Genomic DNA, 72,089 nt, shown 5'->3' with positions numbered 1-72,089 from the left:
TTCTTCTAAGATTGACCTGTATTTGGCTCCATCCATCTTCCCATCAACTCTGACCAGCTTCTCTGTCCCTGCTGAAGAAAAGCATCCCCACCACATGATGCTGCCACCACCATGTTTCACGGTGGGTATGGTGTGTTCAGGGAGATGTGCAGTGTTCGTTTTCGGCCACACATAGCATTTTGCTTTTAGGCCAAAAAGTTACATTTTGGTCTCATCTGACCAGAGCCCCTTCTTCCACATGTTTGCTGTGTCCCCCACATGGCTTCTTGCAAACTGCAAACGGGACTTCTTATGGCTTTCTTCCAACAATGGCTTTCTTCTTGCCACTCTTCCATAAAGAGCAGATTTGTGGAGGTCACAACTAATAGTTGTCCCGTGGACAGATTCCCCCACCTGAGCTGTGGATCTCTGCAGCTCCTCCAGAGTTCCCATGGGCCTCTTGGCAGCTTCTCTGATGAATGCTCTCCTTGCCCGGCCTGTCAGTTTAGGTGGACGGCCATGTCTTGGTAAGTCTGCAGTTGTGCCGTACTCTTTCTATTTTCAGATGACGGATTGAACAGCGCTCCGTGAGATGTTCAAAGCTTGGGATATTTTTTTATAACCTAACCCTGCTTTAAACTTCTCCACAACTTCATCCCTGACCTTTCTGGTGTGTTCCTTGGCCTTCATAATGCTGTTTGTTCACTCTAACAAACCTCTGAGGACTTCACAGAACAGCTGGATTTATACTGAGATTAAATTACACACAGGTGGACTCTATTGACTAATTAGGTGACTTTTGAAGGCAATGGGTTCCACTAGATTTTAGTTAGGGGTATCAGAGTAAAGGGGGCTGAATACAAATGCATGCCACATGTTTCAGATATTTATTTGTCAAAAATTTTGAAAATCATGTATCATTTTCCTTCCATTTCACAATTATTGTCTATCGCATAAAATCCTAATAAAATACATTTACATTTTTGGTTGTAACATGACAAAATGTGGAAAATTTTAAGGGGTATGAATACTTTTGCAAGTATGTGTATATATGTATATATATATATATATATATTTATTTATTGCATTCATAAAGTATTCAGGCCCCCTTCACTTTTTTGTCTATACCCAGTACCCCATAATGACAAAGTGAAAACAGAGTTTTAGAATTGTTTGCAAATGTATGAAAATGGAAAAAAATCACATTGACATAAATATTCAGACCCTTTGCAACAACACTTAAAATTTAGCTCAGGTGCCTCTCATTTCTCTTGGTTATTGCTGAGATGTTTCTACACCTTGATTGGAGTCCACCTGTGACAAATTAGATTGGTTGGACACAGGGGCGGACTGAACATTTTTAAACTCGGGCACTGCCCGAGGGCCCTGGGTCAGGAGGGGGCCCCATGAGATGCCCCTGGTACCTTTTTCATAGGCTTTTTTGAGTTTGGGCATGAACACAGGGGCCCCATAATCCCCTATTGCCTGGGGGCCCCATGAGTTGTTAGTCCGCCCCTGGTTGGACATGATTTGGAAAGGCACACACCTCTCTAAAAAAGGCCTCACTGCTGACAATGCATACTGTATCAGAGCAAAAGCCATGAGGTCAAAGGAACTGCCTGCAGAGCTCAGAGACAGGATTATTGCAAGGCACAGATCTGGGGAAGGCTACAAAAAGATTTCTACTGCACTGAAGGTTCCTAAGAGCTCAGTGGCCTCCATAATTCTCAAATGGAAGTTTGGCACAACCAGGACTCTTCCAAGAACTGGCCGCGTGGCTAAACTGATCAATCGGAGAGAAGGGCCTTAGTAAGAGAGGTGACCAAGAACCCGATGGTCATTCTGACTGAGCTCCAGAGATCCTGTGTGGAGATGGGACAACGTTCCAGCAGGACAACCATCATTGCAGCCCTCCACCAATCTGGACTTTATGGCAGCGTGGCTAGATGGAAGCCTTTCCTCAGTGCAAAACACATAAAAGCCAACCGAGAGCCCTTCAGATGCTTTTTTGCAAACTTCCAAACTTACATTAGTGATACACCCTCCATACTGCCCCATCCTCAGTGTACCCTCTACATTCTCCATTCTGCCCCATCCTCAGTGTACCTTCTACACCCTCCATACTGCCCCATCCTCAGTGTACCCTCTACATTCTCCATACTGCCCCATCCTCAGTGTACCCTCTACATTATCCATACTACCCTATCCTCAGTGTACCTTCTACACCCTCCATACTGCCCCATCCTCAGTGTACCCTCTACATTCTCCATACTGCCCCATCCTCAGTGTACCTTCTACACCCTCCATACTGCTCCATCGTCAGTGTACCCTCTACATTCTCCATACTGCCCCATCCTCAGTGTACCTTCTACACCCTCCATACTGCCCAATCCTTAGTGTACCCTCTACACCAGGCATGTCCAAAGTCCAGCCCGCAGGCCATTTACGGCCCGGGGGTCGGTTTAATACGGCCCTCCAACAGCCCTCCCTGGTCTGTGTAAATGCGGCTGTCGCACGGCCCTCCCTTCTGTGGCAGACAGTCTTCTGCTTGAGAGCAATGCGCATGCGTGACTGCACCGCGCTGGGAGCGACAGAGGGCGGTGACGTCAGGGCCGGGCTTCCAGCGTGAAGTGTGTTTCTCTTCCCCTCCCGGCTGCCGAGCAGAGACTTCAGCTCCAGCTATCTTTTTCACCCTTCACATTAGTGCAGGTAAGTTTTTTTTAAATTTATTTTCAATACATTGTGAAAACTCAGCTGTCAGTTGATCTTAATGTTATGAAATGAAAAGTATGTCGTTTGCAATTAACTTGGCATAAAATAATTTATTTCTATTTAATTGTAATGGTTCAAAGAATGTTCGGAAAATGTTCGGCCCTCCACCATGTTCACTTCATCTAATCTGGCCCTCTTTGAAAAAAGTTTGGACACCCCTGCTCTACACCCTCCATTCTGCCCTATCCCCAGTGTACCCTCTACACCCTCCATACTGCCCCATCCTTAGTGTACCCTCTACACCCTTCATACTACCCCATCCTCAGTGTACCCTCTACACCCTCCATACTGCCCCATCCTCAGTGTACCCTCTACACCCTCCATACTGCCCCATCCTTGATGTACCCTCTACAGCCTCCATACTGCCCCATCCTTGATGTACCCTCTACAGCCTCCATACTGCTCTCTTCTCAGTGTACCCTCTGAACCCCCCATACTGCACCATCCTCAGTGTACATTCTACATTCTCCATTCTGCCCCATCATCAGTGTGCTATCTACACCCTCCATACTGCCCTATCCTTGGTGTACCCTCTACACCCTCCATACTGCCCCATCCTTAGTGTACCCTCTACACCCTCCATACTGCCCTATCCTTGGTGTACCCTCTACACCCTCCATACTGCCGTATCCTTAGTGTACCCTCTACAGCCTCCATACTGCCCCATCTTCAGTGTACCCTCTACACCCTCCATACTGCCTCACCCTCAGTGTACCCTCTGAACCCCCCATACTGCCCCATCCTCAGTGTACCCTCTACACCCTCCATACTGCCCCATCCTCAGTGTACCCTCTACACCCTCCATACTGCCCCATCTTCAGTGTACCCTCTACACCCTCCATACTGCCTCATCCTCAGTGTACCTCTGAACCCCCCATACTGCCCCATCCTCAGTGTACCCTCTACACCATCCATACTGCCCCATCCTCAGTGTACCTTCTACACTCTTCATACTGCCCCATCCTCAGTGTACCCTCTACACCCTCCATACTGCCCCATCCTTGATGTACCCTCTACACCCTCCATACTGCCCCATCCTCAATGTACCCTCTGCACCTTCCATACTGCCCCATCCTCAATGTACCCTCTGCACCTTCCATACTGCCCCATCCTCATTGTACCTTCTACACCCTCCCATCTCAGACACTTTTCCCTGGAACTTTTGGTCCCTATTGGATGATTTATTCTGACCGCTTGTTCTCATGATAGCTGTATTGTTTTTGGATTTCCCCTTACTTTCTGTCTCAGTTACAATATCACCAGCAAAAATAGGGGGGCAAATCTACCCAGTGGGGCTACAAGTGATAAAATTTTTAAAAGTTTTACCCCTGCACACTGATTAATACTAAAACAAATGTTTTGGCTAGAGATACACTTTGCCGGGAACAGGTTTTTGGAAATGATGCCTGCAAATATACAACTGCAAGGAAGAGAAAATTGGAATTTTTTTCCCACCATGATCATAAATCATGGCTGGTGGAAAATAAAAATGAAAAGGTCATTTTAATTTAAAAACATTGATTATGAAGGTTTTTCAATTTTTAAGAAATCGGAGATCTCCCGAAGAAAGGTCAGCGAATGCTAAGTGGATTTCTTTGTTTTAAAGTTATTGTAGACCTCAGACATGAAATATGAACAAAACATATCCCTCTATAGTGTGTACTTGTCTCAATCCAGAGCACTAAGTGTCATTTCTGTCTGCTGCCTCCTTCCTCTGCTATCAGCACTTCTGACGGGTTTTCCTGACACCAAGAGAAAAATGGTGACAGGGGAGGGAGCTCCAGCAGATTGACAGCCTCAGAGTGTACTGTGTGGAGGGGTGTGTGTCCCTTCCCTCCAATCAGCAATCAGAGTTCTCCTCACTGAGCTCTGCAGAGTGTACTTTCAGCTCTCTGCCCCCCCCCCCCCTTTTCTGAAGCTTTATAAATTCAGCAGTTTGAATGGATGTAGAGAAGACTGTGGATAAACAGGTACAACTTATGTAGGAGGATTTGTTTCAGCTCTGTCTATCACCTGAGGCCAGTCACTTCACTGGGTTTACAACCACTATCCAGTGCAGAGTTTGCTGCAAATGGGTATGGGGGTGGGACTGGATAGAGTACACCTGGGGCAGCGCGTAGGTGTGCGTCCATCCTGCCGTGGAGTCTTGTAAACATCGGTTTCATACTTTCTTAGGCACAAACATGGACTTGCATTTTAAGAAATGCAAAAATGAAACCCTGCATGATTTCTTAAAGGGTAAATCCAGCCAAAAGAATTGTTAAAGTGTTGGATAGTATGGAGGAGAATTCTAACCTGTCTGACTTTATCTGCTACCCAGGGCTCTGCCAGAGAGATTTCCCCACACCTCCTGCTCTGGTGACCAGAAAAAAGCGAAAGATAAATTCCAAGTATGAATACCTTTACATTGTTACATTGGTTCCACTTGGAGCAATGTAACTCCGCATATATCTGCATACCTGTGGAATCCCTCTTGCAGCTGGAAATCACTGTAGTAGGCACAGCTACTACAATGTTTCCCACTTGCTTCCCAATCTGGTACTCAGCGGCTGCCCTGCTGCATTGTGAACACAGGAGGTTGACCACAGGGCACGGGCAGCATTCAGAGAATGCATTGCATTTTTTTTAGTGACTGCAACGCTTTCTCTGATTGGACGAGGTGGATAGGTAGATGGTGACATCACAATCTCCAACTCATCCCTTGCATTATAGTGGTAGCTTAGTGCAGTATAGTGGTGGGTTGGCCATAGTGGTTGGTTGGGCAGTATAGTGGTGGGTTAGGGCAGTATAGTGGCGATTTAATGCAGCATAGTGGTGGGTTAGTGCAGTATGATATGGGTTGGGCAGTATAGTGGTGGGTTATGGCAGTATGATATGGGTTGGGCAGTATAGTGGTGGGTTAGTGCAGTATAGTGGTGGGTTGGGCAGTATAGTGGTGGGTTGGGCAGTATAGTGGTGGGTTAGTGCAGTATAGTGGTGGGTTGGGCAGTATAGTGGTGGGTTGGGCATAGTGGTGGGTTAGGGCAGTATAGTGGTGGGTTGGGCATAGTGGTGGGTTAGGGCATTATAGTGGTGTGTTAGGGCAGTATAATGGTGGGTTAGGGCAGTATAGTGGTTGGGTAGGGCAGTATAGTGGCAGGTTAATGCAGCATAGTGGTGGGTAGGGCAGTATAGTGGTGGGTTAGGGCAGTATAGTGGGGGGTAGGGCAGTATAGTGGCCAGTTAATGCAGCATAGTGGTGGGTTAGGGCAGTATAATGGTGGGTTTGGCATAGTGGTTGGTTGGGTAGTATAGTGGTGGGTTAGGGCAGTATAATGGTGAGTTAATGCAGCATAGTGGTGGGTTGGGCAGTATAGTGGTGGGTTAGGCATAGTGGTGGGTTGGGCATAGAGGTGGGTTAGTGCAGTATAGTGGTGGGTTGGGCGTAGTGGTGGGTTAATGCAGTACAGTGGTGGGTTAGGGCAGTATAGTGGTGGGTTGGGCATAGTGCTGGGTTGGGCAGTATAGTGGTGGGTTGGGCAGTACAGTGGTAGGTTGGGCAGTATAGTGGTGGGTTAAGGGAGTATAGTGGTGGGTTTGGGCAGTATAGTGGTGGGTTGGGCAGCATAGTGGTGGGTTGGGCAGCATAGTGGTGGGTTGGGCATAATGGTGGGTTGGGCATAATGGTAGGTTAGGGCAGTATAGTGGTGGGTTGGGCAGTATAGTGGTGGCTTGGGCATAATGGTGGGTTGGGCAGTATAGTGGTGGGTTGCGCATAATGGTAGGTTAGGGCAGTATAGTGGTGACTTGGGCATAGTGGTGGGTTGGGCAATATAGTGGTGGGTTGGACATAATGGAAGTTTAGGGCAGTATAGTGGTGGGTTGGGCATAGTGGTGGGTTGGGCAGTATACTGGTGGCTTGGGCATAGTGGTGGGTTGGGAAGTATAGTGGTGGGTTGGGCATAATGGTAGTTTAGGGCAGTATAGTGGTGGGTTGGGCATAGTGGTGAGTTGGGCAGTATAGTGGTGGCTTGGGCATAGTGGAGGGTTGGGCAGTATAGTGGTGGGTTGGGCATAATAGTAGGTTAGGGCAGTATAGTGGTGGGTTGGGCAGTATAGTGGTGGCTTGGGCATAGTGGTGGGTTGGGCAATATAGTGGTGGGTTGGACATAATGGTAGGTTAGGGCGGTATAGTGGTGGGTTGGGCATAGTGGTGGGTTGGGCAGTATAGTGGTGGCTTGGGCATAAAGGTGGGTTGGGCAGTATAGTGGTGGGTTGGGCATAGTGGTGGGTTGGGCAGTATAGTGGTGGGTTGGGCTTAATGGTAGGTTAGGGCAGTATAGTGGTGGATTGGGCAGTATAGTGGTGGGTTGGGCATAGTGGTGGGTTGGCCAGTATAGTGGTGGGTTGGGCATAGTGGTGGGTTGGGCAGTATAGTGGTGGGTTGGGCTTAATGGTAGGTTAGGGCAGTATAGTGGTGGATTGGGCAGTATAGTGGTGGGTTGGGCAGTATAGAGGTGGGTTGGGCAGTATAGTGGTGGGTTGGGCATAGTGGTGGGTTGGACAGTACAGTGGTGGGTTGGGAAGTACAATGGTGGGTTAATGCAGTACAGTGGTGGGTTAGGGCAGTATAGTGGTGGGTTGGGCATAGTGGTGGGTTGGGCAGTATAGTGGCAGGTTGGGCATAGTGGTGGGTTGGGCAGTATAGTGGTGGGTTGGGCATAGTGGTGGGTTGGGCAGTATAGTGGTAGGTTGGGCATAGTGGTGGGTTGGGCAGTATAGTGGTGGGTTGGGCATAGTGGTGGGTTGGGCAGTATAGTAGTGGGTTGGGCATAGTGGTGGGTTGGGCAGTATAGTGGTGGGTTGGGCAGTATAGTGGTGGGTTGGGCATAGTGGTGGGTTGGGCAGTATAGTGGTGGGTTGGGCAGTATAGTGGTGGGTTGGGCATAGTGGTGGGTTGGGCAGTATAGTGGCAGGTTGGGCATAGTGGTGGGTTGGGCAGTATAGTGGTGGGTTGGGCAGTATAGTGGTGGGTTGGGCATAGTGGTGGGTTGGGCAGTATAGTGGTGGGTTGGGCATAGTGGTGGGTTGGGCAGTATAGTGGTGGGTTGGGCATAGTGGTGGGTTGGGCAGTATAGTAGTGGGTTGGGCATAGTGGTGGGTTGGGCAGTATAGTGGTGGGTTGGGCAGTATAGTGGTGGGTTGGGCATAGTGGTGGGTTGGGCAGTATAGTGGTGGGTTGGGCAGTATAGTGGTGGGTTGGGCAGTATAGTGGTGGGTTGGGCATAGTGGTGGGTTGGGCAGTATAGTGGCAGGTTGGGCATAGTGGTGGGTTGGGCAGTATAGTGGTGGGTTGGGCAGTATAGTGGTGGGTTGGGCATAGTGGTGGGTTGGGCAGTATAGTGGTGGGTTGGGCATAGTGGTGGGTTGGGCAGTATAGTGGTGGGTTGGGCATAGTGGTGGGTTGGGCAGTATAGTGGTGGGTTGGGCAGTATAGTGGTGGGCTGGGCATAGTGGTGGGTTGGGCAGTATAGTGGTGGGTTGGGCATAGTGGTGGGTTGGGCATAGTGGTGGGTTGGGCATAGTAGTGGGTTGGACAGTATAGTGGTGGGTTAGTGCAGGTTAGGGTAGTGTGTAGTGACTGTGCTCACTTACCCCATGACTGGTGATGAAGACTCCTGGGCTGTTGTTTTGGCTCCTCCTCTTTCTCCTTCTTCAGCTGCAGTATCATCCTGAGTGCAAGAGTCTGTGGGAGGAGTGGAGGAGGCAGCCACCCCCTTCACCTCGCTGGGTCCCTGAGTTGATCATCAACTTAGCCCGGCAGTATATTTAGTAGCTTAACAGAAGCAAGGATAGGGAAAGTGGTGCTGTCTGCATGGTTCAGTGGCCAGGCGTAGGGTAAAGGGGGCAGTAGTTGGCTTTGGGGGGAGGGGCGGACACAGCTGAAATCGGGGAGGCAAAGCCCACCCCAGCACCCCCCTATGTTGCTCTCGAGTAAGCAACTTCTTGTGTTCTGTAAGCAGCAGGGCAGTCGCTCGGCACAGAATCTGGAAGCAAGAGGAGAATACTGTACCAGCAGTGCCTATTTCCAGCTTCCACAGGTATGGAACATGCCAGGCCTGGACTGCCCATAGGGCACATCTGGCATTTGCCCGGTGGGCCAGGGGTCGCCTGGATAGCAGGGGTGGCATATGGATATAGCAATCTGTTCATTTCCCTCCTGGCAGGCATTCCGCATCAGCAGGAGAGGAATGGACAGATCAGCTCCTATATATGCCGCCCCGCCACCCCTCCTATCCATCTTCTTTTTGCTGCCCCCCAGGCCCCTATCCTCTCTCCTGGTCCCCTTGTGCTCTCTCTGGTTCCCCCCTCCCCTCTCCTGCTGGCTGCTCCGGGGGAAATATGTCAGAATAGAGAGCAGGAAGGGGCCTGTAAAGATGTCAGTACCGATCACTGACTCTGTCCATTCAGAACTGAAGCATAGTAAACTGTGTTTCCTAGGCTTCAATTTGTGAATGAATGGAAAGCTCTGTACAGAACTCTTCCTGTTCATTCATTCTGTGCTGCTGAGGACACCTCAATCTCCTTTCTCTGTCTGAAGGGTGAGGTCTATTTAGACCCCTGATATCTCACCAAAGCCCCCCCCCCCAATGGGGCTCCTAAAAATTTAAAAAAAATAAGAAAAGTTAAAACTGTAGATAAAGTAAAATGGTAAAAGATAAATAAAAAAGATAACATGGTAAAAAAATACAAAAATATAAAAACTACCAGGGTCGCAAAGGTTGCAGTTGCGTTCCACCAAGGGAAGGGCCCTTGGGCTTGGGGCTGCTTAGTTAAAATGCCTATTTTTTTTTTTTGTTCCAGTCCGGGCCTGGCACATACCGGTACACAGTTGCATTCGTCCAAGCAGGACTCAAGGGTGAGTTGACATGGGTCTGTTTAGACTCCTGATATCTCACCAAAACCCCCCCCCCCCCAATGGGGCTCCTAAAAAATTATAAAAAATAAAATTGTAGAAAAATAAAAATAATAAAATGGTAAAAAAATAATACAAAAATATAAAAATTACCAGGGTCGCAAAGGTTGCAGTTGCGTTCCACCAAGGGAAGGGCCCCTGGGCTTGGGGCTGCTTGGTTAAAATGACAATTTTTTTTTGTTCCAGTCCGGGCCTGGCACATACCGGTACGTAGTTGCATTTGTCCAAGCAGGACTCAAGGGTGAGTTGTCATGGGTCTGTTTAGACCCCTGATATCTCACCAAAGCCCCACTCCCCAATGGGGCTCCTAAAAAAACTTTTTTTTAAAAAGAATAAATAAAATTGTAGAAAAATAAATAAAAAACATAAAATGGTAAAAAATAACACAAAAATATAAAAACTATCAGGGTCGCAAAGGTTGCAGTTGTGTTCCGCCAAGGGAAGGGCCCCTTGGCTTGGGGTTGCTTAGTTAAAATGCCTATTTTTTTTGTTCCAGTCCGGGCCTGGCACATACCGGTACACAGTTGCATTCGTCCAAGCAGGACTCAAGGGTGAGTTGACATGGGTCTGTTTAGACCCCTGATATCTCACCAAAACCCCCCACCCCCCCAATGGGGCTCCTAAAAAAATTATAAAAAATAAAATTGTAGAAAAATAAAAATAATAAAATGGTAAAAAAATAATACAAAAATATAAAAATTACCAGGGTCGCAAAGGTTGCAGTTGCGTTCCACCAAGGGAAGGGCCCCTGGGCTTGGGGCTGCTTGGTTAAAATTACTATTTTTTTTTTTGTTCCAGTCCGGGCCTGGCACATATCGGTACAAGTTACATTTGTCCAAGCAGGACTCAAGGGTGAGTTGTCATGGGTCTGTTTAGACCACTGATATCTCACCAAAGCCCCCCCCCCCCACTCCCCAATGGGGCTCCTAAAAAATTATAAAAAATAATAAAAAATAAAATTGTAGAAAAAATAAATACAATTGTAGAAAAATAAACAAAAAAAATAAAATTGTAAAAAATAATACAAAAATATAAAAACTATAAGGGTCGCAAAGGTTGCAGTTGCGTTCCGCCAAGGGAAGGGCCCCTGGGCTTGGGGCTGCTTAGTTAAAATGCCTATTTTTTTTTTTTTTCAGTCCAGGCCTGGCACATACCGGTTGCATTCATCCAAGCAGGACCAATGTAATGCAGGCTATATATGGGCCGAAAACCAGCCATTTAAAAAAAAAAAAAAAAAATCGGTCGTTCAATATGCTGACGTTACCACCAACAGTAAAAAAAATCAGGCGAATTTTGTCCTGTCTACGGCCGGCATTTAATTACTTCTGTCCCTTGCAGAGAGCTCCACTATTATATTTGACATGAAAAAGTCTTGCAGTTGCAACAATGTATCTATTTCCATTTCGGATGCAGATGTTTTTATTTGGATACAAATGGATACATTGTTGCAACCTCAAGACTCTTTCATGTCAAATATAATAACGGACTGGAATTCTTTCTTCTTTTTCTTTTTCTTCTTTTTCTTTTTCTTGAAGGTCACGGCTCATGCGCAGATTTTTTATCGATAAAAAGATTGGCCAATTTGCCCATCATTGCCGGGAAAATCGACCGATCAGGAAAATCGGCCGGTCAGCAAAATCGGCCGATTTTTTTCCAACTTCCCCGCTTAAAAAAAATGTGTCAAAACCTCGAAAAACGGCCGACCAATTAACCCATTAACGGTGCAAAAATCGTCCAACTTTCGACCCGTCTATGGCCGGCATTACTTCACCCACTGAAGGCCAGAAAAATGGCTCAGAATCGAATGAGACATTTATATTCTATCAGGGGGTGTTCAGTACCGGGGCCACTCCCTATACATGACAATCAGGGGCAGGACTAAAAAATAAGTTTTTATTGATACAAATGTAATAAGACCCCCTTACATACAAGGGTGCTGCGCAGATTCCTCCCCTTACATCTGTGTGTGCCTGGCAGAGTTCCCCTTTATATCTGTGTGTGCCTGGCAGAGTTCCCCTTTATATCTGTGTGTGCCTGGCAGAGTTCCCCTTTATATCTGTGTGTGCCTGGCAGAGTTCCCCCTTACATCTGTGTGTGCCTGGCAGAGTTCCCCCTTATATCTGTGTGTGCCTGGCAGAGTTCCCCCTTATATCTGTGTGTGCCTGGCAGAATTCCCCCTTATATCTGTGTGTGCCTGGCAGAGTTCCCCCTTATATCTGTGTGTGCCTGGCAGAGTTCCCCCTTACATCTGTGTGTGCCTGGCAGAGTTCCCCTTTATATCTGTGTGTGCCTGGCAGAGTTCCCCCTTACATCTGTGTGTGCCTGGCAGAGTTCCCCCTTATATCTGTGTGTGCCTGGCAGAGTTCCCCCTTATATCTGTGTGTGCCTGGCAGAGTTCCCCTTTATATCTGTGTGTGCCTGGCAGAGTTCCCCCTTATATCTGTGTGTGCCTGGCAGAGTTCCCCCTTACATCTGTGTGTGCCTGGCAGAGTTCCCCCTTACATCTGTGTGTGCCTGGCAGAGTTCCCCCTTATATCTGTGTGTGCCTGGCAGAGTTCCCCCTTATATCTGTGTGTGCCTGGCAGAGTTCCCCCCTATATCTGTGTGTGCCTGGCAGAGTTCCCCCTTATATCTGTGTGTGCCTGGCAGAGTTCCCCCTTACATCTGTGTGTGCCTGGCAGAGTTCCCCCTTATATCTGTGTGTGCCTGGCAGAGTTCCCCCTTATATCTGTGTGTGCCTGGCAGAGTTCCCCCTTATATCTGTGTGTGCCTGGCAGAGTTCCCCCTTATATCTGTGTGTGCCTGGCAGAGTTCCCCCTTACATCTGTGTGTGCCTGGCAGAGTTCCCCCTTATATCTGTGTGTGCCTGGTAGAGTTCCCCCTTACATCTGTGTGTGCCTGGCAGAATTCCCCCTTATATCTGTGTGTGCCTGGCAGAATTCCCCCTTATATCTGTGTGTGCCTGGCAGAGTTCCCCCTTATATCTGTGTGTGCCTGGCAGAGTTCCCCCTTACATCTGTGTGTGCCTGGCAGAGTTCCCCCTTATATCTGTGTGTGCCTGGCAGAGTTCCCCCTTACATCTGTGTGTGCCTGGCAGAGTTCCCCCTTACATCTGTGTGTGCCTGGCAGAGTTCCCCCTTACATCTGTGTGTGCCTGGCAGAGTTCCCCCTTACATCTGTGTGTGCCTGGCAGAGTTCCCCCTTATATCTGTGTGTGCCTGGCAGAGTTCCCCCTTATATCTGTGTGTGCCTGGCAGAGTTCCCCCTTATATCTGTGTGTGCCTGGCAGAGTTCCCCCTTATATCTGTGTGTGCCTGGCAGAGTTCCCCCTTACATCGATTTTCGACCCGTCTATGGCCTGCATAACTATGTAAAAATTACCATACCTAAACTTTAATTTTAAACAGTGTACCTTTACATTTTTTTTTTTTTAATAACTATAATTATTATTTTTATTTTTTGGAAAAAACAGAAAATACACCTTGTCTGCCTACAGTGTAAAATACAAGGTGGAGACGTGATTTCAGATGCATCCTTTATTGAGTCATATACAGGTGGTAAAAGGACCATGCGTCATATGTACAGGCTTCCAATATCCATATTAAAATAGCTATGTACAGAATACACATGTATGTACCGACAACACACAAAAGATCCTTTCTCTATAAAAATAGTTTCATTCACATTCATTTAATTTTTTTTCTATACCCCGGAGATGCGGCAACCGCGATGATGGATTTTTATTTAATTGTTTCGTCTTTTTTTTTTCTTTACACATTAGAGAATTTACACACAGCATCAACTGGCCTCAGGGAAACCGCGAGCATCCGAGCGCAAATCTTGCTGAAACGGGGAATGATCTACTGCAAGAGACGACAATGACTGAACGGATTAGCGCACAAAATCTGCTTTGCGAGGAGACAGATTGGTCAGACGAAGATTTTAATCATTGTTAGTTGACAAGCTAAAGAAAGAGTGTCCAAGAGCGACACCCAGCCAATCAGATTGGATCTTGGCACACAAGCCAAAGTATGATTCTTCGTTTTTTTATATGGACTGGGGCAGAGGCGTCCCTAGGGTTGGTGTCACCCGGTGCGATAACACTTGGTGACACCCCCCACCCCCGACGATCCCCGCAGGATGGTTCGGATCTGCGGATTGAGCATAATGGATTGGAGGCCCCGTGAGATGCCCCTGGTACCTTTTTCATAGGCTTTTTTGAATTTGGGCAAGGACACAGGGACCCCATGATCCCCTATTGCCCGGGGGCCCCATGAGTTGTCAGTCCACCCCTGATCGGATCTATCCTGCGGGGATCGTCGGCTTTCTTTAGAACTTACTTTTTCGTGGAGCGGATCCTGTGTCACCCCGTATAGGTTGCATGCTGATGATCCCCGCAGGATGGATCGCATCTGCGGATCGGGGAGCATAATGGATCGGACTCCGATCCATTATGCTCAATCTGCCAATCGTCCGCTCCACGAAAAAGTAAGTTCTAAAGAAAGCCGACGATCCCCGCAGGATGGATCCGATCAGGGGTGGACTGACAACTCATGGGGGCCCCTGGGCAATAGGGGATCATGGGGCCCCTGTGTCCTTGCCCAAACTCAAAAAAGCCTATGAAAAAGGTACCAGGGGCATCTCATGGGGCCTCCAATCCATTATGGTCAATCCGCAGATCCGATCCATCCTGCGGGGATCGTCCGCTCCACGAAAAAGTAAGTTCTAAAGAAAGCCGACGATCCCCGCAGGATGGATCCGATCAGGGGTGGACTGACAACTCATGGGGGCCCCTGGGCAATAGGGGATCATGGGGCCCCTGTGTCCTTGCCCAAACTCAAAAAAGCCTATGAAAAAGGTACCAGGGGCATCTCATGGGGCCTCCAATCCATTATGGTCAATCCGCAGATGCGATCCATCCTGCGGGGATCGTCCGCTCCACGAAAAAGTAAGTTTTAAAGAAAGCCGACGATCCCCGCAGGATGGATCCGATCAGGGGTGGACTGACAACTCATGGGGGCCCCTGGGCAATAGGGGATCATGGGGCCCCTGTGTCCTTGCCCAAACTCAAAAAAGCCTATGAAAAAGGTACCAGGGGCATCTCATGGGGCCTCCAATCCATTATGGTCAATCCGCAGATCCGATCCATCCTGCGGGGATCGTCGGAGGGGGTGTCACCAAGTGTTATCGCACCGGGTGACACCAACCCTAGGGACGCCCCTGGGCTGTTGAGTTAAAAGCCCTACTCCAGGGGTCTCTGAATTTCTCAGTACAAGGGACATGTATATCTTACAAATATTTGGGGGATGGAAAATTTTTTTTTTTTTCTAAAGATCAAATCAAATTTTAACGAATTAATACGTTTTACCTTTTAGGTTTTTGGTAATCAGCAATAGGTGCCGGTACTCCCCGCTTCCAAGTAACCCCTTTGAGAGGCCCACCTACCCTCCTTCGAACACCATCCCTTGGTTCCACCCCCTACCCACCTCCCAGTACTGCCCCCTTTTAGCAAAAACAGAATCAGGTATCATTTTGAGGTGCTAAGTAATTTGTATGGAATATTTTTTAATGATGATAAGAAAAGCAGTAAAAAAGATCCCCTGTGGCCAGCAACAACAGCCCCCCCCCAAGTAACAATAGATCCCTTAGCAGCAATAGACCCCCTGCAATAAAATTCCCCCTAGCAACAACAGATCCACCCCAGGAACAGTATACCCAGCAGCAACTACTGTATAGATCTCCCAGCAGCCAGAACAATAAACACATCCCTCAACAGTAGATCCCTCCCAGCAACAACTGAAATCCCCCCAGCAGCAATAGGTCCCTCCCTCAACAACAGCCCCCCAAGTAACAATAGATCCCTCAGCATCAATAGACCCTCTGCAATACAATTCACCCTAGCAATAACAGATCCACCCCAGGAACAGTATACCCCAGCAGCAACAATTGATCTCTCCCGTAGATCTCTCCCATGAAACAACTGACCCCCCCCAGCAACAATAGGCCCCTCCCTCAACAACAGCCCCCCAAGTAACAATAGATCCCTTGGCAGCAATAGACCCCCGCAATCAAATTCCCCCTATCAACAACAGATCAACCCCAGGAACCGTATACCCCAGCAGCAACAATAGATCTCCCAGCAGCCAGTAACAATAAACACATCCCTCAACAGTAGATCCCTCCCAGCAACAACTGAAATCCCCCCAGCAGCAATAGGTCCCTCCCTCAACAACAGCCCCCCAAGTAACAATAGATCCCTCAGCATCAATAGACCCTCTGCAATACAATTCACCCTAGCAATAACAGATCCACCCCAGGAACAGTATACCCCAGCAGCAACAATTGATCTCCTAGCAGCCAGTAACAATAAACACCTCCCTCAACAGCAGATCCCTCCCAGCAAAAACTGACCTTCCCCCAGCAACAATAGGTATCTCCCTCAACAACAGCCCCCAAGTAACAATAGATCCCTCAGCAGCAATAGACTCCCCTGCAATCAAATTCTTCCTATAAACAACAGATCCACCCCAGGAACAGTATACCCCAGCAGCAACAATAAACTTCCCAGCACCCAGTAACAATAAACATCTCCCTCAACGGTAGATCCCTCCCAGCAACAACTAACTCCCCCCCAGCATCAATAGGTCCCTCGCTCAACAACAGCCCCCCAAGTAACAATAGGTCCCTCAGCAGCAATAGACCCCCTGCAATATAATTCCCCCTAGCAACAACAGATCCACCCCAGGAACAGTACGCCCCAGCAGCAACAATAGATCTCCTAGCAGCCAGTAACAATAAACACCTCCCTCAACAGTAGATCCCCCACAGCAACAATAGATCCCCAATATCCAGCATCAATAGACCCTGCAGCACACCCCAGCGCCCCTTACCATTACATGCATTCATTGCTATAGGTGCCGCAGCTGCGTTCCCCCGCGTTCCTGCTGAATAAAAGTTCTGATAATCAGCATATAATTTAAAACAAAAAAAAAATTCAGTAAAACAAAGCAAAGATTCTAAATAGACTTGAGCCCATCAGAGCTCCCTAACATCAGAGTTCCCATCAAAGTACCCCCTAAATTGAATTTTATCCTCTTATACGTGGAGGAAACCCATGCAGGCACAGGGAGAACATGCAAACTCCAGACAGGTGGTGCCGTGGCTGGGATTTGAACCAATGACACAAGTACTGCCAGGCGGAAGTGCTAACCATTTTGCCGCTGTGCTGCCCTGTTTGGGAGAGATTTACTTTATCAGCACCAGTGATGTAACCAGCGCATGTGCACTGCTCTCTCAATGGACGGCATGCTGTGCTGTGGCTCCCGGGAGTGACGTCATCGCGCCTCGGCCAGTCAAACGGCTGCAGCCTGTGAATCCGGAGGGAAGACAGGGTGAAGATGGAAGCCCCAGGGAGCTGAGACAGCTTCGTTTTCAGGTAAGGCTTTCATAATGTGCTAGTAGGCAATGTGTACTAGCATATTGCATTCATTATAGGCAGCACAGTGGCTAAATGGTTAGCACTTATGCCTGGCAGTACTCGGGTCATTGGTTCAAATCCCACCCATGGCACCACCTGCCTGTAGTTTGCATGTTCTCCCTGTGCTTGCATAGGTTTCCTCCTATGCTACAAAAGACATGCTGGGAGGTTAATTGGCTCCTGTCTAAATTGTCCCTAGTATATGTATGTATGAATGTGAGTTAGGGACCTTAGATTGTACACCCCTTGAGGGTTAGGGACCTTAGATTGTACACCCCTTGAGGGTTAGGGACCTTAGGTTGTACGCCCCTTGAGGGTTAGGGACGTTAGGTTGTACGCCCCTTGAGGGTTAGGGACCTTAGATTGTACGCCCCTTGAGGGTTAGGGACTGATGTGAATGTACAATATATATTTATTTAGTTCAGGTACTTATATAGCGCCGTCAATTTACACAGCGCTTTACATATATATTGTACATTCACATCAATCCCTAACCCTCAAGGGGCGTACAATCTAAGGTCCCTAACCCTCAAGGGGCGTACAATCTAAGGTCCCTAACCCTCAAGGGGCGTACAATCTAAGGTCCCTAACCCTCAAGGGGGGTACAATCTAAGATATATATATGTAAAGTGCTGCATAAAGTGATGGCGCTATATAAGTACCTGAAATAAATAATAACTTGCAGGGAAAAGATTTTACTACCGCTTGAAGAAAGGACTTATTTCCAGAGTTCACTTTAGCTGGAAATCTTAGCGGTGACTTTTGTAATTTACCTTAACTTTATTTTTTTAACTTTCATTTGTCTTGTCTCTTACATCTTTCTAATGTTTCCAATAAATGGCGTGAATTTCATGATTCCCTCTAGCATCCTTTAGAAATTGCTAATTCCCTCTAGCATCCTTTAGAAATTGCTGATTCCCTCTAGCATTCTTTAGAATTTGCTGATTCCCTTTAGTATCCTTTAGAATTTGCTGATTCCCTCTAGCATCCTTTAGAATTTGCTGATTCCCTCTAGCATTCTTTAGAATTTGCTGATTCCCTCTAGCATCCTTTAGAATTTGCTGATTCCCTCTAGCATCCTTTAGAATTAGCTGATTCCCTCTAGCATCCTTTAGAATTTGCTGATTCCCTCTAGCATCCTTTAGAATTTGCTGATTCCCTCTAGCATCCTTTAGAATTTGCTGATTCCCTCTAGTATCCTTTAGAATTTGTTGATTCCCTCTAGTATCCTTTAGAATTTGTTGATTCCCTCTAGCATTCTTTAGAATGTGTTGATTCCCTCTAGCATTCTTTAGAATTTGCTGATTCCCTCTAGTATCCTTTAGAATTTGTTGATTCCCTCTAGCATCCTTTAGAATTTGTTGATTCCCTCTAGCATTCTTTAGAATGTGTTGATTCCCTCTAGCATCCTTTAGAATGTGTTGATTCCCTCTAGTATCCTTTAGAATTTGCTGATTCCCTCTAGCATCCTTTAGAATTTGCTGATTCCCTCTAGTATCCTTTAGAATTTGTTGATTCCCTCTAGCATCCTTCAGAATTTGTTGATTTCCTCTAGCATCCTTTAGAATTTGCTGATTCCCTCTAGCATCCTTTAGAATTGATACATTGTATCTCTTGTTATAAAGACATCCTGTACTGTACATTCTTAACATTTTTGGTATGCAAAACTTTAACAATTCGATTTTTACGAGATTGCAATGGTGTAAGTTGGCTCGTGAACGATTTCTAGCTGCACCTTTAGCTTTTCTTCTTTTTTTTCTGAGGATGGCTGTAGAGTTGGTATATGGCTGTGGAGAGGACTCAAGAAAGCGGGTGTAATCAACATGAGCCCAGGAAATTGGGGCAGGGGGACCAGCACTGGGGGCTCATTATTTTGCTGCCAGACTCACTTTCATTCTCAGACATCTTTCACTTTTGTTGAAAAAAAAAACAACATTCCACTCTAGGTGATCCGTGCCGATTGCAAGGATTTTAGCAAACTTTGTAGCAGCCTTTTGTCTGTTCTGAAGAAATAGCTGTTCAGGCTGATTCTGAATGGGAGGGTCTGGTTCATTATAATCACCTGGTGCACTCTCAGTGTTCTGATGGGGAAAGCGGCAGGGTCTGCATCCCTTTAGAGGTATTTAACCCTTGGCGAGTAGCTCATCATAACTGAAATTCCTAAAGCAGGGGTGCCTAAATTCTGACTTGTATCTTAGCGGGTAAATCAGAGAGCCGTTCACAGAAGCAGGAAATGACATTGACACCAGTGGTATACAGAACTCCTCCAGGTTGCCATATAGTGCTGAATTGAAAAAAAAATTACAGGGACTACAGACAGAAAAGGAAAGGTACCGAACCGCTCACAGTAAATGTACTGCGTGCTGGAAAGCCATTCATGACAGTTAAAAGCTATTGCTTATAACAGCTATCATCACTGTGATAAGCAATAGCAGTGTGAAAAAATCCCTGATCACAGCCCCCCTCCCAGAGTAGTACAGTGTCACTATGGTAAAAGTATGTTAAAAAAAAACTGAAAAAAAGAAAAGAATAAGGAAAAAAAAACTTAAAAAAATGATTTTTTTAAAATAAAAAATAAAATAAAATATTATTTATTTTGCATATTGTCACTAGTCAGTACCTCTGGTCACCAGTCATCTGATGATGTTGTACTGCACTGCTGACAGTATGTAAAAAAACAAAATAGTGTTTTAAATTTTATTTATTTTCTTTAAAAAAAATTACAACTTCAATAAACTCGCCATGTCTCTTACTAAATACCTTGGACTGTCTATTTTCCAAAAAGGGGCCATTTGGGGGGTATTTGTACTGTCCTGGCCTTTTTCGGCCTCAAGAAATGAGAATTTCAAATATAAATATGCTGTATATTCCATAGTTTGTAGTCGCTATACCTTTCACACAGGCTAAATACGATACACTCATTTGTTTTTTTTGTTTTTTTAAATGTAATAGAATACTTTTTGGAGTCAATTTATGAAGAAAGATTATTTGTTTGCAAAATTTTCCACCATTGATGCAAATGGCAATAACCACCTGAAACAGACTAGATAATGGCATAACAGGGGGCACAGACAACAGAGAAAACATTTTTGTAAACCGAAACACCCCCCCCCCCCCAAAGACAAACTCCCAACTGACAATAAGGATTTTTACAGACAGGTTTTCCTCAAGTCAACCTTGGAACAAAAAATTACAATATCAGGAAAATAGGCTTGACAGTGAAAACGCAGATATCACCCAAATCGTCCTCTCTGCTTCTCCCGTGACCTCCTGCTCTCTAGCTCCCTTGGCCCCTCCTCCCATGCTAGTCTCCAGGACTTCTGCAGAGCCTCCCCCATCCTCTGGAACTCTCTACCCCAATCTATCCAACTATCGCCTACTCTGCCCAATTTTAGGCGATCTCTGAAAACCTCTCTCTTCAAGGAAGCCTGTCCTGCCTTCAGCTAATAATGGAATCTTCTACTCCAACTACCAGTTCATCCCTTACAATTATTACCTTTTGTACCACCAGCCCCTCCCTCTTAGATTGTAAGCTCCCAGGATCAGGGGCCTCCTATCCCTCTTGTATTGAACTGTATTGTTGCTGTATTGTATCCCTTTATATTGTAAAGCGCTGAGCAAACTGTTGGTGCCATAAATCCTGTATAATAATAATAATGTAACTATAGTTATATTGTATCAATGGAAACTTACCACCGGCCGACCAATACGTTAGATCAGCAATCAACTGACCCAAAATGTCATTAGATCAAAGAGAATTCCATTGAAATACTAGAAATTTATATAAATAACAGAATGAACATGAAATTATAAATTGCGCTCAGAGGTTCAAATACCATTTATTGCACATCTGTTAAAGATCTGCTGTGAAATTTCGACACAAAGAAAAAGGAAACCTGACCTGCGTTTAAGACATAACCATTAAAACAGAACCGGAAACAAATATTTATGGGTAATAAAGTGAAACAGCACTTTAAATAGCAAGATCTATTTGGACCCTGATGGGGGAGGACTGGTTTGGGTTACATTTTGGAGTTGGGTTACACCATCTTCCACCAGAACACTGTGAGACATGTTGCGTGTTTTGGTGCCCTGCAGACACAGTGCTGGTAGTAAATTTATTAAGAGTCATGGGATAGCACATTTGGAGTTATGTTGAAGGAAGTGTCAGTTTTCCAATAGTGAAGGGGTTGGTGGAGGTGTTTCTTTGCCTGGTTGGAGGACTGGAGGGGCAGTCATTCCTGAGCTACAGGGACTTCTGCTTCCCAAGTTGACCTCCGTCCAGGATGCTGTCGCTTTTCCTCCTGTCGGCTCCTGTTGACATTGTCTAGAAGCTCCAACAAAAGACTTCCTTTGCTGCAGTTGAACGGGTCAGGTCCTTCACATGGTGGCACGTAGTCTACGTTCTCTGGCTCTGTGTACCTCTTACCTGGGTGTTGTCGTTTGTCTACCTCTTGGAAGTCTCCAAAATCCATATCTTCCTCCTCATCCAAACCTCTCTTGCCTGGATGTTGGCGCTTGGCATAGGCCAGTCCGCGTTTGCCGGGGTGCTGCCTCTTGGAGATATCAGTCAGGAGGCCTAAAGTAGGGTTTGAATTATCAAGCAGCTGATCGCTGAAAGGGGATCTCCTTCCAGGATGTTGCCTCTTGGACAGCTCCAGATTCCACTCCCCTTCCTCTCGTTTGCCTGGGTGTTGTCTCTTCTCCACCTCATCAAGGAACCTTTTCCCTGGGTGCTGCCGTTTGGAGATCCATTCCAGAGCAGGAGACTCAGAGTCTGCAAAGGTCAAGGCGGAGTCAGTATAATATCGTATTCAAAAAATCCTTAACATAGCAAGTGCCTTGTATAATATTATACGTTTTATATATGCAGAATATATATATATATATATATATATATGGACACTAAGCTAAACTGGGTATTGTATTGGCTCCTGTGCCCCTCAATCAGGGGCGGACTGACAACTCATGAGGCCCCCGGGCAATAGGGGATTCATGGGGCCCCTGTGTCCTTGCCCAAACTCAAAAAAGCCTATGAAAAAGGTACCAGGGGCATCTCATGGGGCCCCCTACTGACCCCGGGCCCTCGGGCAGTGCCCGAGTTTCCAAATGGTCAGTCCGCCCCTGCCCTCAATGGACAATAAAGAAAACAGGATTTCATACTTACAGTGAAATCTGTTTCTTGGAGTTTATTGAGGGATCTAGGATCCAATGCAGTACTATGAGTTATGTACACTGCCTAAACGTAGGGGTGTCCAAACTATGGCCCTCCAGCTGTTGCAGTACTACAAGTTCCATCATGCCTCTGCCTCTGGGTGTCTTGTCTGTGGATGTCAGAGTCTTGCAAGGCCTCATGGGACTTGCAGTTCCTCAACACCTGGAGGGCCATAGTTTGGACACCCCGAGCCCTAAAGGAATAATGGACACCGAGCTAAACTGGGTACTGTTTTGAATCCTGTATCCCTCAATGGACAAGAAAGAAATCAGGATTTACATTTTAATATTTACAGTAAAATCCCCTTTTGTGAGTCTATTAAAGGACCTGGGATCCAATACAATACCACAAGTAATATAGCGCTGCCTACAGGAGGAAAGGACACTAAGCTAAACCGGGTACTGCATTGGATCCTGTGTCAAGAAAATTAGATTTTTGTTACTACCAAATGAAATCCCTTTCTCAGAGTCCATTGAGGGACACAGGATCCAAAACAGTGCCCAGTTTAGCTTAGTGTCAATTCCTCCTGTAGGTGGCGCTATATAATCTGTGGTGCTGTATTGGATCCTGTGTCTCTGAATGGACTATGAAGAAATGTTATTCCTATGGCTGTCTCTGGCATTAATGATCTGAGTCACAGACCGAAAATGAGTATTCAGCAAGCAAAGTCAGAACTCCAGAATTTTCAGAAGATAAATCTGCAGGGCTAGCCTATATGAATACAGGTATTTATGATGATTAAATAAACAGCACGTCCCCAAATACGTTGTGTACTGGACTTTGTAGATAAAAACCTGCCCATAGCCATGTAAACAGAACCTCCATGTAAACATAACCAAAATACTTTGTGTACTGGACTTTGTAAACAAAGCCTGCCCGTAGTCATGTAAACCTAGCCCCCATGTAAGTGTAATCCTCAAATACTTTGTGTACTTGACTTTGTAAACAAAGCCTACCCATAGCCATGTAAACCTAGCCCCCATGTAAGTGTAATCCCCAAATAATTTGTGTACTTGACTTTGTAAACAAAGCCTACCCATAGCCATGTAAACCTAGCCCCTATATAAGCGTAATCCCCAAATACTTTGTGTACTTGAATTTGTAAACAAACCCTGGCCATTGCCATGTAAACATAGCCTGCTCATAGCCATGTAACCATAGCCCTCGTATAAACATATTCCCCAAATACTTTGCTTACTGGACTTGCCCATAGGCATGCCTATAGCATGTAAACAGAGCCTCCGTGTAAACAAAACCCAAATACTTTGTGTACTTGACTTTGTAAACAAACCCTGGTCATTGCCATGTAAACATAGCCCCTGTGTAAATATAAGCTCCCCAAATACTTTGTGTACTGGTGTTTGTAAACAAAGCCTGCTCATAGTCATGCAACCATAGCTCCTGTATAAACATAACTCTCAAATACTTTGTGTAGTTGGACTTTGTAAAAAAAAAAAAGCCTGCCCATAGCCATGTAAACATAGACCCCCATGTAACTATAACCCCCAAACACTTTGCATACTGGACTTTGTAAACATATTCTGCTCATAGCCATGTAAACAAAGCCCCTGAATACTTATCATACTGGACTTGCCAATAGTCATGCTATGAAAACAGAGCCCCTGTGTAAATATAACCTCCACAAATACTTGATGAACTAGAGTTTGTAAACAAAGCCTGCCCATAGCCACGTGAACATAGTAACTGTGTAAACATAACCCCCAAATACACTATGTACTGGACTTTGTAAACAAAGCCTACCCATAGCCATGTAAACAGAGCCCCCCATGTAAATATAACCCCCAAATACTTTTCATACTAGACATTAAACATATTCTGCTCGTAGCCATGGAAACATAGCCCCTGGATACTTTGAATGCTGGACTTGCCAATAGCCATGCCTATAGCCATGCAAACAAAGCCTGCCCATAGCCATGCCTATAGCCATGTTAAACAAAGCCTGCCCATAGCCATGCCTATAGCCATGTAAACAAAGCCTGCCCATAGCCATGCCTATAGCCATGTAAACAAAGCCTGCCCATAGCCATGCCTATAGCCATGTAAACAAAGCCTGCCCATAACCATGCTTATAGCCATGTAAACAAAGCCTGCCCATAGCAATGCCTATAGCCGTGTAAACAAAGCCTAGCGCACCTTTCTCAGTCTGTTCCTCTTCAATCCTGCGGAGAATACTGCGGATTATCTGTGTTCTCTTCAGTGTACTACTAAGATCTCCGTCATCAGGCAATGAGTCCTCATCGTCAGGCAACGGCTGCTCCTGTGCGACCGTCACGTGTGACAAAGCAGCCCCTAAAAGTAGCAGCCACCAAGTGGACGTCATCACAGCTGCAAGACACAAAGAAAAAGAAAAATGCAAACTTTTTAATGAAAAAAACTCACAATTCCCATTTTGTTTTCTTTTATTTATCTTGCTGATCACCTCCATCCTCACTGTAGTCACTTCTTGCCTACATGCACATGTTCCTGCGGCAGCTGTGCTCCATTCCTCGGGGCTGACTTTCTGACGGTGACAACGGGGGAATATGGCCATGCAATAAGAGTCATAACAGGGAATATCCAATCGCCTCTCGGGGGATCAGGAAGGAAGTTTTTTCCCTGCAGGAGCAAACTGGATCGTGCTTTGCTGGGTTTTTTGCCTTCCTCTGGATCAACTGTGGGTGTAGGATAACTTTTTTTTTTTTCTATGGTTGAACTGGATGGACTTTTGTCTTTTTTCAGCCAGACTAACTATGTATCAGTGTCTATCAGTATATGTCAGTATGTATCAGTCTATGTCAGTATGTATCAGTGAATGTCAGTATGTATCAGTGTATGTCAGTATGTATCAGTGTATGTCAGTATGTATCAGTGTATGACAGTATGCATCAGTGTATGTCAGTATGCATCAGTCTATGTCTGTATGTATCAGTGTATGTCTGTATGTATCAGTGTATGTCTGTATGTATCAGTCTATGTCAGTATGTATCAGTCTATGCCAGTATGTATCAGTGTATGTCTGTATGTATCAGTGTATGTCTGTATGTATCAGTGTATGTCAGTATGTATCAGTCTATGCCAGTATGTATCAGTGTATGTCAGTATGTATCAGTCTATATCTGTATGCATCAGTCTATGTCTGTATCAGTGTATGTCTGTATGTATCAGTGTATGTCTGTATGTATCAGTGTAGTGTATGTCAGTATGTATCAGTCTATGTCTGTATGTATCAGTGTAGTGTATGTCAGTATGTATCAGTCTATGTCTGTATGTATCAGTGTATGTCAGTATGTATCAGTGTATGGCAGTATGTATCAGTGTATGTCAGTATGTATCAGTCTATGTCAGTATGTATCAGTCTATGGCAGTATGTATCAGTGTATGTCAGTATGTACCAGTGTATGGCAGTATGTATCAGTCTATGTCAGTATGTACCAGTGTATGTCAGTATGTACCAGTGTATGTCAGTATGTACCAGTCTATGTCAGTATGTACCAGTGTATGTCAGTATGTATCAGTCTATGTCTGTATCAGTTTGTATTATGAATTGTCAGACTCGGGTGGAGAAAATTCTTTATTCTGGAGGCTGAAGGACAAAGATAATGACAATTCTGGAATATTTCCTGATTGGGGGATTCCTGAGGATCAGGATATCACTGGCACTGGATTTCTTTTTCTTTATCATAAAATATCAATAAAATGTATTTTATTTTATGGTTTTTATGGCTGAACTGGATGGACTTTTGTCTTTTTTCAGCCAGACTATGTATCAGTCTATGTCAGTTGGTGTCAGTTTGTATTATTATGTATCATGAATTGTCAGACTTGTGTGGAGAAAATTCTTTATTCTGGAGGCTGAAGGACAAAGATGACGACAATTCTGGAATATTTGCTGATTGGGGGATTCCTGAGGATCAGGATATTACTGGCACTGGATTTCTTTTTCTTCATCATATGAAAGTTTTTGCTTTTTTTATGGTTTTTATGGTTGAACTGGATGGACTTTGTTTTTTTTTCAGCCAGACTAACTATGATTGCTAAAAGCCAATATGACAAGATTTCATTCGGCTGCATCTTACCGTTCTGTATTAAAGTATATACATTTATGCTGATCTGCTGGACAGGGGAGTCCCTAGGGTTGGTGTCACCCGGTGCGATAACACTTGGTGACACCCCCTCCGACAATCCCGGCCGAATGGATTGGATCTGCGGATTGAGCATAATGGATCAGACTCTGATCTATTATGCTCAATTCGCAGATCCGATCCATCCTGCGGGGATCGTCGGCTTTCTTTACAACTTACCTTTTCGTGGAGCGGGTCCGGTGTCACCCCATATAGGTTGCATGCTGACGATCCCCGCAGGATGGATCGGATCTGTGGATTGAGCATAATGGATCAGAGTCCAATCCATTATGCTCTCCAATCCGCAGATCCGATCCATCCTGCGGGGATCGTCGGCTTGCTTTACAACTTACCTTTTCGTGGAGCTGGTCCGGTGTCACCTGGCGTGGGTCGCACCCCCCGCACCTGCCTTGAGACGCCACTGCTGCTGGAGTGCCGGTTTTCCCCTGTGTCTTATGTTAACCACTTGCCTACCAGGCACTTATACCCCCTTCCTTACCAGGCCAATTTTCAGCTTTCAGCGCTGCCGCACTTTGATTGACAATTGCGCGGTCATGCAACATTGTACCCATATGAAATTTTGATCATTTTTTTCTCACAAATAGAGCTTTCTTTTGGTGGTATTTAATCGCCACTGGGCGCTTTACTTTTTGCGCTATAAATTAAAATAAGTGCAAAAAATTTGAAAAAAAAAAAAAAAGTTTATTTGTATCTTTTATAAAATTTTTCAAACAGGTATTTTTTCTCCTTCACTGATTTGCGTTGATGAGGCGACACTGATGGGCACTGATAGGCGGCACTGATGGGCACTGATAGGCAGCACTAAAGGGCACTGATAAGCAGTACTAATGAGGTGGCACGGATAGGCGGCACTGATAGACAGCACTAATTAGGGGTCACGGATAGGCGGCACTGATATGCAGCACTGATAGGCGGCACTGATAGGTGACACTGATGATGGGTACTGATAGACGGCACTGACTGGCATCACTTCTGGGCACTGACTGGCGGCACTGACTGGCACAACCCCTGGGCACTGACTGGTGGCACTGACTGGCAGCACTGCTGGGCTGCACTGGTGGGTGGCACTGGTGGGCAGCACTGGTGGGTGGGCACAGGTGGGTGGCACTGGTGGGCACAGGTGGGTGGCACTGGTGGGCACAGGTGGGTGGGCACAGGTGGGTGGCACTTCTGGGCACAGGTAGGTGGCACTGCAGAGTGGCACAGGTGGGTGCACTGCTGGGCACAGGTGGGGGCACTGCTGGGAACGGGTGGGCGGGGCTAGTGGGCGCACTGCTGGGCGGAACTTGCGGGTGTCACTGCTGGGCACCGATCATCAGGGCACTGATCATCAGTGCCCTGATGATCGGTGCCGATCCCCGCTCTGACAACTGCCGGTTCTCGGCAGTACTTTCCTCACGATCTGACAGCGTGAGGAAAGTGCAGCCGAGAACCGGCACTTGCATTTCCCTGTGATCAGCGTGTCATTGGACACCGCTGATCACGTGGTAAAAGGCCGGTGGGATCGGCCTTTCACCACATCACGTGATCAGCTGTGTCCGTAGGACACAGCGATCACGGAGATCGCCGGGTGCGCGCCCCCTGGGGCGCGCAGGAGAGCGCGTTCTGGGAGGACGTCATATGACGTCCACTCAGAACTGGCCGGCCGCGGTGAAGCCGTCATTCGGCTATGCGCGGTCGGCAAGAAGTTAAATGACAACTCTACTGGGGCGGCACATTGGCCAGACAGTACTAGGGTCGCCGGTTCAAATCCCAACCATGGCACCACCTGCCTGGAGTTTGCATGTACTCCCTTTGCCTGCATGGGTTTCCTCTGGGTACTCCAGTTTCCTCCCACACTCCAAAGACATGCTGGTAAGTTAATTAGCTCCTGGCTAAAATTGTCCTTAGTATGTATGAATGTGAGTTAGGGACCTTAGTTTGTACGCGCCTTGAGGGTTAGGGGCCTTAGATTGTACGCCCCTTGAGGGTTAGGGACCTTAGATCGTACGCCCCTTGAGGGTTAGGGGCCTTAGATTGTACGCCCCTTGAGGGTTAGGGACCTTAGATCGTACGCCCCTTGAGGGTTAGGGACCTTAGATCGTACGCCCCTTGAGGGTTAGGGACCTTAGATCGTACCCCCCTTGAGGGTTAGGGACCTTAGATTGTACGCCCCTTGAGGGTTAGGGACCTTAGATTGTACGCCCCTTGAGGGTTAGGGACCTTAGATCGTACGCCCCTTGAGGGTTAGGGACCTTAGATCGTACGCCCCTTGAGGGTTAGGGACCTTAGATCGTACGCCCCTTGAGGGTTAGGGACCATAGATCGTACGCCCCTTGAGGGTTAGGGACCTTAGATCGTACGCCCCTTGAGGGTTAGGGACCTTAGATTGTACGCCCCTTGAGGGTTAGGGACCTTAGATCGTACGCCCCTTGAGGGTTAGGGACCTTAGATCGTACGCCCCTTGAGGGTTAGGGACCTTAGATCGTACGCCCCTTGAGGGTTAGGGACCTTAGATCGTACGCCCCTTGAGGGTTAGGGACCTTAGATTGTACGCCCCTTGAGGGTTAGGGACTGATGTACCTGACATAAATACTTCAGTTGAGAAAAAAAAACAATCTCCTCTGGGTGATCAATGTAAATTACAAGGATTTTAACTTTGTAGCAGATTTCTACCTTTCGTGGTTTTGAAGGATGAGCTGTTTATTTTGAATGGGAGCGTCCGGTTCATTATAATCACCTGATGCACTCTCAGTGTTCTGATGAGAAAAGCTGCACAGCCTGCATCCCTTTAAAGTTTTTAACCCTAGGGGAGTATCTCATAAAAACTGACATTCCTATTGCAGGGGATGCCTAAAATCTCACTTGCATCATCATTTAGACTTCTGGGAATATCAGTGAGCGAATCACAGTAGCAGGAAATGACATTTCGGGAGGGGGGGGGGGGTTGGCGTTCTCTAAACCAACAGTTTACACAACACCTCCAGGCTGCCATATTGTGTTAAATTTTACAGAAAACTACAGAGCTGAGGATGGAAAAGGAAAGTTAATTTCTAATAATATTCAATTACAACATAGTGAGTGTAGCAATTGTATATGTTGGATTATTTCCCAGGAAAGTGGAGTTATCTTTGAGGCCGGGTTCACACTGATGCAGTGCGGCATTCGCAGCGGTTTCAGTGCAATTTCCGCACCGCATCATAATCGCACCCCATTCATGTGAACCGATGCAGGTGTGTATGTTAAGTTAACAACACCCCGAAATCAGTTCGCAAAACGCAGTGCGATGTGCAGAATCGGATCCCATAGGTGTGAATACCCGTGCGATCCGATTCTGGTGCGGACAAAAAAAAGGGTCCTGCACTATTTTGGTGCGGTGCGACTGGAGCCATGCAAAATGTACGGCTCAAATTGCATCGCACAGAAATCGCATTTGATTTGCACAGGAATGCGGTGTCGTGCGGTGTACATGCGATATACTGCACCGCATATATGTGAACCCAGGCATAAAGTGTTACTAAACCCAGGACCCCGCATTCACTATATCTGCTCTCCCCAGACCCTGCATTCACTATATCCGGTCTCCCCGGACCCCGCATTCACTATATCTGGTCTCCCTGGACCCTGCATTCACTATATCCGGTCTCCCCGGACCCCGCATTCACTATATCCGGTCTCCCTGGACCCCGCATTCACTATATCTGGTCTCCCTGGACTCTGCATTCACTATATCTGGTCTCCCCGGACCCTGCATTCACTATATCAGGTCTCCCTGGACCCTGCATTCACTATATCCGCTCTCCCCGGTCCCCGCATTCACTATATCCGCTCTCCCCGCACCCTGCATTCACTATATCCGCTCTCCCCGGACCCTGCATTCATTATATCTGGTCTCCCCGGACCCTGCATTCACTATATCCGCTCTCCCCGGACTCTACATTTACTATATCCGCTCTCCCTGGACCCCGCCTTCACTATATCCGCTCTTCCCGGACCCTGCATTCACTATATCCGCTCTCCCCGGACCCTGCATTCACTATATCTGGTCTCCCTGGACCCCACATTCACAATATTTGCTCTCTCCAGACCCTGCATTCACTATATCAGGTCTCCCCGGACCCTGCATTCACTATATCTGGTGTCCCTGGACCCTGCATTCACTATATCCGCTCTCTCTGGACCCCGAATTCACTATATCTGGGCTCCCTGGACCCCGCATTCACGATATTTGCTCTCTCCAGACCCTGCATTCACTATATCAGGTCTCCCCGGACCCCGCATTCACTATATCCGCTCTCCCCGGACCCCGCATTCACTATATCTGCTCTCCCCGGACCCCGCATTCACTATATCCGGTCTCCCCGGACCCTGCATTCACTATATCCACTCTCCCCGGACCCTGCATTCGCTATATCCGCTCTCCCCGAACCCCGCATTCACTATATTCACTCTCCCTGGACCCTGCATTCACTATATCTGCTCTCCCCGGACCCCGCATTCACTATATCCACTCTCCACGGAGCCTGCATTCACTATATCCGCTCTCCCTGGACCCTACATTCACTATATCTGGTCTCCCCGGACCCTGCATTCATTATATCCGCTCTCCCCAGACCCCGCATTCACTATATCTGCTCTCCCCGGACCCTGCATTCACTATATCCGCTCTCCCCGGACCCTGCATTCACTATATCTGCTCTCCCCGAACCCTGCATTCACTATATCCACACTCCCTGGACCCTGCATTCACTATATCTGGTCTCCCCGGACCCTGCATTCACTATATCCGCTCTCCCTGGACCCTGCATTCATGATATTTGCTCTCTCCAGACCCCGCATTCACTATATCAGGTCTCCCCGGACCCTGCATTCACTACATCTGGTCTCCCCGGACCCTGCATTCACTATATCTGGTCTCCCCGGTCCCCGCATTCACTATATCCGCTCTCCCCGGACCCTGCATTCATTATATCTGGTCTCCCCGGACCCTGCATTCACTATATCCGCTCTCCCCGGACTCTGCATTCACTATATCCGCTCTCCCCGGACCCCGCATTCACGATATTTGCTCTCTCCAGACCCTGCATTCACTATATCAGGTCTCCCCGGACCCTGCATTCACTATATCTGGTGTCCCTGGACCCTGCATTCACTATATCCGCTCTCTCTGGACCCCGCATTCACTATATCTGGTCTCCCTGGACCCTGCATTCACTATATCTGGTGTCCCTGGACCCCGCCTTCACTATATCCGCTCTCCCCGGACCCTGCATTCACTATATCCGCTCTCCCCGGACCCTGCATTCACTATATCTGGTCTCCCTGGACCCCGCATTCACGATATTTGCTCTCTCCAGACCCCGCATTCACTATATCTGGTCTCCCCGGACCCCGCATTCACTATATCCGCTCTCCCCGGACCCCGCATTCGCTATATCCGCTCTCCCCGGACCCCGCATTCGCTATATCCGGTCTCCCCGGACCCCGCATTCGCTATATCCGCTCTCCCCGGACCCCGCATTCACTATATCCGCTCTCCCCGGACCCCGCATTCACTATATCCGCTCTCCCCGGACCCCGCATTCGCTATATCCGCTCTCCCCGGACCCTGCATTCACTATATCCGCTCTCCCCGGACCCCGCATTCGCTATATCCGCTCTCCCTGGACCCTGCATTCACTATATCTGGTCTCCCCGGACCCTGCATTCACTATATCCGCTCTCCCCGGACCCCGCATTCACTATATCTGGTCTCCCCGGACCCCGCATTCACTATATCCGCTCTCCCCGGACCCCGCATTCACTATATCCGCTCTCCCCGGACCCTGCATTCACTATATCTGCTCTCCCCGGTCCCTGCATTCACTATATCCAAAATGTATGGCTCAAACTGCACCGCACAGATATCGCATGTGAACCCGGGCTTAAGGCTTACATGGAATTTTAGTGGCTGGGTTGACATCCAGTTTAGTTGTCAGAGGGTGTCAGTGATGATACCAGTGAAAGGAGAAGGCATTGCATGCAGAAGCCAATCCACTTCTAGCTAATGTCTTGCTAGAGAAGGCTACAAAATGGATGCAAGCTTCTGATTGGTCAGTCGGGGTGACGCCTGAGATTTCACTCATCCTGGTATTTCATAAGCTGCCCTGTTGGTTTTGCAGATCGGCCCATCTCTGTATGACAGAAATAGCGATGATTAAACCTGCAGAGACCCGGATAAAGGCGACTATCGCTGGATGAAGAGCAGAGCCTGATTTGCATATAATTATTACACATCGTCCCAATTACACGCCGCTCCTAAACCTGCCTCCACAGCGCACCGCACACTGTAATTTCATCTGTAGAGATCTCCCGAAAATCCCAAATCGCAGTGACAGCCAAACCATTGTGTAAGGCAGAGCAAACCTAAAGGTGAACTCCGTGCTGATGTAAAAAAAAACACCAATTAATGCCGCTCTGGAATCATTATTGCATCAGTTTTTTTCTTTTTTTAATGCAAGCGTTGTATGCAACTCGAAATCAGCCTTTTGCAGCCTACCGCACAGTCCGTACAGCAGAGCTCAGAGAGGGAGACGCAGAAGCAGCACAAGGAGTCAATCAGGTTTGTCGCAGTGCAAAGTGTATGCTGGCAGAAGGAGAAATCAGAGTGACTGAATGGCAAGCTCCTTCATTCAGCTTTAAATATAGAGTTCAGCTTTAACCACTTCCAGTCCGGACACATTCACCCCCTTCCAGTCCGGACGCTTTCCTCCCCTTCCAGTCCGGACGCTTTCCCCCCCTTCCAGTCCGGACGCTTTCCCCCCCTTCCAGTCCGGACACTTTCCCCCCTTCCAGTCCGGACACTTTCCCCCCCTTCCAGTCCGGACACTTTCCCCCCTTCCAGTCCGGACACTTTCCCCCCTTCCAGTCCGGACACTTTCCCCCCCTTCCAGTCCGGACACTTTCCCCCCTTCCAGTCCGGACACTTTCCCCCCTTCCAGTCCGGACACTTCCCCCCCTTCCAGTCCGGACACTTTCCCCCCCTTCCAGTCCGGACGCTTTCCCCCCCTTCCAGTCCGGACGCTTCCCCCCCTTCCAGTCCGGACGCTTTCCCCCCCCTTCCAGTCCGGACACTTTCACCCCCTTCCAGTCCGGACACTTTCACCCCCTTCCAGTCCGGACACTTTCACCCCCTTCCAGTCCGGACACTTCCCCCCCTTCCAGTCCGGACACTTTCACCCCCTTCCAGTCCGGACACTTTCACCCCCTTCCAGTCCGGACACTTCCCCCCCTTCCAGTCCGGACACTTTCACCCCCTTCCAGTCCGGACACTTTCCCCCCCTTCCAGTCCGGACACTTTCCCCCCCTTCCAGTCTGGACACTTTCCCCCCCCTTCCAGTCCGGACACTTTCACCCCCTTCCAGTCCAGACGCTTTCCCCCCCCTTCCAGTCTGGACACTTTCCCCCCCCCCCTTCCAGTCCGGACACTTTCACCCCCTTCCAGTCCGGACACTTTCACCCCCTTCCTGTCCGGACACTTTCCCCCCTTTCCAGTCCGGACACTTTCACCCTTTTCCAGGCGGACGCTTTCCCCCCCCTTCCAGTCCGGACACTTTCATCCCCTTCCAGTCCGGACACTTTCACCCCCTTCCAGTCCGGACACTTTCACCCCCTTCCTGTCTGGACACTTTCCCCCCTTCCTGTCCGGACACTTTCCCCCCCTTCCAGTCCGGACAATTTCCCCCCCTTCCTGTCCGGACACTTTCCCCCCTTTCCAGTCCGGACACTTTCACCCTTTTCCAGTCCGGACGCTTTCCCCCCCCTTCCAGTCCGGACACTTTCACCCCCTTCCAGTCCGGACACTTTCCCCCCCTTCCAGTCCGGACACTTTCACCCCCTTCCAGTCCGGACACTTTCCCCCCCTTCCAGTCCGGACACTTTCACCCCCTTCCAGTCTGGACACTTTCACCCCCTTCCAGTCTGGACACTTTCACCCCCTTCCAGTCCGGACACTTTCACCCCCTTCCAGTCCGGACACTTTCCCCCCCTTCCAGTCTGGACACTTTCACCCCCTTCCAGTCCGGACACTTTCACCCCCTTCCAGTCCGGACACTTTCACCCCCTTCCAGTCCGGACACTTTCACCCCCTTCCAGTCCGGACACTTTCACCCCCTTCCAGTTCGGACACTTTCCCCCCCTTCCAGTCCACACAATTTCACCCCCTTCCTGCCCGGACACTTTCACCCCCTTCCAGTCCGGACACTTTCCCCCCCCCCTTCCAGTCTGGACACTTTCACCCCCTTCCAGTTCGGACACTTTCCCCCCCTTCCAGTCCACACAATTTCACCCCCTTCCTGCCCAGGCCAATTTTCAGCTTTCAGCGCTATCACACTTTGAATGACAATTGTGCGGTCATGCAACACTGTACCCATATGAATTTTTTAGCGTTACTTTGAGACAGATAAAACTTTATTTTGGTGGTATTTATTCACCGCTGGGATTTATTTTTTTTTTTTTTTGCTATATAAATGAAAAAGTCCAAAAATGTCATCATAAATCTTCGCCAAAAAGTATTCCGTTGTCTTTTTAGTAAAAAAAAATAACCCAAATTAGTTTATAACCAAAAATTATAATTAAAAAAAAATTTTTTTTACATTTTTATTTTATTTTTTTATATTATTATTTATGTGTGTGTGTTTTTTTTTTTTTTTTTTTTTTTACATACTGTCACCCTAGCAGTACAGTGTCACCATGGTGACACTGTACTACTTGTGGGGGGTGATGAAGATTTTTTTTTGTACACCCATAAAGGCTGTAAAAGCAATCATTTCTCCTTCTCTCTGGCTGCATTCTTGCAGACATTGAGAAATACTGTGAGAGCTGTGATTGGTCACAGCTTGTCACATGGTACAAAGCTGTTGTGAATAGCCCTGTACTATGTGATCTCTGTGATCATTCACAGATTTCACACGTAGAAAGCAATGATGTCAGAAGTGACATCTTGCTTACTACTTTGCATGTGATCACTGATTGGCCAATCAGTGACCACATGATCGGGACTCACACAGAGTTCCCGTATGACAATCGGTGTTCCACTGTGTTCGAAGGTTTATGAACGGCAACCCGCCCCTGCACTGCTCCTGTCCGGCCCTTTATATACATGGGCCGATTGGAAAGTGGTTAAAATATATCAGTTTATGTGTTCTCTTTAAAGTCCCCGGTCACATCGGGTGTGACTTGGCATGCGGTTTGCATGCCATGTGACTTACAAATCGTATGCCAAGTCGCACCCTATTGTCCGCCATTACAGCAGTTATATGCAAATCGCACCAAAAGTAGCGCAATGTCGGAACCGCACCGATTTCTAAAGTAGTACATGCGCTACTTTTGGTGCGATTTGCATAGACATGTGTGTCAGACGTCTTGCAAATCGCACCTGAAATCAGCGGGTTCTCCGACTTTGAAATCGTGCGACTTTACTGTAAGTCGCACGATTTCAAAGTCGGGCTTGATGTGACCGGGGTGTTAGGCTTGGTTCACACTGGATGCAATTTAAAATCGCACATTTTGTTTGCGCTTTCACCGCGTTTTCTGAACATTTGTTTGCAACTTGTGAAGATTTCCTCTCGATTTCTTGCTTTTTCCATTGCGTTTTGCAGTGCGATTTCTATTGTAGTCTATGTATGTGAAATCGCAATAAACTACAGAAAAAGTCATACAAAAACTACTTTTGAAATGGCGCCGCAGCAAATTGCGTATGTTAAGACACTCGCATTCACATTCATTAGATCCGATTTCACGTTCGATTTCAGTTCCCAAATCGCACCTGAAATCGCGGCAGTGTGAACCAGCCCTTACACCCCAGTCACACCGGGTGCGACTTGGAATGCGATTTGCATACCATGTGACTTGCAAATCGTATGCCAAGTTACACCCTATTGTCCGCCATTACAGCGGTCATATCGGTGCGGTTCCAACTTGGTCAGAGCCGCACCGATTTCTATAGTAGTACATGCACTACTTTTGGTGTGATTTGCATAGACTTCTGTGTCAGACGTCTTGCAAATCGCACCTCAAATCGGCATCTCACCCAGCTTTGAAATCGTGCGACTGCACTGTAAGTCGCACGATTTCAAAGCCGGGCTTGATGTGACCGGGGTGTTAGGCTTGGTTCACACTGGATGCCATTTAAAATCGCGCTTTTTGTTTGACACGTTTTCTGAAGATTCCCAATGATTTATTGCATTTTCCGTTGAGTTTTGCAGTGCGATTTCTATTGTAGTCTATGTATGTGAAATCGCAACAAACTGCAGAAAAAGTAATACAAGAACTGTTTTTGAAATCACAATGCTGCAAATCGCGTATGTTAAGACATTCACATTCACTAGATCCGATTTCACGTACGATTTCAATTCCCAAATCGCACCTGAAATCGCGGCGGTGTAAACCAGGGCTAAACAGAAGTCAATGCAAGCTGCAACGAATTCGGAAAAATGTTGAAATGTCGGGCTTGATGTGACTGGGGGGGGTAAGACCAGGGGCGGACTGACAACTCATGGGGCCCCCGGTCAATAGGGGATCATGGGACCCCTGTGTCCTTGCCCACACTCAAAGCACAGCCAAAAAAGCCTATAAAAAGATACCAGGGGCATTTCATGGGGCCCCCTACTGACCCCGGGCCCTCGGGCAGTGCCCGAGTTTTCGAATGGTCAGTCCGCCCCTGGGTAAGACTCCATTCAGAGTTGCGAGACTCCAAAATCGTGCGATTTCCAGTGTGACTTTGGAGCGCCACTTTGCAGTAAAAACCACGGGGCTCTAACGCCCCTCAACCGTTACTGCGAGCAAGTCCCAAGGCCCCGTTTACATTACAAATGAGCGTTCCCGCAACGGGATTTTCAGAGAGATTTTCACGCGATTCTTCGCGTCGCATAGGGCAGCCCATTGAGCTTGAATGAGCATTTGTCTCCTGCTCCTTGTCGGGTGATAAGCTCCATGCGGCAGAGTTGCATCGGTTTTGGGGAGCCATTAAAGAATAACGGCACCCAAAAGCCCATGGCTCATTCTGCAGAGATTTGGCTTTGTGGGCAGAATCATGGCGATTTTGCTCGCTATCCCAAATCGTGAGATGCGAACGGGGCCTAAGTCAACACACCGCTGTGAGTTCCATGCACACGGGGCTTGCCAGGATCACTCACCAGAATGTATTGAAATGAAATGCAATATGGGTCCACAAGGCTTGTTTTTGGCAGTAAACTCTTCCCCAGAAACAGGAAAGGAACTCCAAAGGTATCATAACGGTACAAATATTTGTAAAATTTTAACGTCAACGCACTCACCTTTAGTTGTTCTCAATCCGCCCTTCAAATATCAGTTTGGATCACAGTTCCAGTAACCCCGCTTATTATTGATCACAGTGTTGACTTTTCGTCTGCCTCCCACCTGCTACCTGCTTGCCAACTAGTCATGCTGACAGGGTAGTAAACAGCCACTAGTGGCTCTCACCCACTGAGCCAGCCTCAGGGGAGAGAGTGGTTGTTTAGGTGATACAGGGTAATCATGCTGGCGGGATATTCATAATCAGCTCCTATCGGTTCTCACACACTAAGCCGACCTCAGGGGAGAAAGTACCTGTTCATGTGGTGCAAGGCAGTTCACCCCTAAGATGTAGAAGCCCCTCCCGACAAATTTCATCCAACTGGATGTTATCAAGGGACTGCCCCGACATATTTCATCCAACTGGACATTATCAAGGGACTGCTCCGACAAATTTCATCCAACTGGATGTTATCAAAGGACTGTCCCGACAAATTTCATCCAACTGGTTGTTATCAAAGGACTGTCCCGACAAATTTCATCCAACTGGATGTTATCAAAGGACTGTCCCAACATATTTCATCCAACTGGACATTATCAAGGGACTGCTCCGACAAATTTCATCCAACTGGATGTTATCAAAGGACTGTCCCGACATATTTCATCCAACTGGATGTTATCAAAGGACTGTCCCAACATATTTCATCCAACTGGACATTATCAAGGGACTGCTCCGACAAATTTCATCCAACTGGATGTTATCAAAGGACTGTCCCGACATATTTCATCCAACTGGATGTTATCAAAGGACTGTCCCGACAAATTTCATCCAACTGGTTGTTATCAAAGGACTGTCCCGACAAATTTCATCCAACTGGATGTTATCAAAGGACTGTCCTGACATATTTCATCCAACTGGATGTTATCAAAGGACTGTCCCGACAAATTTCATCCAACTGGTTGTTATCAAAGGACTGTCCCGACAAATTTCATCCAACTGGATGTTATCAAAGGACTGTCCCGACAAATTTCATCCAACTGGTTGTTATTAAAGGACTGTCCCGACATATTTCATCCAACTGGATGTTATCAAAGGACTGTCCCGACAAATTTCATCCAACTGGATGTTATCAAAGGACTGTCCTGACATATTTCATCCAACTGGATGTTATCAAAGGACTGTTCCGACATATTTCATCCAACTGGATGTTATCAAAGGACTGTCCCGACAAATTTCATCCAACTGGATGTTATCAAAGGACTGTCCCGACAAATTTCATCCAACTGGATGTTATCAAAGGACTGTCCCGACAAATTTCATCCAACTGGATGTTATCAAAGGACTGTCCCGACAAATTTCATCCAACTGGATGTTATCAAAGGACTGTCCTGACAAATTTCATCCAACTGGATGTTATCAAGGGACTGTCCCGACAAATTTCATCCAACTGGATGTTATCAAGGGACTGCCCCGACATATTTCATCCAACTGGATGTTATCAAGGGACTGTCCCGACATATTTCATCCAACTGGATGTTATCAAAGGACTGTCCCGACACATTTCATCCAACTGGATGTTATCAAAGGACTGTCCCGACATATTTCATCCAACTGGATGTTATCAATTGACTGTCCCGACAAATTTCATCCAACTGGATGTTATCAAGGGACTGCCCCGACATATTTCATCCAACTGGATGTTATCAAGGGACTGCCTTGACAAATTTCATCCAACTAGATGTTATCAAGGGACTACCTCGACAAATTTCATCCAACTGGATGTTATCAAGGGACTGCCCCGACATATTTCATCCAACTGGATGTTATCAAGGGACTGCCTCGACATATTTCATCCAACTGGATGTTATCAATGGACAGTCCTAACATGATTCGTCCAGCTGGATGTTACCAAGCAAAAATCCCAACATGTTTTGTCCAACTGGATGTTATCAAAGGACACTTTGGATATGTTTTGTCCAACTAGACATTATCAAAGGACTTTGCCGACAAGTTTTGTCCAACTGGATGTTACCAAGGAAAAATCCCCACATGTTTTGTCCAGCTGGATGTTACAAAGGCAAAATCCCAACATGTTTTGTCCAACTGGATGTTACCAAAGGACAGGTCGGATATGTTTCGTCCAACTAAACATTATCAAGGGTTAATCCCAACATTTTTAGTCCAACTGGATGTTAACATGTTTTGTCCGACTGGACATTATTAAGGGACAGTCCTAACATGTTTTGTCCGACTGGACATTATTAGGGGCAGTCCTAACATGTTTTGTCTGACTGGACATTATCAAGGAACAATCCTTACATGTTTTGTTAAACTGAACATTGTCAAGGGTCAACCATGACATGTTTCTTCCAACTGGACATTATCAAGGGACAGTTGTGACATGTTTCGTCCAACTGGATGTTATCAAAGGACAGTTGGGATATGTTTCGTCCAACTAGACATCATCAAGGGACTGTGCCGACATGTTTTGTCCGACTGGACATTATCAAGGGACAGTCGTGACAAGTTTTGTCCACCTGGATGTTATCAAGGGACTGTCCTGACATATTTCATCCAACTGGATGTTATCAAAGGACTGTCCCGACATATTTCATCCAACTGGATGTTATCAAAGGACTGTCCCGACAAATTTCATCCAACTGGATGTTATCAAAGGACTGTCCCGACATATTTCATCCAACTGGATGTTATCAAGGGACTGCCCCAACATATTTCATCCAACTGGATGTTATCAAAGGACTGTCCTGACATATTTCATCCAACTGGATGTTATCAAAGGACTGTTCTGACATATTTCATCCAACTGGATGTTATCAAAGGACTGTCCCGACAAATTTCATCCAACTGGATGTTATCAAAGGACTGTCCCGACAAATTTCATCCAACTGGATGTTATCAAAGGACTGTCCCGACAAATTTCATCCAACTGGATGTTATCAAAGGACTGTCCCGACAAATTTCATCCAACTGGATGTTATCAAGGGACTGTCCCGACATATTTCATCCAACTGGATGTTATCAAGGGACTGCCCCGACATATTTCATCCAACTGGATGTTATCAATGGACTGTCCCGACATATTTCATCCAACTGGATGTTATCAAGGGACTGCCCCGACATATTTCATCCAACTGGATGTTATCAAGGGACTGTCCCGACATATTTCATCCAACTGGATGTTATCAAAGGACTGTCCCGACACATTTCATCCAACTGGATGTTATCAACGGACTGTCCCGACACATTTCATCCAACTGGATGTTATCAAAGGACTGTCCCGACACATTTCATCCAACTGGATGTTATCAAGGGACTGCCCCGACTTATTTCATCCAACTGGATGTTATCAAGGGACTGTTCCGACATATTTCATCCAACTGGATGTTATCAAAGGACTGTCCCGACACATTTCATCCAACTGGATGTTATCAAAGGACTGTCCCGACACATTTCATCCAACTGGATGTTATCAAAGGACTGTCCCGACACATTTCATCCAACTGGATGTTATCAAGGGACTGTCCCGACAAATTTCATCCAACTGGATGTTATCAAGGGACTGCCCCGACATATTTCATCCAACTGGATGTTATCAAGGGACTGCCTTGACAAATTTCATCCAACTAGATGTTATCAAGGGACTACCCCAACAAATTTCATCCAACTGGATGTTATCAGGGGACTGCCCCGACATATTTCATCCAACTGGATGTTATCAAGGGACTGCCCCGACATATTTCATCCAACTGGATGTTATCAAGGGACTGCCCCGACATATTTCATCCAACTGGATGTTATCAAGGGACTGCCTCGACATATTTCATCCAACTGGATGTTATCAATGGACAGTCCTAACATGATTCGTCCAGCTGGATGTTACCAAGCAAAAATCCCAACATGTTTTGTCCAACTGGATGTTATCAAAGGACACTTTGGATATGTTTTGTCCAACTAGACATTATCAAGGAACTTTGCCGACAAGTTTTGTCCAACTGGATGTTACCAAGGAAAAATCCCCACATGTTTTGTCCAGCTGGATGTTACAAAGGCAAAATCCCAACATGTTTTGTCCAACTGGATGTTACCAAAGGACAGGTCGGATATGTTTCGTCCAACTAAACATTATCAAGGGTTAATCCCAACATTTTTAGTCCAACTGGATGTTAACATGTTTTGTCCGACTGGACATTATTAAGGGACAGTCCTAACATGTTTTGTCCGACTGGACATTATTAAAGGACAGTCCTAACATGTTTTGTCCGACTGGACATTATCAAGGGACAATCCTAACATGTTTTGTCCGACTGGACATTATCAAGGGACAATCCTTACATGTTTTGTTAAACTGAACATTGTCAAGGGTCAACCATGACATGTTTCTTCCAACTGGACATTATCAAGGGACAGTTGTGACATGTTTCGTCCAACTGGATGTTATCAAAGGACAGTTGGGATATGTTTCGTCCAACTAGACATCATCAAGGGACTGTGCCGACATGTTTTGTCCGACTGGACATTATCAAGGGACAGTCGTGACAAGTTTTGTCCAACTGGATGTTATCAAAGGACTGTCCCGACAAATTTCATCCAACTGGATGTTATCAAAGGACTGTCCCGACACATTTCATCCAACTGGATGTTATCAAGGGACTGCCCCGACATATTTCATCCAACTGGATGTTATCAAAGGACTGTCCTGACATATTTCATCCAACTGGATGTTATCAAAGGACTGTTCCGACATATTTCATCCAACTGGATGTTATCAAAGGACTGTCCCGACAAATTTCATCCGACTGGATGTTATCAAAGGACTGTCCCGACACATTTCATCCAACTGGATGTTATCAAAGGACTGTCCCGACAAATTTCATCCAACTGGATGTTATCAAAGGGACTGCCTCGACATATTTCATCCAACTGGATGTTATCAAAGGACACTTTGGATATGTTTTGTCCAACTAGACATTATCAAGGGACTGTGCCGACAAGTTTTGTCCAACTGGATGTTATCAAGGAAAAATCCCAACATGTTTTGTCCAGCTGGATGTTACAAAGGCAAAATCCCAACATGTTTTGTCCAACTCGATGTTACCAAGGAAAAATCCCAACATGTTTTGTCCAACTGGATGTTACCAAAGGACAAGTCGGATACGTTTCGTCCAACTAAACATTATCAAGGGACTGTGCTGACATGTTTTGTCCAATTGGATGTTATCAAAGGACAGTTTGGATATGTTTCGTCCAACTAAACATTATCAAGGGACAATCCCAGCATTTTTAGTCCAACTGGATGTTAACATGTTTTCGACTGGACATTATTAAGGGACAGTCCTAACATGTTTTGTCCGACTGGACATTATTAAGGGACAGTCCTAACATGTTTTGTCCGACTGGACATTATCAAGGGACAATCCTTACATGTTTTGTTAAACTGAACATTGTCAAGGGTCAACCATGACATGTTTCTTCAAACTGGACATTATCAAGGGACAGTTGTGACATATTTCGTCCAACTGGATGTTATCAAAGGACAGTTGGGATATGTTTCGTCCAACTAGACATCATCAAGGGACTGTGCCGACATGTTGGGGTTTATTTACTAAAGCTGGAGAGTCCAAAATCAGACTCCCTTCTGCATAGAAACCAATCAGCTTCTAACCTCAGCTTGTTCAATGAAGCTTTGGCAATGAAGCCTGGAAGCTGATTGCTTTCTATGCAGAAGTGAGTCTGATTTTGGACTCTCCAGCTTTAGTAAATAAACCCTGTTTTGTCCGACTGGACATTATCAAGGGACAGTCGTGACACGTTTTGTCCACCTGGATGTTATCAAGGGACATTCCCAACATGTTTCTTCCAACTGGACATTATCAAAGGACAGTCCCGGTATGTTTCTTCCAAGAGGATGTTATCAAGGGACAGTTCTGACATGTTTTTTCTAACAAGAGGTTATCAAAGGACAGTCCCAACATGTTTCTTCCAAGAAGACATTATCAAGGGACAGTTGTGACATGTTTGTCCACCTGGATGTTATCGAGGGACGTTCCCGAAAATGCTTCCTCCAACTGGACATTATCAAGGGCCAGTCCCGGAATGTTTCTTCCAAGAGGATGTTATCAAGGGACAATTTTGACATGTTTCTTCCAAGAGGATTTTATCAATCACCAGTTCCAACATGTTTTGTCCAACTGGATGTTATCAAGGGACATTCCCAACATGTTTCTTAGAACTGGACATTATCAATAGGCAGTCTTAATATTATTATTATTATTATACAGGATTTATATAGTGCCAACAGTTTGCGCAGCGCTTTACAATATAAAGGGAGACATTACAATACATTTCAGTACAGAAGGAATAGGAAGGGCCTGCTCATGGAGTTCACAATCTAAATGAAAGGGGGTGGGACAGGGGGTAGCTGTAGGAGATGTTCTGATGGAGGTGGCTCAAGTACAGTTCTTAGCTTGAGGCGGGGTAGGCTTCCCTGAATAAGTGAGTTTTCAAAGATTGCCTAAAGGCAGACAGGGTGGGAGCTGACCGTACATACTGCGGTAGGGAGTTCCAGAGGATGAGAGAGGCTCTGGAAAAGTCCTGGACTGGAGGCAAGAATGGGAGGAGGTGACAAGGGAGCTAGAGAACAAGATGTCTTGAGAGGAGCGGAGCGGGCGATTTGGACGATATCTGCGAATGAGGTTGGTGATGTAGCTAGGGGCAGTGTTGTGGATGGCTTTGTATGCTGTGGTTAGTATTTTGAATTTTATACATTGGGTTAGTGGAAGCCAGTGAAGGGATTAGCAGAGAGGGGCAGCAGTTGGTGATCGGCTGGTAAGGTGCCAAGCAGCTGCATTCATAATAGACTGAAGAGGGGATAACCTGTGTAATGGTTGACCAGTGAGGAGGGAGTTGCAGCAATCAAGGAGGGATATAACCAAGGCGTGGATGAGTTGTTTTGTGGTGTCGTTGGTCAAAAGGGGGCGGATTTTGGAAATGTGGAAGTTGAGGCGGCAGGATTTTGAATGTGGGACACAAAGGAGAGGTTAGAGTCTAGGATTACACATAGTACCCAACATGTTTCTTCCAAGAGGACATTATCAAGGGACAGCTCTGAGATGTTTCTTCCAAGAGGATGTTATCAAAAAAAAGTCCCAACATGTTTTGACCAGCTGCACGTTGTCAAGGAAAAGTCCCAACATGTTTCGTCCAACTGTATGTTATCAGGGGACAGTCCCAACATGTTTCATCCAACTGGACATTATCAAGGGACAGTCCCAACATGTTTCATCCAACTGGACATTATCAAAGGACAGTCTCAACATGTTTCATCCAACTGGACATTATCAAGGGACAGTCCCAACATGTTTCATCCAACTGGACATTATCAAGGGACAGTCCCAACATGTTTTGCCCAGCTGGACATTATCAAGTGCAGGGCTTTTTTTCCCTCAAAAAATAGGTGCAGGAGCTCCCTTCTTCTGAGTCACTTTATGTCTCCGCCCCCTACTCAATTCCCAGTGTAGAGAATACATTGCCAAGTATGATTTTGTGGTGCTGAATAATTTGTATGGATTTTGTTAGTGATAACAAGAAAATCAGAACAATAGATCCCCTGCAGCCAGCAACAATATACACCCCCAGCAACAATAGATTCCTCCAGCAACAATGGATCCCCAAAACAAAATACTACCCCAGCAAAAATAGACCCCCAGCAGGTACAACAGTTCTCCCAGCAGCCAGCATCAATAGACTCTCCAGCAGCCAGCAATAATAGACAATAGACCCCTCCCTCAGCAGTAGATCCCTTCCAGCAACAAATGACCCCCATAAACAATAGATTCCCCACCAGCAACAATAGACCTCCCATTCAACAATAGGCCACCACTCAAAAATAGACCCCCCACCAGCCAGCAACAATATATGCCACAGCACCCCTCGCCATTACATACATTCAGTGCTGGAGCTGCTGGAACTGCATTCCCCTGTGTTCCAGCTGAAAAAAAAGCCCTGATCAAGAGACAGTTCCGACACATTTCTTCCAAGAGGACACTATCAAAGGATAGTCCCAACATGTTTTGTCCAGCTGGACATTATCAAGGGACAGTCCCTTGATGACATCCAGTTGGACGAAACATGTCAGGAGCAGTTTCTGCATGTTAGGAGTGAATTGCCTTGAACCACCTGAATGGTCACTTCTTCCTCTGAGACCGGCTTAGTGTGTGAGAGCCGCTGGTGGCCATTTACAATAATCCCGTCAATGTGACCGCCTTGTACCACTTGAGCAATCACTTTCTCCCCTGAGGCCGGCTTAGTGAGTGAGAGTCGCTAGCAGCTGTTTGCTATAAGCTTGTGAGTGTGACTGGTTTGTAAACAGCTAGCAGAAGGAGAGGAACTGTCAATATTGCGATTGTTAGTAAGCTGGTTTAATGAAACAGAGATCCTAACTGATATTTAACCCCTCCTAACACATAAGTGCAGTGGCAAAAAGGTGGGCTTTACAATCCACACATCTCAGCCAGTAGAGTGTTTGTGGGAACCGCAGGGAGTTGCATGGTCAAAAAGATCAATGCGGTTTCCCCGTGGTCTTGTTTTTAAAAAGGAGCAAGCGCCTTTTTGCTGTGAGATACATGGGTACAGCAGCCCGTTCACATGAATGGGCTGCCGTGCCTGAGCAAACGATGACCGCATGGCCCGCAGTAGTGTGGACCTAGGGTTAGATAGTGACTACATTTATATGTAGTACCCCTCTAGTTAGCTAGGGGAGCTAGATAGGTGGGGTAGCAGCCTGGTATGAGTCAGTCATTTTCAGGTCAGAGCTGAGGGCTCTGCAGATCAGTTCCCTGATACCTCCCCCTGCTCTAGAGACTTGAGAGGATTCTAGAAGGCAGTGGGTGGGGGTGAGGAGGGGTTAATCTGCATACTCAGGGGACTCTGGCCAATCCCCAAGCAAGAGACTTGGCATGGGGCCAGGGCAGCCTTTAAGTGATTGAACCTGCTCAGCCAGGCAGTAGTGTTGGGCAGAAGATGGAGTGAAAGCTGGACACAGAGTTTTGGAGTTTTGGCAAGGACACAGGGGCCCCATGATCCCCTATTGTCCCATGAGTTGTCAGTCTGCCCCTGGGGAGGATCCCTCAGCCTCAACCGTCAGCCTGGGCAGCAGGGAAGGAGCCAGCACATAAGACCTGAAGGCAGCCATCAACCCATAAACTTGCAGGAGAGGACTTAATGAGTAATCCTACACTCCCTGGGCCAGATAAGGGGAGGGGCATTCTGGTGGGAAACCTGACTAGCCCCCCCCATCTGGGACTACTGATTTAAATGTGGCAGATTCTAGGTCCCCTTGCTCAGGGATTCCCTCAGGCAGCTGGGCGAAGTGGAGAATTCATCTGGGGTCTGAGGTGGTACGCCAGAAGGGTTGGAAAGCTCTCCGAGAATCTTTGCCTGTGAACTTGTATATAGTTGCTAAGGAGTTGTCCTCAAGTTGCAGTTTCCTTGGACATCCCATACACCCCTTAAACCCATCCAAATTCAATACCCCCTAAAATCCCCCCCAAAAAACAAGCTCAAGGATTGTTTACTGACTCCAAGTGTGAAGAAAATGCATGTTACCTGACTATGCAGGACTATAGGAAGACCCAAAACTCAGCAACTCCTAATGGGGTAGAGCTTAATATATGACTTCTTTGGATAGTGTCCGTAGAGGTTCAGGCTGTTGACCTTCTCTTCTCTTGTCAACCAAAGAACCTCGGATTACAAATCAGCTTCAAAATGAACATAACCCTGATCTTAAAGCAGAACTCCAACCACCAAAAAAATACATTGGATGGTGAGAACCCCTCAGAGTGAGCACAGCTGGCGTACAGATCTAGAAACTCAACATAGAAATCCCACCAATAGAGTCCCAAAGAGACAGAAGAAACTGTAAGGGGGTTCAACTCTCCGGCAGACACCAAACTCAGAAACATCAGTTTCGGGTAAGTCGACACAAATACAGCATCAAAAAGACAGAGCGGTACGCACGCTGAGGTTTGCAACCAATCAGACAATCTGGCCATGTAAGGGTTACCTCTCCAATTAATTTTAAACACCATAAATAGTTCAGTTTTGGGGAGATGTTAGCTTTTTTGAGCACCCTTAAAATTTCGATATCTCTCTGGGATCCCAAAGGTGAGCTTTAACCGCTTCCCCGCTGCCCTATAGAAGAAACATTGCTACAGGGCAGCAGGGCTGTGCGAAATCACGTGCATATATACGTGATTTCGCATTTCTGAGTAGGGGGCGCGCACACCACCCTGCCCGCACCGCCATTGGCGGCTACAGATGTCAATCCCGGCTGGAGATTCCCCGCTGGCACCCGACGATTGCCGAATATCACTGACAGGGGAGAGAGCTGTGTGTAAACAACACAGGTCTGTCTTCTCCCAGCAATACCATGCTGCTGTGTATTTATCTGCACAGAAATACACAGCAGCATGTATCCCAAGTAAAACACACACAGCACAGTTAACCCTTTGATCGTCCCAGATGTTAACCCCTTCCTGCCCAGTGTCCGGTTCACATCTATGCGGCCTTGCGGGCCGCGTTTTGCTCGGGCACGAGAGCCCATTCATTTGAATGGACTCCCATGCCCGTGACACACAGGGAAGAAGTCCCTGCACTTCTTTTTAAAACGCAGCCCACGCGGAAACCTTGGTTCCAAGTACGGTTGTGTTTCCCAGTGCGGGCGGCGTGCCATTAGAACTAATGGAACCCGCCTAGGGGTCCGCAATTCTCTGTGCGGGTGGTGCGGCTGCACGGATTTTCATGCGGATCCGCAGCGGCACCACCCGCACAGATGTGAACCTAGGGTCAGTGCTTTTTTTTAGCACTGATCACTGTATTGGCGTCATTGGGGATGTCAGTGACACCAAGTCAGTTCTCCCTCAGTGTCAGAATTACCACCGCAGTCCTGTTATAGGTCGCTGATCCATTACTAGTAAAAAAAAAAAATTCCAGTATCTATACCGCCATTTGTAAACGCTATAACGTTCACGTAAACCAATTCATTTACACATATTGGATTTTTTTTTTTAGCAAAGACACGGAGCAGACTTCATTTTGGCCTAAATTTATGATGAAATTTGATTTTTTAATTTTTTTATTGGATGTGTTTTATAGCAAAATGTCAAAAATATTGTTTTTTTATTTTTCAAAATTGTCGGACTTTTTTTGTTTATAGCACAAAAAATAAAAACCGCACAGGGGATCAAATACCACCGAAAGAAAGCTCTATTTGTGGGAAAAAAGGGCACAAATTTCACGTGGGTGCAGTGTTGCATGACCGAGCAATTTTCACTTAAAGTAGCACAGTGCCTTATCGCAAAAAATGGCCTGGTCAAGAAGGGGGGGAAATCCTCCGGAGGGCCAGGGGTTAAGCTCCTGTCTCAGCCCATCCATTACAGAAATTAAGTGGTTATCTCACCTTTACGTACCTTTCCCCACATCCTCCTTAGGCATTACAGTGTCCCCGATGTATTCACACGCCGCGCTCCGCTATGTAACTTTTTCAGATGCTCATATAATTGTCTTATCTCCTCTGTCCAGCAGATGGCAGGATGTGTCCAACATTGAAGAGCCCTCAAATCTCACCTTGGTACCCTACCTAGCCATGTGCAGTCCACTCTCTTTCACTATCACGGAATGCTGAGCTGTGAGAGAGCGGACTGCACATGCATGGGTAGGAAACAAAGCCGAGTGCTCGTGAGTTTCCAGGGTACGCCCTGCCATATACAAGATGGAGAGTGGATGACAATTATATGCGCATCCGAAAAAACTCTAGGCACTAAAACTTTTTATTTGAATTTATTCCTCGATAGCCATAAAGACTATACACTCTGCATGAACAGAACGACTTTGCAAACTCAGATATTGCTTTGTAAAGGGGCAGTGACATAAATCATGATGCTGTGCATAGTCTGTGCAGAGAGCAGAGCTGTGGGAGGGGCCCAGCAGGCCCCACCCACTACACGCTGCCTGCAGAAAACTATAGGAGGGGGCGGAGAAAAGACCAGTCACCCTGCACAAGGAGGGAGAGAGCAGAGCTGTGGGAGGGGCTCAGCAGCTCCACCCACTGCAGACTGGCTGCAGAAAACTACAGGACAGGGGCGGAGTCAAGACCAGCCACCCTGCACAAGGAGAGAGAGCAGCAGTGAGTGGCCTTTATGACAGGAAGTCTCACACTGGATGACTGCACAGATCTGGAAGAAATACAGAAAGCTCACCGAGATTCGAGGATATAGACAATATTTCCTTATCCTGGAGTTCAGATTTAAGGACACTTGAATGCATAGGAAGGGGCTTGGGAAAGGCATGTAAAGGTGAACTAACCCTTTAAGGCTCGGTTCACACTTATGCGGATTTAAGTGCATTTCCTGGTTTACAGAAACGCACTACAGTTCATGTAACATGATTTCCTACGGATCTGGTTTGCATCTGTGCGTTTTCAGCTGTCGTGGATTTTTGAAAGGGTCAGGGACTTTTTTTCCCGAGCAGATTGCATTTTGTGTGTATAGACTCCTGACTCTCTGACAGCTGACGGCTCATCAGTTGTTAAGGACGTGGCGGCTGCCCGTTCCTTAGCAACCATGCTGATTACTGGTTGTTAAGGGCGCCAGTGGCTGCCTGCTCCTTCACAACCAGCTTAAAGTCACACAAATGCAAAATGCATAACGTGCAAAACACTCCCACTGTTTGCTGGTTCTTATGGACACCGGCGGCTGCCTGCTCCTTAACAACCATGCTGTTTACTGGTTGTTAAGGGCACCAGTGACTGCCTGCTCCTTCACAACTAGCTTACAGTCACACAAATGCAAAATGCATAACGTGCAAAACATTCCCACTGTTCGCTGGTTATTATGGATACCGGCGTCTGCCTGCTCCTTAACAACCATGCTGTTTACCGGTTGTTAAGGACGCCAGTGGCTGCCTGCTCCTTCACAACCAGCTTAAAGTCACACAAATGCAAAATGCATAACGTGTAAAACACTCCCACTGTGCACTGGTTCTTATGGACACCGGCGGCTGCCTGCTCCTTAACAACCATGCCGTTTACTGGTTGTTAAGAATGCCGGCATCTGCCCGCTCCTTAAAGCGGAGGTCCACTCACAATTGGAAGCTCGGCTTATTTGCCTACTCCCCCCTCCACTGCCATATTTGGCACCTTTTAACAATCAGCTAAAGTCACACAAAATGCATAAAAAATGCAAAATGTAAAAAAAAGCCTCAAAAACAGGTGTGAAAAAAAAACCGCAAAATGCACCCGGGAAACGTATCAACTGCAATCTGCATAGACGTGAACCTAGCCTAAAAGGGAGTCCCATGTTTCCAAGTTTAAATTATTCTAGCCGCTGGAGGGCTGCAATGTGAGAGGTAGAAACAGCAGCACAAGCAGCCAATCAATTCATGTACTGACAAGAGTCCCGCTGATAGGAGGAGAGAGCACAATGACAGAGAGATGAGCTCATCAGTGTGCTGCTTCTCCTTTCACTGTCCAGTCACAGGCTAAGGGCGGGTCCAGGATGACCTGGGCTCAGAGGAAGTCGGGTGAAAATGATGCTGTCCATCATACTGGGGACACCTATAGGCCGAAAAAGAGTACAGCAGGAGAAATATTTGGATTGAGCGTGAATATTGCAGCAAAAGCTGTTTTTTTAATTTTATCTTTTAACGGGCTATTCATTTTTAATTTTTTTTATCTTGTTATTTTTGGCTGGAGCTTGATTTTAAACAAGAATTCTTATTGCCTGCTTTGGGTAACACTCAGGGGCGGACTGACAACTCATGGGGCCCCCGGGCAATAGGGGATCATGGGGACCAAACTCAAAAAAAGCCTATGAAAAAGGTACCAGGGGCATCTCATGGGGCCCCTTACTGACCCCGGGCCCTCGGGCAGTGCCCACGTTTCCAAATGGTCAGTCCGCCCCTGATAACACCTTTAGCTTTGTGCCAGGTCTGCACACCCATACTTCTCATTTTAAGTTATTTTTATACAGGAATGCAGCAGAAGAAGGGAGACTCCTCCACAGTGGAGGGGTAAAGCTGGGAATTTGATAGGGCAGATCTCACAGCCGGAGCCCTGATATTAAATAAATATATAGTCATGACTGATTCACCGGTATCCATCTATTAACGAGACATTCTGGTTGGGCGAGCTTTGCTGTTAATAACTTACATAGCCGGAAATATAATAAAATGATTAACCATTTGTTGCCGGGCCGACACTTCAGAGATTAGATTTTTAATATATGAACTGTTTCGCTTTGTAAATGATGCCCTTAAATACAGCATGTAATAATTCATCGACATACGTGATAGGTAATCCTAATTGACCGATAAAGAAATCTGGTTTGCTAGAATTAATCCGTTTTAAATATCAGGGACATTTCTAGGGACATGTCTGCTGTCCCGGAGATCAGGGGCAATAAAAGGCAATTATTTATTTCTCTCCAGTGACGATAGATACTTCAAAAGCCTGCGCTGCCGCAGCAGAACAAACCAGAGCCCACATACTAGTTACAAAATTGCTGTTGCATCGCTCCAACTTACACATCGACATTTGTCACAAATTGGGAAATGACATTTTGAGGCTGAAAACTGGGGAAAATAAGATGAGCTCAGACGTAGAGTTGTTGCTGATGCCAACCAATCAGATTCCATGAGAAATGTCAGTGGCTGTAAAGGCTCAAGGTTTTTTTTTACCTTCATGCATTACATAGTTACATAGTTAGTCTGAAAAAAGACAAAAGTCCATCCAGTTCAACCAAAAAAAAAAAAAGTTATAATCCTACACCCACAGTTGATCCAGAGGAAGGCAAAAATCCCAGCAAAGCACGATTCAATTTGCTCCTGCAGGGGAAAAAATTAGTTCCTGATCCCCTGAGAGGCAATCGGATATTCCCTGGATCAACTTTAAATATACATTGTATATCCAGTTATATTCTGTGTATCCAAGAAAGAATCCAGGACTTTCCTACAGCAATCCACTGAGCTGGCCACAACCAACTCTTGAGGGAGTCTATTCCACATTCTCACAGCTCTTACTGTGAAGAAACCTTTCCATGTTTGCAGATTAAATGTCTTTTTCCATATGTAGAGTGCCCCCTTGTCCTTTGTGATGACCTCAGGGAGAATAACTCTACACTGTATGGACCACTGATGTATTATACATGGAGATCATACCCCCCCAATCCCCCTTATGTATTATACATGGTGATCATATCCCCCCCCCCATCCCCCTTATGTATTATACATGGAGATCTTATCCCCCCTTATGTATTATACATGGAGATCATATCCCCCTTATGTATTATACATGGAGATCATATCCCCCCTTATGTATTATACATGGAGATCATATCCCCCCTTATGTATTATACATGGAGATCATATCCCCCTTATGTATTATACATGGAGATCATATCCCCCCTTATGTATTATACATGGAGATCATATCCCCCCTTATGTATTATACATGGTGATCATATCCCCCCTTATGTATTATACATGGAGATCATATCCCCCCTTATGTATTATACATGGAGATCATATCCCCCCTTATGTATTATACATGGAGATCATATCCCCCTTATGTATTATACATGGAGATCATATCCCCCTTATGTATTATACATGGAGATCATATCCCCCCTTATGTATTATACATGGAGATCATATCCTCCCCTTATGTATTATACATGGAGATCATATTCCCCCTTATGTATTATACATGGAGATCATATCCCCCCCTTATGTATTATACATGGAGATCATATCCCCCCCTTATGTATTATACATGGAGATCATATCCCCTTTATGTATTATACATGGAGATCATATCCCCCTTATGTATTATACATGGAGATCATATCCCCCCTTATGTATTATACATGGAGATCATATCCCCCCCTTATGTATTATACATGGAGATCATAGCCCCCCTTATGTATTATACATGGAGATCATATCCCCCCTTATGTATTATACATGGAGATCATATCCCCCCTTATGTATTATACATGGAGATCATATCCCCCCCTTATGTATTATACATGGAGATCATATCCCCCTTATGTATTATACATGGAGATCATATCCCCCCTTATGTATTATACATGGAGATCCTATCCCCCCTTATGTATTATACATGGAGATCATATCCCCCCTAATGTATTATACATAGAGATCCTATCTCCCCTTATGTATTATACATGGAGATCATATCCCTCCTTATGTATTATACATGGAGATCATATCCCCCCTTATGTATTATACATGGAGATCATATCCCCCCTTATGTATTATACATGGAGATCATATCCCCCCTTATGTATTATACATGGTGATCATATCCCCCTTATGTATTATACATGGAGATCATATCCCCCCTTATGTATTATACATGGAGATCATATCCCCCCTTATGTATTATACATGGAGATCATATCCCCCTTATGTATTATAAATGGAGATCATATCCCCCCCTTATGTATTATACATGGAGATCATATCCCCCCCTTATGTATTATACATGGAGATCATATCCCCCTTATGTATTATACATGGAAATCATATCCCCCCTTATGTATTATACATGGAGATCATATCCCCCTTATGTGTTATACATGGAGATCGTATCCCCCCTTATGTATTATACATGGAGATCATATCCCCCCCTTATGTATTATATGTGGAGATCATATCCCCCCTTATATATTATACATGGAGATCATATCCCCCTTATGTATTATACATGGAGATCATATCCCCCCTTATGTATTATACATGGAGATCATATCCCCCTTATGTATTATACATGGTGATCATATCCCCCTTATGTATTATACATGGAGATCATATCCCCCCTTATGTATTATACATGGAGATCATATCCCCCCTTATGTATTATACATGGAGATCATATCCCCCCCTTATGTATTATACATGGAGAGCATATCCCCCCTTATGTATTATACATGGAGATCATATCCCCCCCTTATGTATTATACATGGAGATCATATCCCCCCTTATGTATTATACATGGAGAGCATATCCCCCCTTATGTATTATACATGGAGATCATATCCCCCCCTTATGTATTATACATGGAGATCATATCCCCCCTTATGTATTATACATGGAGATCATATCCCCCCTTATGTATTATACATGGAGATCATATCCCCCCTTATGTATTATACATGGAGATCATATCCCCCCTTATGTATTATACATGGAGATCATATCCCCCCCCCCTTATGTATTATACATGGTGACCATATCCCCTCAATAGAGAATACATTAAATTCCTCTAATCTTTCCTCATAGCTGATCTCTTCCATGCATCTTATCAGTTTGGTTGCCCTTCTCTGTACTTTCTCCAGTTCCCCAATGTTCTTTTTGTGAATTGGAGCCCAAAACTGAACTGCATATTCCAGATGAAGTCTTACTAACGATTTGTACCGGGGTAAAATCTTTTTGTGTGCAGCAGCCCCTCCCCCAGCCCCCACAATACTTACCTGAACCCCATCTCGATCCAGCATCGGCCGCCCTGAGTCTCTCCCTGCTCACTTGCTGAGACAGCAGTGGGAGCCATTGACTCCTGCTACTGTCAGTCAAAGCCAGTGAGCCAATGAGGAGAGAGCAAGGGGGGGGGGGGGCTGAGCCGGGGCTGTGTGTGAATAGACACACAGAGCAGTGGCTCGGGAGGGAGATTTCCCAGTACTTTTTTTGTCACTAGATGTCCTCAATCTGATGGCTAGTATCATTCAACCCACTTCTAAGAGCCCAAGTCATCCCGGACCAGCCCCCAACCTGCGACTGCACAGTAAAATGAGAAGCAGAACAGTGGTGACTTCATCTCTCTGTCACTTTTCTCTTTGCCGATCCTCATGCTCCTTGTGAGAACACACATTGATTGGCTCCTTATACTGCTTCTTCCTCTCATACTCCAGCTCTGCTGCTGCCAGGACTACAGGAGGCTGATACCAGTTTAAATCACTTTAAAAATACATTTAACGATGAGCTGCATTCATTTGTATCTTTGATATCTTCCCAATAAATCAGCTTTAGTTTTTCATGGAATCTGATTGGTTGGCATCAGCAACAACTCGACAGCTGAGAACTTGTTTTTTTCTTCGGTTTTTAGGAATCAGCCCCATAATGTCAATTTCCATTCAGCATTAAAAATAAACCATCAGTTGCAGCTTGCACGGGTTCAGTTTAAGTGGTAATGGCGCCGAGTGGAGCTCTTACCTAAGGAACTGATTTCTGGAAGTTATTACGGTGTTTTCGATACCCTCCCTGTAACAGCAAATGGTATAATGGGGAGAACCTGACTGAGCGAAGATTCGTCTATAGATTTTTTTTGTTCACCCCTTCATAGATCAATGAGGATAGATACCGTGCTGGGCCATTCATTAGGCTCATCACAGCCGATGTCTTGAACACATTGATCTTACCTAGAATCACACAATTTCCCATAATTGGACAATCTGCTAAATCCCAATAAGACAGACGTGGGGGGGGGGGGGGGCATTGTTGGAGGAAGATGAGATTGGCACAGGTGCAACATTTTTAAAACCTTAGTGCCCCATCCACCTTCCAATCCAACCATGAAGGTTTAAGTAGATGGACTCCTTGTCCACCATTGTCTTTTTTGCGGTGAATGCAGTGCTGGCCAAACACGAAAAATGGCCTTCAATGCCAATGCATCCCAATAGGACCTGTTGTATAAAAGATGTCAATAATCTATGTATGTGTATATATATATATATATATATATACATACATACACTGCTCAAAAAAATTAAAGGAAGACTTTTTAATCCAAGTTAAGCATCAAGTCAATGAAACTCCTGGGATTTTGATCTGGTCAGGTAAGTACCAGAGGGGGTTGTTAATCAGGTTCAGCTGCTTTGGTGTTAATGAAATTAACAACAGGTGCACTAGATGGGCAACAATGAGACAACCCCCAAAACAGGAATGGTTTTACAGGTGGAGACTACTGACATTTGTTCCCTACTCCTTTTTTATAACTATTTTTCACTAGTTTTGCATTTGGCTAGGGTCAGTGTCACTACTGGTAGCATGAGGCCATACCTGGACCCTACAGAGGTGGCTTAGGCAGTCCAACTCCTAAGGGATGGCACATCAATACGTGCCATTGCCAGGTTTGCTGTGTCTCCCAGCACATTCTCAAGAGCATGGAGGAGATTCCAGGAGACAGGTAGTTACTCTAGGAGAGCTGGACAGGGCCATAGAAGGTCCTTAACCCATCAGGAGGACCGGTATCTGCTCCTTTGTACAAGGAGGAACAGGATGAGCACTGCCAGGGCCCTACAAAATGACCTCCAGCAGGCCCCATATACATACATTGGTGGTCCCTGGGAAGGATGCTTCCTTTACAGATATCTAAAAAGATCATTGGTGTCAGTCGTAGAGTATCTTAAGAGCATAAACAGGTCAAGGAACCCAAAACAATCTCTGGAGGAAATCTAGATTGAGAACAGTGGTTGAAAAAGGTTGGTCTAGGAGAAAGACCACCTTAAATTGATGGTCATTGGGGGAAGTGCCCCTTCACACTAATGGCCAATGGGAAGAATGCCTCTTGTGTGGGAAGGATGCTTCCTTTACAGATATCTACAAAAGATCATTGGTGTCAATGGTAATATGTCTGAAAGGCAAAAACAGATCATTGCTCACGCAGCCCTAAACAACCACTGGAGTTGACCCTAATGATCTTTTTGGATATCTGTAAAGAAAACATCCTTGCCATGGACCACCAGTATAAGGGGCATTCTTCCCACAAACCACCAATGTAAAGGCTGTCCCAGGGGAGGACTGACAACTCATGGGATCATGGGACCCCTGTTTCCTTGCCCAAACTCAAAAAAGCCTATGAAAATGGTACCAGGGGCATCTCATGGGGCCCCCTACTGACCCTGGGCCCTCGGGCAGTGCCGTTGGGCAGTTTCCAAATGGTCAGTCTGCCCTTGGGCTGTTCTTCCCATTGACCATCAATGTACAGGGGGCCTTATCCCAATAACCATCAGTGTAAGGTGGTCTCTCCCCCATTGACTACCAACCTTCAGGGGGCCCTTCTCCACTGACCACCAATGAAAAGGGCATTTTTCTACTGACCACCAATGTGAGGAAGCATTCTTCCAATTAACTAACAATGTAAGGAGGCATTCTTCCCACTGTTCATTTGTATAAAGGGGCCCTTCTCGCAATGACCATCAATGTAAGGTGGTCCTTCTCCTACAACAACTTTTCTCAGTCAACACTGTGTGGTGCCCTAAGGTTCCTCCAAAGGTTGCTAGGAGTTCATACATAGATACATGGCCACTAGCATTAATGCTCTGTTTATCTCCTTGTAAGGGGAGCATCTTTCCTACAGCCCACCAAAGTAAAGGTTATTCTTCATATTGACCATCAATGTACAGGGGGCCTTATCCCAATAGCCATCACTGTAAGGCGGTTTCTCCCCCACTGACTACCAATCTTCAGGGGGCTCTTCTCCACTGACCACCAATGAAACAGGCACTTCTCCACTGACTACCAATGTAAGGAGCATTCTTCCAACTAAACACAAATATAAGGAGGCATTCTTCTCACTGATCACCAATGTAATGAGTTTTGTTCCCACTGACCACCAATGTAAGGAACATTCTTTCCACGGGCCATCAATGTAGGGGACGTTCCTCCTCTTGATCCAATGTAAAGAGAATTCTTCCCACTGACTGCCAATGTAAGGGGCATTCTTCCCACAGGCACTCAATGTAGGGGACATTCTTCCCACTGACCACCAATGTAAGGTGCATTCTTCCCACTGACCACCAATGTAAGCAGCATTCTTCTCACTGACCACCAATGTAAGGGACATTCTTCCCACTGACTGTCAATGTAAGGGAGCATTCTTCCCACAGGCGCTCAAGGTAGGGGGCATTCTTCCCACTGACCACCAATGTAAGGGACATTCTTCCCACTGACCACCAATGTAAAAAGCATTATTCCCACTGACCACCAATGTAAGGGACATTCTTCCCACTGACCACCAATGTAAGGGACATTCTTCCCACTGACCACCAATGTAAGGGACATTCTTCCCACTGACCACCAATGTAAGGGACATTCTTCCCACTAATCACCAATGTAAGGGACATTCTTCCCACTGACCACCAATGTAAAAAGCAATATTCCCACTGACCACCAATGTAAGGGACATTCTTCCCACTAACCACCAATGTAAGGGACATTCTTCCCACTGACCACCAATGTAAGGAGCATTCCTCCCACTGATCACCAATGTAAGGGGCATTCTTCCCACTGACCCCCAATGTAAGGGACATTCTTCCCACTGATCACCAATGTAAGGGACATTCTTCCCACTGATCACCAATGTAAGGAACATTCTTCCCACTGACCACCAATGTAAGGGACATTCTTCCCACTGACCACCAATGTAAGGGACATTCTTCCCTTGACCCCCCCAATGTAAGGGACATTCTTCCCACTGACCACCAATGTAAGGGGCATTCTTCCCACTGATCACCAATGTAAGGGGCATTCTTCCCACTGATCACCAATGTAAGGGACATTCTTCCCACTGACCCCCAATGTAAGGAGCATTCTTCCCACTGACCACTAATATATGGAGCATTTGTTGCACTGATCCCCAGTGTAATGGGGTCCTTTTCTTCCTGACCATCAGTGCAAGAGGGCCCTTCTCCAAATGACCATTAACTTAAGGTGGTCCTTCTCCAATGACTGCCAATGTTAATTAGATTCTGGACCAATTACTGCTGTTTTTGTTTCATTGTTACTACTGAAACTAATTTTGTCAAACATGGCAACTGTGAAATATGCTAATTATGCCGCATTCCGTATTCTTTTATTCATTCTTATTTCATCTTACTGTTCATGCTAATACCATGCGCTGTATATAAAGTCATTACTGGAGGACTGGAAAGGATTTCAAGGCTTCCTCTAAACTAGACCTAAACTAGAACGTGTTTTTGAAATATATTTTAAAAATATTATTCCCAAATATATTGACCTATATTTGAAATACTACAATTTTTGGCTCTATTCGATGTATTTCAAAATATATTAAAAAAAATAATAAATATTTATATAAAAGAGTCAAAGCAAAACAACTTCAAAATATACCCACAGGGAAGAAAAATATATTTTTAAAAAATATTCTTCCCAAATATATTGACTTCCCAAATACTACAATTTTGGCCATATTCAATATATTTCAAAATATATTTTAATACATATAAATATTTATACAAAAGAGTCAAAACAAAACAACTTCAAAATATACCCACAGGGAAGAAAAATATATTTAAAATATATTTTAAAAATACTCTTCCCAATTATATTGACCTATATTTGAAATACTGCAATTTTGGGCCCTATTCAATATATTTCAAAATATATTTCAATAAATATTAATATTTATAAAAAAGAGTCAAAGCAAAACAACTTCAAAATATACCCACAGGGAAGAAAAATATATTTTAAAAATATTCTTCCCAAATATATTGATTTCCCAAATACTACAATTTTGGCCGTATTCAATATATTTCAAAATATATTTCAATACATATAAATATTTATACAAAAGAGTCAAAGCAAAACAACTTCAAAATTTAACCTAGACCTAAACTAGAACGTGTTTTTGAAGTATATTTTAAAAATATTCTTTCCAAACATATTGACATGTATTTGAAATACTACAATTTTGGGCCCTATTCAATATATTTCAAAATATATTTCAATAAATATATATATTTATATAAAAGAGTCAAAGCAAAACAACTTCAAAATATACCCACAGGGAAGAAAAATATATTTAAAATATATTTTAAAAATATTCTTCCCAAATATATTGACCAATATTTGAAATACTACAATTTTGGGCCCTATTCAATATATTTCAAAATATATTTCAATAAATATTAATATTTATAAAAAAGAGTCAAAGCAAAACAACTTCAAAATATACCCACAGGGAAGAAAAATATATTTTAAAAATATTCTTCCCAAATATATTGACTTCCCAAATACTACAATTTTGGCCATATTCAATATATTTCAAAATATATTTCAATACATATAAATATTTATACAAAAGAGTCAAAGCAAAACAACTTCAAAATTTAACCTGGACCTAAACTAGAACGTGTTTTTGAAGTATATTTTAAAAATATTCTTTCCAAATATATTGACATATATTTGAAATACTACAATTTTGGGCCCTATTCAATATATTTCAAAATATATTTTAATAAATATAAATATTTATACAAAAGAGTCAAAGCAAAACAACTTCAAAATCTAACCTAGACCTAAACTAGAACGTACTTTTGAAGTATATTTTAAAAATATTCTTTCCAAATATATTGACATGTATTTGAAATACTACAATTTTGGGCCCTATTCAATATATTTCAAAATATATTTCAATAAATATATATATTTATATAAAAGAGTCAAAGCAAAACAACTTCAAAATATACCCACAGGGAAGAAAAATATATTTAAATTATATTTTAAAAATATTCTTCCCAAATATATTGACCAATATTTGAAATACTACAATTTTGGGCCATATTCAAAATATATTTCAATAAATATTAATATTGATAAAAATGAGTCAAAGCAAAACAACTTCAAAAGATACCCACAGGGAAGAAAAATATATTTAAAAAATATTCTTCCTATATTGACTTCCCAAATACTACAATTTTGGGGTCTATTCAATATATTTCAAAATTCATTTCAATAAATATATATATTTATATATATATTCAAAATATATTTTAATAAATATAAATATTTATATAAAAGAGTCAAAGCAAAACAACTTCAAAATCTAACCTAGACCTAAACTAGAACGTGCTTTTGAAGTATATTTTAAAAATATTCTTTCCAAACATATTGACATGTATTTGAAATACTACAATTTTGGGCCCTATTCAATATATTTCAAAATATATTTCAATAAATATATATATTTATAAAAGAGTCAAAGCAAAACAACTTCAAAAGATACCCACAGGGAAGAAAAATATATTTAAAAAATATTCTTCCCAAATATATTGACTTCCCAAATACTACAATTTTAGGGTCTATTCAATATATTTCAAAATATATTTCAATAAATATATATATTTATATATATATTCAAAATATATTTTAATAAATATAAATATTTATATGAAAGAGTCAAAGCAAAACAACTTCAAAATCTAACCTGGACCTAAACTAGAACGTGTTTTTCCCCGTTCCGTACACATTACCTTCACACTGAGCAGTATGTTTCCCCCCCCCCCCCTTTTTCTATAGATTAAATATTTCTATCTGCTTTCTGCATTAAATGTAAGCCAATGGGGGCTCCACAACCTACGAAGAAGGGAAGTCTGTGCTAAAGGGGGCTTCACCGGAGAAGGAGCTTCAACTGGGGATGGCGCTAAATCTACGCTAGGAGATCGCTGGATTTCCGGCAATGGTTTGAGTGGAGCCCGGAGTCACGGAAATCATGTACTGTAACCAGAGGGGTATTTAGTTTTTTTTTTTTTTTAAATCAAACCCCCCCTCCCCCATCCCCTGATAGAGAGAGCCTGACACCGACCAACACCAGTGACCAACAACACCCCTGGCCCCCCACCCGAGAGAGCCTTCCACTAACACCAACCTCCCCCGTACACTCACCTTCACAGCTCTGGAACGAGAGTCAGGCTTTGCATTCACCATTAAGCAGCCCGCAGCCTCTTTCAGATCCCAGCTGGTCCCCATGCTGTATATGTCCCTTCTTCTTGGGTGGGTGCTGCCCCCCTGAAAAATGCCGCCTTAGGCAGATGCCTTGTTTGCCTTGTGGTAAATACGCCCCTGACTGTAACCCAAGCTAAGTCATTTTTTTGTGTATACCTCCTGCATACAGACCAATGTTAGTGGAAAGCTAGGTAGCGTGTGCACATGTGTGTTGTATGAATATCTGTAATAGTCTGTGGGGGAGATTTACTAAAACTGGAGAGTGCAGAATCGGGTGCAGCTCTGCACAGAACCAATCAGCTTCCAGCTTTTATTGTTGAAGCCTAATTGAACAAGCTGAAGTTAGGGCTCGTTCACACTTGACTTTATTTCTAACTCTTGCCAAGCGCCCCTATAGCGTCTGACAGGCGTTAGACAGGCGTTTGGGAAGCGTTTTTAACGCTCCTCAAACGCTCCCCGAACGCCCCATGCGCGATTTAGCAGCGGTTGATAGACGTTTGCCAATCGTTAAAACCGCACCACAAGCGCCTATAATGAAGTTAAATGGTATTAACGCTCCGCAACCGCACCGCAAACGCTTGCCAGGTGTTTGCGGAGCGGCACCATAGACTTGAATGGGAGGCTTCAACTCCTCCTGACTCGACACGAAGCGTATGTTTTGCCAAGACGCGACGCTAACGCTTCAGTGTGAACAGCACTGTGTGCTGCCATGTGTAGAATTTTCACAGGCGTTTGAGAAGCGTTAAAAACGCGACCCAAATGCCTGTCTGACGCCTGCTGACAAAGCTAGTGTGAACGTAGCCTTATACCCTGTGGGGGGGATTTACTAAAACTGGAGAGTGCAGAATCTGGTGCAGCTCTGCACAGAAACCAATCAGCTTCCAGCTTTTATTGTCAAAGCTTAATTGAACAAGCTGAAGTTAGAAGCTGATTGGCTACCATGCACAGCTGTGTCAGATTCTGAGTGCTCCAGGTTTCATAAAAATCCCTCTTGTATTGTTTTCCTACAATTGTAAGTAGTTTGTGTGTACGGAATTCTTGTTTAGAAAAGCACATTAATATAGAAACAGGGGGTTCTGCTTCCTTGCTTTACTGCAAAGTGACCTAAAAGAGTCAAAGCAAAACAACTTCAAAATATACCCACATGGAAGAAAAATATATTTGAAATATATTTTAAAAATATTCTTCCCAAATATATTGACTTCCCAAATACTACAATTTTGGCCATATTCAATATATTTCAAATATATTTCAATAAATATATATATTTATATAAAAGAGTCAAAGCAAAACAACTTCAAAATATACCGAACAGGGAAGAAAAATGTATTTGAAATATATTTTAAAAATATTCTTCACAATATTATATATTATATATATAATATTAAAAATATTATATTTAAAAACATATTTCAACATATATATATATATATATATATATATATATATATATATAAAATACAGATATATATATATTCAAATATACTGTATTTCTTTCAAAATACAAATCTACATTTTTGGAATGCTTTTACCAATATATGTAAAAATATATGTTAAAATGACTTTTTTATATGTTAAAAAAAACCTGAAGTATATATTTAAAGAAATATATTTTTAAAACTATTTTTCATATATTTTGTAATATATAAAAAATGCATTTCAACGTGCAGTATATGTATATATATATATATATATATATATATATATATATATATATATTTATTTATTGAAATATATTGAATATGGCCAAAATTGTAGTATTTCAAATTTCATATATATGCATGCAGTATACATACATATATATATATATATATATATATATATATATATATTTATTTATTTATTGAAATATATTGAATATGGCCAAAATTGTAGTATTTCAAATTTCACATATATTGTAATATATAAAAAATGCATTTCAACGTGCAGTATATGTATGTATATATATATATATATATAATATATTTTGAAATATATTGAATATGGCCAAAATTGTAGTATTTCAAATATATGTCAATATATTTGAGAAGAACATTTTTAAAATATATTTCAAATATATTTTTCTTCCATATAGGTAAAGGTTACTGAGAATTGTGATCACCTTAGATCTCCAGCTGTAAAAAAAGGTTCTTTACCACAAAAGCTGTGAAAATGTGGAATGGTCTTTTACAAGATCCAGTCCCGGCCAATGGTGTAGATTGGTTTGGGATAAGGTTGGACCCTTAGTTAAACATCTTTAAACTTTTATAGAAGAACATTCATTAAGTGATGTTTCCATCTGCCAATAGGAGTTCAGAAGGAAGTTTGGATGATAAGAGCAGACTGGACTGGTTTGCTCTGGAACAACTAAGGTTCCGCCCTCGGGAATTAGTTCTAGCAAGGTCAGTTGATTGTTAAGAAAAAAAAAATTGGATGTGTTCCTAAATGCAGAGAATATAACTGGCTATTAGGGTTTAAAAAGTAATAACACCAGACATTTTTGATCTAGGGAATGTATGATTGCTTTAGGTGACCTGCAAGGATTTCCTCTGAGAATACTGGAACATGCTATTAGGGTTTCTTTGCCTTCCTCCGGATCAACTCTGGGAATAAGCTTCTGTATATGGAGATTTTCACTTAATTATTCTTTTTGTTTTTCCCGTTGAAATATATGGACTTGTGATCTTTTTCAGCCTATGCCATTTTTTTTATTGCACTTGATATGTTTTTTATTTTTTTGCTTTCCTCTGGATCAACTCTGGGTATAAGGTTCTGCATATTAAGGTTTTCACTTTATTATTATTTTTTTTCTTTCGGTTGAATTATATGGACTTGTGTCCTTTTTCAGCCTATGCCATTTTTTTTATTGCACTTGATTTTTTTATTTTTTTGCTTTCCTCTGGATCAACTCTGGGTATAAGGTTCTGCATATTAAGGTTTTCACTTTATTATTCTTTTTTTTTTCTTCCAGTTGAATTATATGGACTTGTGTCCTTTTACAGCCTACACCATTTTTTTTATTGCACTTAATTTTTTTTTCTTTGCCTTCCTCTGGATCAAATCTGGGTATAAAGTTCTGTATATTAAGGTTTTCACTTCATTATTATTTTTTTTTCTTTCGGTTGAATTATATGGACTTGTGATCTTTTTCAGCCTATGCCATTATTTTTATTGCACTTTATTTTTTTTTCTTCTTTGCCTTCCTCTGGATCAAATCTGGATAAAAGATGCTATATATTAAGGTTTTCACTTTAATATTCTTTTTTTTTCTTCCGGTTGAATTATATGGACTTGTGTCCTTTTTCAGCCTATGCCATTTTTTTAAGGGAATTTTTTTTTTGTTAATCTGGGTTATTGCACATACTCCAAGATATATTTGGATCAAATAGTTGCTCTCTCTAATGTTTTGCAAAATTGCATCCATTTATGTTCATTTTTCATAAGAAAGACTGACCTGCACAGTGCACTTATGCCCCATTGACACTTGGCGATTCAGAATCGCTGCCGTGCCAAATCTCGGTAAAATGCGCAACACGTTTTTATTCATTCATACATTCATTTTTAATGGAACCCCCAAACGCAGCATGATTTTGCCGCAGTCGTCGCGTGACAAAATTGCATGGAAATTGTGCCTTTAAAAATTGTGCAAAGCTGGTTGTTAGAAAAGGAGCAGGAGCTTTTTTTGGCTGGCAAACGCACATAGGGAAGCTCATTGAAGTGAATGGTCTGCCCTATGTGCGACATGCGTGTAAAGTGCGCTAAAAAATTGCAAGTGGGAACAGTCGTTCCTGCTATGTGAATCGTAAACGGGGCCAAACCGAAATCTGACAGATGTCATTGTTCTAACTGAAGAAGATGAAATCAGATTATATCCCAGAGATTACTGACATGTAAATGCAGGATCTTGTCCTTACTTTTTTTAAATTGATTTTTAGTTACAAAACTTTTCATGATAGACTGGCAACAGATCTTGCCAAGTTGCAGACTGACCAAAAAGCATGCTGAAGGGGTAATTGACATTATCCTCTGTGTCTGATTCCGAACAACAATAATAATAATAACCATAACTATGTATCTATATCATCTCTGCAATCTTCTAGCCATTTATTTGAATGTGCTACACCTGAATGTTATTCATCCCTTTACCCTGTTATATAATCCCATCCCTGCATTGTTCTGCAGAGCCGCGTTACAGCCACAGAGTTCATCCCATACAAATGAAGAGGGATTTTCCTAAATGATAAATCCATCTAATTGTCTGATACCCGGGGGGAAAGAGTGCCAATTATACACACAGTAGAAAGATTCTTTTTCTCTAGTTTGAATTTTACTGTCCAATTGAGGAAATGCTGGATTTTTTTTAAAATCTACAACCACGCTGTTTTAAATGTAATTATTTCTCAACAAGTTTTCTTTGAAAAAAAATTGCATCTTTCTATTGTCTGTCTGTCTGTCCGTCCATCCATGCATCCAGCTAGCTTGCTATTGTGGATTGTCAGCAAATTTTCCTTTAGGAAAGTGGCAAAATGCATACAGAATCTCATCTTTCTTTCTTTCTTTCTTTCTTTCTCTCTTTCTTTCTATCGTTCTCTTTCTTTCTTTCTTTCTTTCTTTCTTTCTCTCTCTCTCTCTTTCTTCTTTCTTTCTTTCTTTCTTTCTTTCTTTCTATCGTTCTCTTTCTTTCTTTCTTTCTTTCTTTCTTTCTTTCTTTCTTTCTTTCTTTCTCTCTATCGTTCTCTTTTTCTCTTTCTTCCTCTTTCTTTCTTTCTTTCTTTCTATCGTTCTCTTTTTCTCTTTCTTTCTTTCTTTCTCTCTATCGTTCTTTCTTTCTTTCTTTCTTTCTTTCTTTCTTTCTCTCTATCGTTCTTTCTTTCTTTCTTTCTTTCTTTCTTTCTTTCTCTCTATCGTTCTTTCTTTCTTTCTTTCTTTCTTCCTTCCTTTCTTTCTTTCTCTCTATCGTTCTCTTTTTCCCTTTCTTTCTTTCTTTCTTTCTTTCTTTCTTTCTTTCTTTCTTTCTTTCTTTCTTTCTTTCTTTCTTTCTTTCTTTCTTTCTTTCTTTCGTTCTCTCGTTCTCTTTTTCTCTTTCTTTCTTTCTTTCTTTCTTTCTTTCTTTCTTTCTTTCTTTCTTTCTTTCTTTCTCTCTCTGTATCGTTCTCTTTTTCCCTTTCTTTCTTTCTTTCTTTCTTTCTTTCTTTCTTTCTTTCTCTCTATCGTTCTCTTTTTCTCTTTCTTTCTTTCTTTCTCTTTCTTTCTTTCTTTCTTTCTTTCTTTCTTTCTTTCTTTCTTTCTTTCTTTCTTTCTTTCTTTCTTTCTCTCTCTCTCACTCTCTTTCTTGCTTTCTTTCTCTCTCTCTTTCTCGCTTTCTTTCTTTCTTTATTTCTCTCTCTCTCTCTTTTCTATCTCTAGAATCACTCTTCTTGCCTTTCCTTCATTCTTCTTTATTTCAGTGTAATGTCTTCTCTAGTAATGATCCATTGGAACACGCACACAAACACAAACTATACACAGGAATACATGGCTCCAGTACAGGCAATGACACAATAAGTATGATAATGACAAGTCTGTAAAGTATGATCTGCTATGGATCTCAGTCTCCCCTCCCCAGCTTGCACAGAGTCTGTTGTATTGTTATCTGCAGGCTGGGAATAGTCAGAGACAGGTGGCCCTGTATTAGAAGGGGGCTCAAAGACATGGGGGGTGGTATTACCTGTGTGGTGTGGGCTCTGCTCCTCTGCAGGCAGTGGATTCCGGTAGTCAGGGACAGGCTGTGTGCAGTGGTGGCTATGCTGGCTCCTCTCTGCTATTCCAGCCTCCTGCCTCCCCTATTTATACCTCCCCTGGCCCAATGATGGAGCTGCCTGTGATGTAATTTGGGGTACGTCTTCATCTTTCTCCTCTATATGTTTGATGTCAGAAAAGCAGACTCTAAATAAATCCAAATTAACCTCTTCTGCTCCAAAATATATGTGTGGTCACCAGAAATATGAACTGAGTTGATTGCTTAAAAAAAAAAAAAAAAAAAAAAGACGCAATTCAATGACAGAACGAATAAAAAGCTCATAAGAGTAACATTCTGAACATTGGGGACACTGGGTTCTATTACTGCCTCACCTAAAAAATCTCCGTCATGATGCAGAGGAGATCCTCGCCCTGCACTGAATGACAGATTCCACTTCTTTTGGAGGATTATTTAACGAGACAAATCAACGAACAATGAGGATCTGCAACCAACTAGCATACTAGATCAGCGAAGAATGACTTCTGCCTGAATTCTGTGAGATATACTGCTCTTCACTCTATGGGTTTAAAACCATATGCAATGGGGGGGATTTACTAAACCTGGAGTGTAAAATCTGGTGCAGGTGTGCATAGAAACCTATCAGCTTCCAGGTTTTACCCCTGTTTCACATCTATGCGGCCGTGCGGGCCACGTTTTGCGAGGATTTGAATGGACTCCCGTGCCCGGTGACACGCAGGGAAGAAGTCCCTGCACTTCTTCTGAAAACACAGCCGAGCTTCCCAGTACGGATGTGTTTTCCAGTGCGGGCGGCGTGCCATTAGAACCAGGGGCGAACTGACCATTTGGAAACTCGGGCAGTGCCCAAGGGCCCGGGGTCAGTAGGGGGCCCCATGAGATGCCCCTGGTACCTTTTTTATAGGCTTTTTTGAGTTTGGGCAAGGACACAGGGGCCCCATGATTCCCTATTGCCCGGGGGCTCCATGAGCTGTCAGTCCGCCTCTGATTAGAACTAATATCACCCACCCGTGGGTCTGCATTCCTCTGTGTGGGTGGTGAGGCTGTACGGATTTTCGTGCGGATCCGCAGCCGCACCACCCGCACAGATGGGAACCTAGCCTTATTGTCAAACTTAACCTGAACAAGCTGATGTTAAAAGCTGATTGGCTACCATGCGCAGCTGCACCAGATATTGCACTCTCCAGTTTTAGAAAACCAACCCCAATATGTACCTAAGAGGGCAGCACAGGAAGTTATCAGCTCACAGGATTTCTGGCAGGATCAACAGGTATTTTTATTTTGCACTTGTTGAACTGATATAACAAAACACTTATAATAGTGTATTTGACTGACAAAAAGGGGAAAAAAATAACTCCCTTTGTTAGAGTTTACATACAATTTAATATTCAACCTCATGTCAAAAACATGGCAAGTGGAGGAATTAAGAATGGAAAGAATGATGTCTGTTCACACATCATCGAGCTGTGCTGCATAGGTGAGCTCTCCAGCAGCAGAAGGTAGACTGGACACACACCTGTAAATGTAGAGATCACAGAATGTCAGTGGCTTGCTAAAGTAGATATAAAAAGCCATATTAAATATATACCCAGCCCCATTCATAAACAATCTTTAGCTCATTATAAAGGTTTTACTAAACCCGCAACAGTACAATCGGTCTGTATGTGCAGTAAAGCATGCTGGTTATACTCACTGTGGAATCTAAGGGGTTAATCCTCCACATTGTGTAAAAAGGCTGTTTGATTCTGTCTTCAATGATCCTCCCCTTCTTCCAGTGTCCCCCTCATATCTCCTGATAAGACATATCGTGTGGAGTCACTCTGCACATGCTCAGTTTGGTGTGTATTGCTAGAGAGGTTTTTTTTTTCCTTGGGAGAGTGCATGTGATCAGCACAGGGCCAATCAGCACTGTCCAGACAGAGGTCAGGGGTCCTGTATCCTCCTAGAGCAGAATGAAAACTCCTCCTACAAGATTAACCAGTTCACTATATCTGGTCTCCCCGGACCCTGCATTCACTATATCCGCTCTCCCCGGACCCCGCATTCACTATATCCGCTCTCCCCGGACCCCGCATTCACTATATCCGCTCTCCCCGGACCCCACATTCACTATATCCAGTCTCCCTGGACCAGGGGCGGACTGACCATTTGGAAACTTGGGCACTGCGCGAGGGCCCGGGGTCAGTGGGGGCCCCATGAGATGCCCCTGGTACCTTTTTCATAGGCTTTATTGAGTTTGGGCAAGGACACAGGGGCCCCATGATCCCCTATTGCCCGGGGGGCCTCATGAGTTGTCAGTCCGCCCCTGCCCCGGACCCTGCATTCACTATATCCGCTCTCCCCGGACCCCAAATTCACTATATCTGGCCTCCACGGACCCTGCATTCACTATATCCGCTCTCCCTGGACCCTGCATTCACTATATCTGGTCTCCCCGGACCCCGCATTCACTATATCCACTCTCTCTGGACTCCGCATTCACTATATCCGCTCTCCCCGGACCCCGCATTCACTATATCCGCTCTCCCCGGACCCCGCATTCACTATATCCACTCTCCCCGGACCCTGCATTCACTATATCTGGTCTCCCCGGACCCCGCATTCACTATATCCACTCTCTCTGGACTCCGCATTCACTATATCCGCTCTCCCCGGACCCCGCATTCACTATATCCACTCTCCCCGGACCCCGCATTCACTATATCCACTCTCCCCAGACCCTGCATTCACTATATCCGCTCTCCCCAGACCCTGCATTCACTATATCTGCTCTCCCCGGACCCTGCATTCACTATATCCACTCTCCCCAGACCCTGCATTCACTATATCCGCTCTCCCTGGACCCCGCATTCACTATATCCACTCTCCCCGGACCCCGCATTCACTATATGAGCTCTCCCTGGACCCCGCATTCACTATATCCACTCTCCCCGGACCCCGCATTCACTATATCCACTCTCTCTGGACCCCGCATTCACTATATCCACTCTCCCCGGACCCCGCATTCACTATATCCGCTCTCCCCGGACCCTGCATTCACTATATCCGCTCTCCCCGGACCCTGCATTCACTATATCCGCTCTCCCCGGACCCTGCATTCACTATATCCGCTCTCCCACAGTACACAGAACATGGAAATGCAATTATTTTAATAAATATAAACTGCTAAATACCTTTTCTCATCAGCAGTATATAGCGGTCTTGTGACTTCTATCAGTGTCCAGCAGAGCACTGGTTAATCTTGTAGTAGGAGTTTTCATTCTGCTCTAGGAGGATGCAGAACCCCTGATCTCTGTCTGGACAGTGCTGATTGGCCCAGTGTTGATCACATGCACTCTCCCAAGGAAAAAAAAAAACCTCTCTAGCAATGCACACCAAATTGAGCATGTGCAGAGTGACTCCACAAGATATGTCTTATCAAGAGATATGAGGGGGACACTGGAAGAAGGGGAGGATCAGAGAAGACAGGATCAAACCGCATTTTTACACAATGCGGAGGATAAACCCCTTAGGTTCCACAGTGAGTATGACAAGTATTCTTTACTTCATATAAAAACTGAATTTAATGTTGTGGGGTTAGTAACACTTTAACTATGTAAAAATGTAACTACTCCTCTCTCTGCTCTCCACTTTTATCTTTCATTCATTGTTCCTGCCACTCTCCTTTTCAGCTGGCCATGCATTGATTGAAATTCGGCTGGTTCAGCA

At 44.6% G+C, this 72,089-nt stretch overlaps 1 protein-coding gene across 2 annotated transcripts; it reads right to left on the bottom strand.

The window, feature by feature from the left end:
- Positions 1-21,006: 21,006 nt before the first annotated feature.
- LOC149427705 (pro-thyrotropin-releasing hormone-B-like) lies at positions 21,007-68,468 on the bottom strand. 2 transcript variants are annotated; one of them, XM_089667754.1, is made up of 3 exons: positions 68,334-68,468; positions 24,553-24,744; positions 21,007-21,960 (listed from the first exon to the last, which is right to left on the bottom strand). In XM_089667754.1, exons 2-3 carry the CDS (start codon positions 24,737-24,739, stop codon positions 21,419-21,421), a joined length of 729 nt encoding a protein of 242 aa, XP_089523880.1. In that variant the 5' UTR covers positions 24,740-24,744; positions 68,334-68,468; the 3' UTR covers positions 21,007-21,418. The 2 variants fall into 2 exon arrangements, with proteins under 2 accessions (XP_089523880.1, XP_089523882.1); XM_089667756.1 differs by lacking the exon at positions 68,334-68,468 and adding an exon at positions 37,835-37,950.
- Between the last annotated feature and the right edge of the window lie 3,621 nt (positions 68,469-72,089).

The sequence above is a fragment of the Staurois parvus genome, unplaced genomic scaffold (genome assembly GCF_062004578.1).
Source record: "Staurois parvus isolate SC_StPar_1 unplaced genomic scaffold, SC_StPar_1.0 ptg003556l, whole genome shotgun sequence".
NCBI lineage: Eukaryota > Metazoa > Chordata > Amphibia > Anura > Ranidae > Staurois > Staurois parvus.
This window is presented reverse-complemented; position numbering and strand designations above follow the sequence as displayed.

What these genes read in the sequence shown, in the direction of transcription:
- LOC149427705 (XM_089667754.1), bottom strand. Translation starts at nt 24,739, where the DNA reads ATGACGTCCACTTGGTGGCTGCTACTTTTAGGGGCTGCTTTGTCACAC. An exon ending in AGAGGAACAGACTGAGAAAG is followed by an intron (nt 21,961 to 24,552) that starts GTGCGCTAGGCT and finishes TGACCTTTGCAG; the next exon opens with ACTCTGAGTCTCCTGCTCTG.